Below are 72,089 nucleotides of genomic sequence, written 5' to 3' on the forward strand. Positions count from 1 at the left end.
AGCAAAAACGAGAAAGACCAACTGGATCGCATTATTTGAAAGGCAGTTAAGACGGCGCTGGGAGTCCTTTTATGCTCATACGCTGAGCTCTTACTACAGCTGGGGATCCATAACACCATCGACAAACTAATAGAGGCCCGCAGTGTAAGTCAAATTGTCAGGCTCTCAACATCTAAGCCTGGCAGGAAAATATTACAGAAGCTGAGAATCCATCCACCCCGGGAAGTCGGCGACAAGATCGACATGCCCATGAAGATGAGATCACACGTCACAAATCGCCCTGTTTCAAAGCGCATGGATGAGGAATACAACAGAGGACACTGACTAGCCAGAGCTAGACACCTTCCTAAGCGCTCTGTGAGGGCCTCACATGTTTCAATAAAGTTCTGCTCCTCTTCTCTAAGTGCTGGGATGTAACCACGGACACGATCTATGTCGATATGGCTGGACCCGTTAACGGCGTTGCGGCAATTGCATCAGTTTAACCCCGGAGGGATATAATTGCAAGCAGCCTTTTCCAAGCGGTAGATACCACAACGGCTGAAGAAGCAGGTATCGCACTAGCGATATCAAAGAACAGCGAGGCAACAGATTTGTCAGACTCACAAGCAGCGGTACGGAATTAACTCAGAGGTGTCGTTGGCGCTCCGTGTTGGGAAATTTTGGAAATGTTTCACCCTTCCAACCTCCAGATCTTCCCGACGCCAGGGCACCCCTAAACGACGGGCAATGAGGCGGCCAACACAACTGCTCGAGCTCTCGTCCTCCGAGCATCTGGCACACAGCCTCTCTGACACAGTTGACAACCCCTCACCCTTACTAAGCTAAGTATAATTACCGGAGTACTATAGGATAACAAGAAGGAAATAACCTCTTTCTCAACAAACACTAAGCAAATTTGATGTTGATGATGATGATAAATTTTTATGGCGCAAGGGCATCTATGGCCAAACAGCGCCATGACACAAAGTATTTTTGACATCTCAAGGTGCAGTCACAGACCCATTTTCTAAGCATTTCACCCTAATCACCCTAAATAAGCGGAGCACCACACCAGGGGAAAGCTTGTACCCATCGTATCACCGGTGGGTACCTGGCAGCAATGCGGATCGAACAGAACTTAGCAAATTTGAACAGCACATATTCAGATGACTACAAACTAATACTCTGCCTAATCCCTACTTGATGAGTGAAAGGTACTAAGGCGCAGACGATTCGTCCTGCCCCTTCTGTGGAGCAGTTGGCACATTCTTTCACATAGTTTGAGAATCTCGAGAGAATCGTGACTTGGGACAGCAATCCCGAACCGATATATGAGCGCTGGGAGCCAACCCTTCATCGCCGCAGTCCCCTCGACCAGCAGACATCGCTGGTTGAGAGGTTCCGGATTAAGATGGTGACCAATGGGTTCTCCTACTGAACCCACCCAGTATTTATGCTGTTAATAAATCTTTTTTCTCATCCTCCTCCCTCCAGGTGGTCGAAATTTTTCCGGAGCCCTCCAATATGGCACCTCTTTCTTCCTTTTTTCACTCTCTCCATTATCTCTTGTGTTGCGGCGCGGTTTAAGTGTCCGCCGAGATCTGAGACAGATACTGCGCGATTTCCTTTCCCCAAAACCAATTTTCATTTTCACGCGGCGCGCGCCTGTATATAAATTACATAAAAGGCGCTAAACGCCGCCAGTCGGGAGGGGGATTGGAGGGGCCACTGGGGTGTATGTTACAACTAGCGTCGTGGCTTCGACGGACGCGGTTGTTATGACGCACTCCTGTCCTCTCATTATTTACTCTGTAATCTTTCAACTCTCCCTTCTCCATCCGCGTGGCAGCGATTGTGGCTAAGCTCCTGCCAGTGTGGCCAGGCCCGTGCACTTTCCCTCTTACGCATCCTTTAGTCGCAACAACAACGCTGCCAGCCAGCCCGTGCGTCCGTTTAAGCTTCTAAAAAGCGCTCCCAGTGCGACTCGCGGGTCGCCACCACTCGCGCAGCCATGGAACAGCGAGGCAGTGTGCGCCAGTGTTCGGGACGCCTTCGTAGTGATCCTCCGGTCGTCGTACTTTAACAGAGCCCAGTGCACAAATTCTGTTTAGTTTGTTTATCTCTCGCGTGCATTGTAGTCTCCCTCACTTGTTACTTTGCATGTATTGCATTGCATCGCTAATCACTTTATATTTTTTCGTAGAACTGAAAAGAAAGTCCCTTCTATCATCTTGCGCTATGAAGTTTGTTTTTTCTGCGAATCTTTGGCTGCGACCAATTTCTTGGCTTGCGACCGGCGAAAGCTCGGCACCAAGCGGCCACCCCCTTGTCACTTGGCAACTGGTTTACGAGGGGAGACCGCTACCACCACAAGCTTTAATTGTGTCTTGGAGTGAACATCTCAAGTTCAGGAAAGCGGACGCGCAATCCAAAGATTTTATGGCATTTTATCAAGAACAATAGTGCGTTCAAGGGGGCATTGCTAAATTGCCAAAGTAAAGGCTTAACTAGTGCAACGCATCCTTGCCAGGCAGTAGCACGAGGGAATAATTTCATGTCTAGTAGCATTGGGCAACAGCTGAAGCCAGTAACACAAGTACGATTTGACATATCTGATTAATTCAGTTGATATCGAACTACCTAAAATGCACATTATTGGGCGTGAACGAGGTCAAAGACCGCGTGCAAATTCGCTCGCAAACTGCGCGCCATACCTAGAGACAAAAGGCGTTGAAAATACGCACGTAACGATATAAACTGAACAAAGAGACATTAAACAATTGACCTGCACACGCATGTAATCGAGAAACAGATGGAAAATTTATTATGACGAATTTATATCTGTCAGTTAGTGAACAGAAACTATTTAGCCGTTTGGGAAACGTATATCAAAGTATCTGATATCCATAATTGGTTCGGCAATGTGGATGTTCGAAAGTTTGCATGAAGGGAACGTCTGGCAAAAAAAAAATTCCTTTTTGGCGAAAGGAAATGACGCACAAACTGTCTCGCATATCTCGGTGGACACCCGAACCGCGCCGAAAGGGAAGGGTTAAATAAACGAGCGAAAGAAGAAATGAAGAAAGAGGTGCAGTAGTGAGGTGAGTGGGTGAGTAAAATTTTTATTGAGTGTTCGGCAGGGCTTAGCGTGACCGGGCCTGTCTCCTACGTCGGGACATCGAAAATTTGTCTGTTCGCCGCCTCCAGGGCCTGCTGGACGGCCCCTCGTTGGTCGTTGAGGCTGGAGTGGCGCAGAGCGGCGCACCACCTCGACGAGAGGGTTTCGAGATTAACACCGATCAGGTGTGCCTTAGACTCCAAAATTATGTTTTTATAGTAGCTACCTCTGTCTTGCAGACCTTGCACTTGTTCGTGTTATATATTTCGGCGTAGATCTTGCTGTTTTCCAGCGGTTCGTGTACGCGTTTGTAACTGCCTCCAGGCGACTGCCTGAGCTCTGCATACTTGTTACTAGGCGGAGGGAAGGTCCGGCGGGCCAGGTAGAAGGCTTTGATTAATTCACTGAAGCTCCTGAGCCTACCTCTACCCCGTCTTCACCATGGCTCTCTCAGGCATGGTTTGTGAGAACTCGTGTGACGGAGTGAGCGACATCGTTGAAGTTGGTGAGGTGCGGAGAGACGTCCCCCATGTGTGCGGGGAACTAAACTAGCTCGACCTTGTTATCCGGCGCGCTTTTCATGTTCTGAATTTTTCGGCAAGCTTCCACGAATATTTTCCCTCTGGCATAATTCTTTATTGCCGTGCGCGAGTCGCTAACAACGACCCTGCAATCGTGATCAGTAATGACGAGTGCGATGGTTAATTCCTTGGCCACTTCGGCGTTTCGAGACTTTACGCTGGCGGAATGGAAAAGCGTTCCGGCAGCGTCGACGGCCGCAACAGCGCAACGTCGATCGTCTTGATATATATGGCAGCGTCTACGAAGCGTGCTTCCTTCACTTTTCCGTAGACTCGCAGCAGGACCGCGCCTCTGGCCTGTCTTCTGCCTTGACTATACGACGGGTGTACGTTTCGTTGGACTGGAGCGACTTCGATGCCGTCCCTGACGGCTCGGAAACTTACCTCTGAAGCCCATACTGGTGCCCGTAACCTTGGTGCCGTAACCATTAAATGGCAAAATGTCAATGAAAAAGTTACCGCGTACGCTAGCAGCTCTCACGAAAGCAGAGGCAAACTACTCGACCCCACGAAGAAACGCCTTGCGGTAGTTTCGACGATCAGCAAGTTCTGACCTCAGCTCTATGACTGCCCGTTTTGAGCTATCGGGTGACTACCATTCGTTAAGATGGGCATCCAACCTGAAACACCTTTCGGTACGGCTTTCGCGGTGGAGTCTCAGGATGCACAAATACTATGTCACATCACACAACACGCAAGGGCAATGATGCCGCTTGTTTGTCGAATGCACCTGCTGATGTGGCGCCGCCTGACAGCGAGAATGACTTCCCCTTTTTGCTCACGCCCGGACGTCCGACATGGCCATCATCAACGGTCGGACCCTGACTTACGCCGGCTCATCGGGCATATCGCGGGCCTTCACGTTGCTGTTCCAGGGGCTTCCTTCCAGGGTTTGTGCTCGCACAGCTTCCGAGATCACGTCCTTTAGAACTTCGCACGTAACCAGGAAAGTATTCTTCTTGTGCCATTCCAACTCCTTCCAGAAATATTGCACGTCTGCCACGACGGGCTTTTTTCTGGCAATTTGGTTGTCACTTGGCATTCGCAGATATTCCTGCGAAGTACTGTTATCCCAAGTTACGTGAAGGATTGTCGCGGCTGCCAGCGCCGAAAGACGCCACCCGTGAAACCTGCAGGTTTTGTCGCGGCCAGAAAACCACATACTGCACCTTTCCAACCATTAGATGAGCACCTGGTGGGTCCATTCCCAGTGTCGTCCCCAGGGGAACAGAATGGATAGTCGTAGATACCGACTATCCTTAACGCGGTACGGCGAGACGCAGTGGTTTCCCGGTGTCTCTCTTGCCGAAGTGGCTCAATGTTTGTAAGAGCCATAGTCTTGCGTCACGGTTCACCATCGGTCGTCGTCACGGACCGCGCACCACCTTTACACCTGATGGGGGGCGCTGCGAGCAGCCGAGGAGAGCGGACGCATTTCACATGCGCTCCGCAGTTTTTGGGCTCCTTGACCCATCCAAGTCGACGGGACCACCAAAATTTCGGTTGGAATCGACGCCGACAGCGAAGCTGACCACGCGGAAGCCACTTTCAAGCCGGTGGGTCCAGTATTTTTTGTATTTTTTTGGACTTGAAGTTTTCCCACATGGCCGACCAGAGCTAGGCCTTTTAGGCCTAACACGACAGCGGGGCTCTGCGGCCCTCCCGTCCTTGGCCAACGGCAGAGGAGCCTGGAGCGACGGCCTGAGTACTCAACCCCAGCTTAGAACACACACCGCTACGAGATCCGACGAATCTCATGGCAGAAAACCACGAAATTATGGATGAAGACTACCAAGACGTGGCCGGGGAGACCTGTGACCACGGACCAGCGGCAGCCACTCAAGGCCTGAAAAGCAGCACCCCAGCGACCACAATGTCACAAGTAAGTCAAAATCTCGACGCGGACGCGGAATGGAAGATAGCCATTTTCAAGCGGCAGAAGAAACGCCAGCGCGGCAGCCAAGCAGAATTTTTGGCGGGGACAGGGCTAGGGAACGGAAATTCCCTAGGCTCGCCGAAGAGCACAGGTGGCACGCCAGCTGCACCGAAACAAGGAGGGCGGGAAGGAGCGCCGAGGAGGTGACTGCCTCCGCTACCCAAGGACGACTTAAAAATAGTCCTGAGGCAAAGGGACTAGCAGTGAAGAACCTGCAGACGCACCAAGTGGCGCGGGCGGTGGTTGCAGCCACCGGACATGGATGCAAGGTAGAAGACCTTATTATCCGACTGCGCACAGGTTCCAACATCATTATTATAAGCACCGACAACGAAAGCGCTGCTCAACAAATTAGACGCATTACGCAGCTGAAGTTTGGAGAGCACAGTTACGGCATCAACGCACACGTGGCGGCGCCGGAGGGAACGCTGCGCGGGGTAATCCACGGGGTGGACCCGGGAACCCCTGCCAAAGAACTTGAGGCAAACCTACGAACCCGAACGCAGGGTGTGAAGATTTTGGCGGCAAGAATGCTAGGCTGGTCGAGCACTGCCGTAATCACCTTCGATGGCCCCATCCTCCCCAAGCAAGTTCTGTACTATGGGGGAGAAATGTGGTGCTATCCCTACAGACCAACGAGACAGATCTGCTACATCTGCTGGCATCAGGGACACCGGTCCGACGTCTGCCCGACTCCCGGGATCAAGACCTGCAGGCAGCGTGGCCAAAAGGATCCAGAGGAACACCATCAATGCACATCCAAGTGCCTTCTGTGTGGGGAGCCCCACACAGCCGGCACAAAGGACTGCAAGCAACGTTTAAAGACAACGAGCGAACTACGATGGGGACCTCAAGGTAAGCAACGACGCAGCCGCAGCCGAAGCAGAGGCGGAGCGCGGCGCCCACCCTGGTTCCGGAACGAAGACCAGGAGAAGCGATGCGACTACGGGAGCGAGTCGAGGAGCCGCAGCCGGGGCCGCAGTAGCAGCCGAGGCCAGGGCCGGAGCCGGGAGCGGGACGAGTCCTACCCACTCTTGGGCGGTCAGCAGGCCTGGGCGAAGCCGAAACAACAACAGAAGAAGAGCGGCGGAGTTAAGGTGAGCTGGGGAGCCGGCCTTTATCTTGCGGCTTATTCTTGCAAACCACCGAGGCGTTCAGAACTGCATGAGGTGGCCCTTTCTCTGTCCGTGGTATTGATATCATTGTCGTTGGCACTGTATACGTCGCAAAAATCGGAGGCAACGCTGTTGCTTACAATGCTCTGCTGTAGGCATAGAAGGTAGCAGGAGCGGTACAGTAGGCGCTGGCGTTGCCTCCAAGCCGCATGACATCAGCCACCACTGCACCACGGGCTGGAGCGCATTCTTGCACCTGCCTTCTCGAACTCAAACCCACCTCGACCACCTCCATGCAAGGTCTTTAATATGCCCTGCCGTCTTGTCTTGATTTTCGTCCACATTGTTTCCTTTTTGTGTACCTTCATATGCCTTCATTTATTTTCTGCTCCTTCATCTTTCCCTCATTCTCTCCCTAAATTATGGCAGCTATGGCCTGCCGAAAAAGACGCTCAGACTGCGTCACACCACTGTAGAGGGCTAGAGTGGCACACTGCCCTGCAAAGGGACAGTTTTGTGCCGCTTATAGATTCTCGACGCCGAGTTTGCACGGGATTAGTGTTACATTGTTCTGGGATAAAGTGGGCAGGAGCACTATACCTGACAAAGGTAATCTGCTGGATAGTTTCAGTTTTTATTATCAGCGGTGCACTGTACCAGAGCTACACAGAAGTATAACGCAGACTGTATGCTACGCTGGCTGATCTTTGCAACCCCAATAAACTGATATCTTCACTAAAAACACATTAGTGCATATCTTAAAGCCACTTCGGTTTACGGGCACGTCAGGAAGAACATCCACGAGTAAAAAACTGCTTAGCCCTCATAAATAATAGACACAAAGAAATGATGACTTTCGTGAACCGTGTTTAGTAGGCGAATGGAGAGCTGAGAACTTCCGCGGAAAAACTGGAGGAGGAGCGAGGCTCTTTGATCGCGTAAGTGAAAGAAAATGAAGCAAAATTTCTACAAAATGAAACAGATATGTAGTGTTAAGATATGAAAGTGAAGTGTCTTCCGAAGGCGCAGCATTAGGATGTAATGCAGATAACAGGTATGAGAACGAATGCCAAGGAGATGCCACCAAACTCTTTCAACATCGAGGCTTGCCGTGATCGAGCTAAAGAAAATACATGAGCTTTATATAAAGATGTACAGTTTGTCCGCAGATCAGTGCATGAGTGTTTTCAGATGTCTCCAAAGAAGAGGATAAGCTCAGATGACCTTCAACCTGAACCGATGTCCCTAGTCTTTAATAATGACAACTTCAATCCTTCAATCCTTTCATGGCATGGACATTTCCTTTCATGGCATGGGCCATAAGCCACAGCAGATGAGCTTTTTAGTGCAGTGTATACACATTTTTTTTAACATTTCATTCTTAACACACAAAGATGATGACTTAGCAATTCTGCTTAATACTTTTGGAGCGTCAAGTAAAGTAGTTGTGTTGCGAAAAAACGTTGCACACACACGGCATGAAAAATGTCCTTTCCAGCTACCAGCGTTATTTTTTGAGCGCCGAGATCAGAGAGAAGGAGAAGCCAGGCTTCGGCTTATAGGAACATTATTTTTTGAAATGCACGAAAAATGCACCGAAACAACGTCTGATTAGGAAGTGCACTGCCTGCGGCGTTTTTCTCTTCTCTACAGACCACTATCTGCTTATATTAATCGCATTAGTTGTAATTGCGCATTCACTGCCAATATTTTAGATAAGTATCCAAACAATCCACGGCCGCAAATCTAGGCGGCGGTAGCAAATAAATGCGCTGTCAACTACACAATCGCAAAACAAACTCCACTCATTTATTTCCGTGAGTGGTATGTTGATCATAATAAAAAAGCAGACGCAAGTGACTGTAGAAAGCACTCGTTTGTTAGCTGTATTCATTACAAAAGTCGGCGAAAATATACTAATCAACGGCGCCTACAAGAAAATTATTGATGATGTTAGTATTGTCATTTTAGTTGATGACGCTGAACATACTAAAACGAATTAGCGAGGAATTCATACACACGCCGCTGCTTAAAAATATCTTAAATCCTTCTGCAGTGGTAATAGGCAAGAAACTTGGACCCGGGTTTTCAATTCAGATAGTACAAATACCTCTCTAAGTTATATTTAACTATTTAATACCGTCTATGACGCGCATTGTCTGCTAACAAAGGTGGTCACGCCATGTAGGGCTCAGACCATTAAAGACGTCTCAGTTGGTTCTTGTGAATAAGCATGAAAACAGCTTCTACGCACTGTTCATAAAATCAAGACATCAAAACATGTCTAGGTAATTCAAGATGTGCCGGAATTATTTAACATTAGCGTTAAGGATGACTCGAGAGGCCTACTTTCCAAACGTGTTTTCGTGTCCAATTAAGCAGGCATCGGATGTTATCTAACGCAAATTCATATGCTGGCTGCAACTAAAGATCTATGATACCGTCGGTAACTTTACGCAAGACGAAGAACGTGTTTATTGCATTCGCTTAGCTGACGATTTGACCGAATTTATAATCGACAGACTTCCCAGCCAAATATAAAGCAGCCTGAACTGCACTGTATTCTTTCGGGGAAGAAACAGGTTAACATGCCCCTTCGCTCCCACCAACTGTGCAGCAGTTTTCTCGTACATGAACATTACTACATATATCAGCTCAGTTCATGCTACTGGTCTTCCTGCAAAGTGTTTCAGATATGTTCCTCACTTAATATGCCAGGTAATGCCCAATATTTTTAATCAAAACATATGTACTGGAATGAAGAAGATGAACCAGCCCCGAAGCCAACGACGACGAAGCGCTCGCGCCGCCGGTTGGATGCTCGTGCTGGATGGAACACTGCCGCTTGTGTCTGGTCTCTCGGCTCTCTGCCTCGTAGATTGCCTGTGCCAAGGTCTTCGTTGCCGGCGCTTCCATCGTGCCAATAAAACACTCTACATTTGGTGGAGGTTGCTGTGTTTCCCTTTTCACCATCACCGTGGACCTTCTCAGCCGCACCATCCCGATGTCCACTACCAAGGCCAGTCAACAGCTCGCAGCCACGTCGCAGCCAGTCATCTGCTCCAGTGCCGTCCGGCAGCGCGACCTCGCTGTCTTCAGCGGCCATAGCGACCAGGACGTGGAAGATTGGCAGGAATCATACGAACGGGTGAGCCGCCACAACCACTGGGACGACCGCGTCAAGCTTACCAACGTCATCTTCTACCTCAGTGATGTCGCGAACCTCTGGTTCCGCAACCACGAGGCCGACATTCCCACTTGGGCCGTTCTAAAGAGCACCCTTGCGGAGGTTTTCGGCCGTCCTGCAGTGCGGAAATAGCGCGCTGAGCAAAGCCTGCGCGTCCGAGCTCAGCACACGGATGAGACTTTCACCAGCTACATTGAAGACGTAGTAGACCTCTGCAAGCGTGTTGATCCGGCTATGTCCGAAGCTGACAAGATCAAACACATCATGAAGGGTATCGGATGACGATGCTTTTCACCTGCTGTTAGCGAAGAGTCCCACCACCGTTACCTCGGAGTATAATACCCTTTTCCAGTGTTTCGACGAGTTGCGTAAGCAACGTCTTTGCGCTCGTCGGCCTCCTCCGCCTGCCGACTCCATCTCCGGCCTGGCCATCAATCCAGATCTACTTGCTACCATCAAAGACTGTGCGGGACGAGGTCGGCCGGCAGCTCTCGCTGCTATCTCACCAACATCAGACACCGACCCCCCTCAGCGCTGAGATCCGGCACGCCATCACGCGGGCGGTCGCCGACGCCCTCCCTCCTCTTCCACAACCAGCCCCCTTGGATCCCCAGGTCGGCCTTCCCCCGACCCCGCCACCGCCTGTTGCTGCTCCGTTGAGCTACGGTCCTCGAGTTGAAGTGCTGCCTGCCCCCACTCCCGTGCCTCTCACGTATGCCGAGGCTGTCGCGCGACCACCGCGACCGCAGGCTTATACGTACGTTCCTCAAGTGGTGCCTGCGCCTGCTGCTCCACGGACCCGCTTCACGCCCCCTACCTACAACCCTTGGCGCACGGCTGACAATCGACCGATATGCTACGCCTGCGGTCTTCCGGGCCACGTCGCGCGACTCTGTCGACGTACTCTACATGCGCCTGTCCACCCTCTGCCAGACTACCATGATGCAGACCGTACCTTTCGCCCACGTTTCGGACCACCACCTTAGTAGCCCTCTCCTGACCGCGAGCACGGTCGCCAGCCCTACGTTTCCCACAGCTCGCCTTCGCCTTGCCGCCGCTCATTGTCGCCCATGAGGCGTCGCAACGTCAGCGCCGATTCGGAAAACTAGCAGCCGCAGTTCCGGGGGCACGAACTGCGCACTCATCGCCCTGCTTAAGTCCTCGCCTTTCCCCGCCGAACCTTCTGGACGTTTTTGTCCACGGAGTCAAGACACTTGTTATTCACGAAAACTTCTGCCGCTCGCTTCGCAAAGTTACAACCCCATCTTCTGGACTCTCACTCCGTACCGCCAGCGCCGATACCATTCATCCCTCTGCCGCTTGCACGGCACGCGTCGTCATCGCCGATGTTTTGTATGTTGTCGAATTTTTAGTCCTCCGTGCCAGCCCCCATGACGTCATCCTTGGATGGGATTTTCTCTCTCTGCACAGTGCCATCATTGACTGTGCCCGTGCGCACGTCGTCTTCTCTCTACTCTGCGATGCGCTCCTCGATGAGCCTCCGATTCGTTGTGCTGCTAAGCTTGTTGTCGCCGAGGACACTGACATTCCCCTGACAGTGCAGTGCTTGTCACTGTTTGCGCCGCCTCAATTTTTGACGCCACCGTTCTCTTCATGTCTTCCCCTGTACTTGCCTCTCGCCGACACCTATGTCTTCCCTTCGCCGTCATCGACATTCACCACGGTGCTGCCGCCATGCTCGTCTCTAACACCTCATTCTGCGCGCTCTCCCTGCTCCGTGGCGAGTGCCTCGGCCATTTTGAAACCGCTGCTTTGATCTCTTCCTTCGACACTGATGTAACCTCCTCCAGTGCCGAAGTCGCTGCTCTCACCCCACGTGGTGCTACTGCATCTTTGTCATCGGACATTTTTGACCGCTGCATTGACCGCGCTCTCGACACTGCTCACCGCGCGCAGCTCCTTGCCCTGCTCAACCAGTTTCGCTCATCGTTTGACCACCAGTCGACTTCTTTGGGCCGTGCGAGCACTGTCGAGCACCACATTGACACCGGAACCCATGCTCCTCTCCGTCAGCGCCCCTACCGTGTGTCGCCTCCCTAGCGCCGCGTCATAACTGAGCAAGTTGACGACATGCTACAACGCGGCATTATTCACCTTCCGCCAGTCCTTGGTCGTCCCCAGTCGTCCTGGTTAAAAAGAAGGATGGCTCGATACGATTTTGCGTGGACTATCGCCGGCTCAACAAAATTACGCGCAAAGACGTCTACCCGCTACCACGTATTGACGACGCCCTTGACTGCTTGCAAGGCGCCGAGTTCTTCTCCTCCCTGGATCTCCGTTCCGGCTATTGGCAAGTCCCGATGGCTGAGTCCGACTGTCCTAAAACGGCTTTACGATTGGGTCAACCCTGTTATACTTAGTGGCACAGGCAGGGGCATATTGGTTTACATTCTTTTTCTGGCTGCCCCACCATACTTTTTATCCTAAAACAGCATTCGTCACCCCTGACGGACTCTATGAGTTACACGTGATGCCATTCGGCCTCTGTAACGCTCCCGCAACGTTTGAACGAATGATGGACAACATCTTGCGCGGCCTGAAGTGGACTGTTTGTCTCTGCTATTTAGATGATGTTGTCGTGTTTTCGCCCGATTTTCCGACGCATCTCAAGCGCTTGCGCCAGATACTGAGCTGCCTCACCATTGCTGGCCTTCAACTTAATCTCAAAAAATGTCACTTTGGTGCCCGGCAGCTGACAATACTCGGCCCCTCGTCTCCAAAGACGGCGTCCTGCCCGATCCTGACAAACTCCGTGCTGTGGCTGACTTCCCTGAACCGACTTCTACAAAACAAGTGCGCCGATTTGTGGGTCTGTGCTCCTATTTTCGGCGATTTGTTCCCAATTTCGCCTCCATCGTCGCGCCCCTGACGAAACTTCTTAATGGTCCCGCCGACCTGTCTACGTGGGACTCGGCCTGCGACGACGCTTTTGCTGCGCTCCGTCGTTTTCTCACCTCACCACCTATCCTTCGACACTACGACCCCAGTGCCCCTACTGAAGTGCACACCGACGCAAGCGGAATCGGCCTCGGGGCTGTCCTTGCCCAGCGCAAGCCCGAATTTCCTGAATACGTCGTTGCGTACGCCAGCCGTGCCCTCACCAAGGCTGAGTCGAACTACACCGAGACGGAAAAGGAGTGTCTCGCCGTAGTGTGGGCTCTAACAAAATTCCGCCCATACTTATATGGCCGCCCGTTCACCGTCGTCACCGATCATCACGCTTTGTGCTGGTTGGCTTCACTCAAAGATCCCTCAGGGCGCCTAGGCCGCTGGGCCCTCCGTCTTCAGGAATTCGATATCAGCGTAGTTTACCGATCGGGCCGCAAGCACTCCGACGCCGACGCCTTGTCCCGCTCCCCACTGCTCTCTCCTGCGCCCTCTTCGCCAATATCTGCATCCCTACTCGCAGCGCTCACTATCATGGACACGCCCCATCAACAACGCCAAGATCTATGGATTTCATCGTTGCTCGACGTACTTCGTTCACCCTCTACGGCCTCCTTCCCTCGAGCACTTCGACGCCAGGCTTCCCATTTTGGCCTTCGCGACGGTCTTCTGTACCGGCGCAACTATCGTCCAGATGGCAGCAAGTGGCTTCTCGTGATTCCCCGACATCTCCGCACTGAGATTTGTGAACACCACCATGACGATCCTCAGAGCGCTCACGCTGGCTCGCTGAAAACGTACGAGCGACTACCCCAGAGGTACTATTGGCGGGGCATGTACAACTTCGTTCGTCGCTACGTTCGCTCCTGCACGGCCTGTCAGCAGCGGAAGTCGACACCTCGCCCTTCGACTGCCCCGTTACAGCCAATACCATGTCCGGCTCGCCCTTTTGATCGTGTGGGCATCGACCTATATGGACCACTTCCCTTCACGACCGTTGTGAATCGCTGGATTATAGTCGCCTTGGACCACCTCACTCGGTATGCTGAGACTGCTGCCCTACCTGCGGCTACTGCTCGCGATGTAGCCTTCTTCCTTCTTCATCACTTTGTCCTGCGTCACGGCGCTCCTCGCGAACTTCTCAGTGACCGCGGTCGTGTTTTCTTGTCTGAAGTTCTTCACGAGCTTCTCGCTGCGTGCCACACAGTCCACCGCACCACTACTGCTTACCACTCTCAAACCAACGGCCTCACCGAACGCTTCAACCGTACTCTTGGGGACATGATCGCCATGTGCATTCACTCCGACAGCTCCAATTGGGATCAGGTTCTTCCGTTCGTCACCTATGCATATAACACCGCCTCTCAAGCAACCACCGGCTTTTCCCCATTCTTTCTTTTATTCGGACGCGAACCTTCTTGTATGTTGGATACAATCCTTCCCTACAACCCCGACAGTTCGGAATATGCTTCCCTCTCTGACATCACCCGCCATGCTGAGCAGTGCCGCCAGTTGGCTCGCTCCTTCACCGCCGAACGTCAAGGTCTCCGTACCCATTCTTCCGATCAAGACACGCCCGCGGTTCATTTCTCCGCTGGCTCACTGGTCTGGCTCTATGTTCCGAATACGTCCAAATTTTCGGCCAAGCACATCGGCCCTTACCGCATCTTGGAGCGTACGTGACCGGTCAACTACATTATAGAACGGGTGACACCTTCTTCGCACCATCGCCGCCGTGGCCGCGACGTCGTTCACGTCAGCCGCTTGAAGGAGTATTATAGTGCCTCGTAGTTTCCTCTCCTTGAGTCGCCAGGATGGCTCCCTCTTTCCGCCGGGGCACTTGGAATGAAGATGATGAACCAGCCCCGAAGCCAACGACGACGAAGCGCTCGCGCCGCCGGTTGGATGCTCGTGCTGGATGGAACACTGCCGCTTGTGTCTGGTCTCTCGGCTCTCTGCCTCAATGATTGCCTGTGCTAAGGTCTTCGTAGCCGGCGCTTCCATCGTGCCAATAAACCGCTCTACAGTACCGCTATATCTACTGCTATTGCTATATATATATACGTACAATTGCATAACAAGGCGTCGGTGCGGCCTCATCTCGGTGACAAGAGCCGGCTACGCCATAGAGGATTACGCCACTCTGATGTAGTACTTGGCCACACCCTTATATAAATAAACCCATTAAACCTCGGCCCTCAGTCTACAACGCCTGCAAAGAAACTGACCAAGGCGGTGGTCACACCTGTGACGCAGCTGTCTCCGGACAGGCCACCATTGGAAACTGAATCTGGCAACATTTAACGCTGCAACATTGTCTACTGAAGCTAGCATAGCAGTGGTGCTCGACAAACTAGCGGGAATTTATTAGGACGTCAGAGGGCTCCATGAGGCAGGAGGACAGATCAAGCGTTCACAGTACTAAGGGGCGACACGTACTGTGTTATCGTGGATTGAAGGAAATACGAGAAGTAGGTGCGGTATTTCTCGTCAATCATTGTATAGCTGGCAACATAGAGCAATTCTATGGCATTAACAAGATAGTGGCAGCTATCGTAATTAGGCTTAATAAAAGCTACAAGCTGAAGGTCGTGCAGGGTTACGCGCCGACACACATCCATGATGACCAGATCATTCGAAGCTTCTATAAAGACATGGAATCGGCCATGATCAAAGTAAAGTAACAGTACTCTGTACTGATGGGCGAGTTCAACGAGAAGGTAGGCAAGAAGTAGGCCGGAGAACAGACCTTAAGCGTCTATGCCTTATGCTCCAGGAAAAGCAGGGGAGGTATTTGTATATTTCGGAGATAGAATTTAATTGCCGTTCATGAGTACCTTCTTCCAGAAGCAAGAGAACAGGAAATGAACGTAGAAGAGCCCCAATGGTGACCCTAAAACGAAATAGACCTCATAATATGCGCTCACTCTACTATCGTGCATGATGTCGAGGTCTTAGGAAAGATGCGCGCCGGCGACTACAAGTTGCAAGGTCTCGAATTAGCTTAGGCTTGAATAGGGATTGGAAGAGATTAGTGAAGCAGAAGCCCATTAACGAGTTGGTGATAAGAGGGAAAGTAGAAGGGCTCCGTATATTGATGCAGAAAGCACATTTCCCTTTAACCCAGGAAGCCGATCTCAATCTTCAAACAACGATATTCTCACAAATATCATTATGGAGTGACGAGTAGAAGCAAGAGGTAGGATAGTTGTGCAGGATGCCGGCAAGCTTTGTCAGGAGGCGAACATCTGATTAAGAAATGCCAAAGCATCTAAACTTTGATGCTAAGCTGGTCGTTTATATGCTCTTTCTCAGATTTTCTAGAATGTACTTGGAAGAAGTCTTCGCCTAACATTTATCGCAAACGATTATGGACCTTATGATAATATAGACAAAATTTATGACAATGCTTTCATTGCAGCTTTTCACAAGGCAACGACCACTATAAGAACTAAAAGAGAGCCATAGAACTAAAGCAACTTCGAAACCAAGACAGTGGTACAGCCTTTAAGAGTTTTGCCTGCCTTAACCATGCTGTTTTACATAGCAAGGGCAGAAAAAAAGAGGGGCGACCTAGAAGGCTTTCTGCTGTCCTTGATGATCACTGATATCCGCAAAAGTCTCTGTAAGAACTTTAAATGGCCTGATGCTAATATGCGGCAGCTAGCTAAATAGCGGCGCAAAAAAAAAGGAAATTTTACCGCTAAGACAAACATTGAGAAATTCGGCGCCAGCTGGCACACAAATGGCATTAAGTGTGGCTGCCAGATGGAAATATCTCTTGCAGCCTAGAGGGGAGGCCGGTGGTGATATTGTGAGGTCGTAGCAAAACTGCAGTCTATGATAAAGCGAGAGAGTGTACCCTTGCGGGTTGTCACTGAATTGCTGTGAAACTTCCTCTTGGTAGATTCCGCTCCTGATTGTGCCGAACTTTTTTCTTCTTTCGTTTTATGCGGCACTCACTGCTGGATCATGACTCTGAATACTTCTTGTTCATCTTTTTCTCCACGCAACGCAAGGTCTTCTCGCCGTGTTGCATTGGTGGCCTTTGCTTGACGGTCTGACGAGTTTTAATGTCAATGCATACTGACCTCGTGTTTTAGTCTATATGAAGTGTGATATCTAGCGATTATTTTCCCTGTGCCTTCAGCTCGATCTTTCTCCTTGAGAAGAGATGTTTTTGTCTCTGGCGGGCATCCAGCAAAGTACGCTTACGAGAGCAGTGGCGAAGGAAACGACGTAGACATGCGGTCAGATGCGCATAGCATCTACCAGCGGCTGCCGCCTTTGCCCCATTGCTGCCTCTCCAATCATCTGCCTTTCCTCCCACTTCTTTCCAGCGGACAGCGATGACGATATCCCGACCTCCAGAGTTGAACAACTAATTGCAGTCGCTACAAAAAGCCCAAATTCACCGGTCATGAGTTCAAGCGATATCTGGATTACACCCGTTAATGGCGTAAATTACTCCCATTGATATTTATCGTGTATCGAAAAAACCCGGAATAGATAGCCCATTACTGCCAATAACTATGAACGAAGAATTGTATTACATGTTACAAGAACCATTAGGGGCAGTTGTAGCGGTTCTTAATGAAAATTATGTGCATAAGTGGCCACTTCTGCCTTTCAAATGGAGTACGAGGCGTTCGTTTAGTAAGCTGCCGATAACGTGACGTTCCAGGTTGGCTCGGCTTGCATAATGAAACAGACCGTGGTCATTGATAACAAAATCTTAAGGCCTGTGCATTACTGCGCTTAGCGAAGGCTAATATGTTTGCAATATACGCCGAGATATTTAAATTGTATTTTAACATATTTTCTAATCATGAATGCGCTAACAATATGCTGGAAATAGGTTTCTGAAATATTATGCTTGGAATCATACCTCACATAAATCATGCTCGCACCTTCGAAAGGCTCAAAGAGGAGTGACCGAAATGCACCGTGCCGCTGCGCCCTTGGTGCAAAGACTTTCTTCCGCGCATCCTATGCGGCCCCACCGACGAGTGGATACAGCTTCAAAGGAGCGGCTGGAAACACGACGGTTTCTTGGCGGCAGTGGCAGCGCATCGTTCACAGACTGACGCCTTATCTATCACATTTTGCAGCTGCTCGCACCGTCGAAAGGCTCAAAGAGGAGCGACCAAAATGCAGCGTGCCGCTGCGCCATTGGTGTAAAGACGGCTTCCGCGCATCCTATGCGGCGCCACCGACGACTAGATACAGCTTCAAAGGAGCGGCCGGACACACGAGGACAAGAAAGTACGCCACCTAATGCGCGGCGTCAAAGAGCAATTGTTTGCCGGACTGGTACGTGACCCGCCAAGAACGGGGGCCGACTTTGCAAAGGAGGCAACAAGCATGGAGCGTTCTCTGCAAGAACGGGGCGCGCACTACGGCCGTCAGGCTAGTGTAGCAGCCGCTCACCGCTGCACGCCCAAGTCGTTACCCACTGAGGAGCTTCGAGAGCTTGTGAGATGCTTGGTGCGCGAAGAACTCGAGAAACTTCGCTTCGAAGCTCCACAGGCCAGCGTCGCTGCCATACCGGACGTGGTCCGAGATGAAGTCCGGCGAGCTGTTCAGTCACCACCAGCTCCGCAGCCAGCACCCTATGTGATGACATACAGTCAATCACTACAAAGTCGTCCTGGGCCAGAGAGTCAAGCCTTTTCTCCTGTCACTCTTGTGCCTTCACTGCAGTACCCAACTGCAGCTGTACCCGTCGTACCGCAGGAGCCCCTGTCCACCATGACCAAAGCGCGCGTTTGGTGTACGCCAAACAATAGGCCGCTCTGCTACCACTGTGGGGAGCCCGGCCACATCCTCCGCCACTGCCCCTACCGTAGAATGGGCTTAAGGGGGTTTCCACCTGACGCGCCTCGACCACGCTACGGAGAATGGCCGCGGGACATCGAGCAGTATCTGTCCGATAACGTGCAGCCAACGACCTTGCGGCGACGCCAGTCCCGGTCGCCATCCCGAAGGCGGTTTTCTTCGCCAAGCCGTCCGTTTTTTTCTAGCTAGTTCAGAGGCGCGTCCCCACATCGGGAAAACTGAATACGGCGCCCCCGCGGGGATAGGGCCGCCGCTATTGGATCAAGTCAAGAGCCTCCACCCGACGATTCGTGGCTACGATCCGACTGACGACGACCTCACCTGACGACTTCAACGACAACGACGGGCTGTGACCGACTGGTGTCTGCCGAAATCCCAGTAATCGCTGATAATCGCGATGTGACCGCGCTTGCGAAAACCGGCGCTGACTTTTCTGTAATGAGCAGTCGGCTAGCTATGGGCCTCAGAAAGGTGCTGACCCCTTGGTCTGGACCCCAGATCCGCATCGCCGGTGGCCATGTGGTTACACTAATTGGCGTCTACACGTCACGAATCCAGATCCGCGGTGCTACGTTCCCTGGTTGCTTTGCTGTGCTACGCAAGTGCTCCATAGACCTGATACTTGGTTTGGATTTCCTTCGGGAGTATGGTGCTGTCATCAACCTTCAAGAGCTGGTCGTGTCATTTTCCACTCAACCCCCTGTTGACGGCGATCCCGAGCCACGCGGGACTAAGTCACGCGCTTTTGACGACCACGTATTAATCCCGTCAAGAGCTAGCATGTTTGTTACCGTATGTTGCGACATCACTGGTACTCGTGGCATCGCTGAAACCAACATGTCGCTGCTCCTTGGTCGGCAAGTCTGTGTTGCTCGCGGAATTGTTGAGCTGAACAATAGCCGAACCGAGCTCTTGGTAACCAATTTTGGCTGTGAACCTTAGTGTTTGCCTGGCAGAACAGTTATTGCATATTTCGAAGAACTCGCCGAATTTGCGGGACAGCACGCTTTGTCCGAAGCCTCGGCGTCAGTGGAGGCACCGACCACTCCCATAAAAACTGACGTGAACCCGAACCTCCAATTTAATAAGAAACGCTGCCTCAAAAGCGTTACCCAGTCTTTCTGTGACTGCTTCACCTCGACCTCTAAGGTTAGGCAGACACTGCTCACAAAGCACCGAATTATAGTCGACGCCAACCAGTGGCGAATATGTCAGCCGCCTTACTAGATCTCTTCAAAGGAGCGTGATGCCATTCACCGCCAAGTTCAAGAAATGCCTCAGGATGACGTGATACAGCCGTCAACGAGCCCTTCGGCGTCGCCTGTTGTTACAGTAGCAAAGAAAGATGGAACCCTACGGTTCTGCGTTGATTACCGACGTTTAAACACAGTCACAAAAGAAGATGTTTATCCTCTGCCGCGCATTGATGACTCCCTGGATCGGCTGCGCCACGCCAAGTACTTCTCATCGCTAGATTTACGCAGCGGCTATTGGCAAATCGAGGTGGATGAACGCGACCGGGAAAAGACAGCCTTTATTACACCGGACGGTCTGTACGAATTCCGGGTGCTCCCTTTCGGCCGGTGCTCGGCTCCTCCAACCTACCAGCAGATGATGGATACCGTTCTTCCCGATCTAAAATGGCAGTCTTGTCTCGTGTACTTGGATGACGTTGTCATCTTCTCTGATACGTTTGAAGAGCACCTGAGACGCCTGCGCGCTGTGTTCGAAGCAATTCGGTCGGCCGGTCTTTCCCTGAAGCCCGAAAAGTGTGACTTCGCTTTCGATGAGTTGAAGTTTTTGGGCCACATCGTGAGAGCTAAAGTGGGTAGCCCCGACGCCGATAAGACAGCCGCCGTGGCTGCTTTTCCTGTGCCCACCGATAAGCGAAGCGTGCGCCGCTTTCTGGGTTTCTGCGCCAATTATCGGCGTTTTGTGCAGAACTTCTCCTAAATCGCTGAGCCCCTCACCCGCCTCACGAAAGATTCCGAACCGTTCCTCTGGGGCCTGGAACAACAGAAGGCCTTTGAAGACCTCCGAACTCGTCTCCAAATTACGCCCATCCTTGGACACTTCGACGAGTCAGCCGCCCCTGAATTGCGCGCAGACGCCAGCAACATCGGCCTCGGTGCTGTCCTTGTGCAGTGGCAGGATGGTCTCGAACGCGTAATCGCATACGCGAGCAGCACGTTGTCACGATCTGAGGCAAACTATTCCACCACCGAAAAAGAATGCCTGGCCATTGTGTGGGCAGTGACCGAATTTCGCCCGTACTTATATGGCCCCCCTTTCAGGGTAGTCAGTGACCACCATTCGCTGTGTTGGCTGGCGAACCTCAAAGGTCCCTCGGGATGGCTTGCACGCTTGAGCTTTCGCCTTCAAGAGTTCGATGTCACTATCGTTTATAAGTCCAGTAGGAAGCACAGTGAAGCCGATTGTCTGTCTCGAGCTCCTATCGAGGAAAGCCGAGCTAATCCCGACGACGATTCTATTTTTCTCGGCGCCATCTCCACATTGTCTTGCACGCCTAGCACATCTAATTAAACCTGGCTTTGAGTGCTTCGACCGTTTATCAGTGACAATATTGTTAACGCCAACAGGCACTGAAGACAACCTCTCCAGTTCCGTGTAATCAACCCAGAAAAGCTATCATCCTATCGCGACCGCTTAACCGGCTTTAATTGGGTCGATGTACTTGAGTTGAGAAACGCTCAAGAAGCTTACGATGAATTAATGGATAAAATTACTGGTTCCTATAATGACTGCTTTCCACTTGTTACGCTAAAATGACATAATGAGGCTCGCAAGCCATGAGCTACCACCGACATGCTAAAGCTTATTAGAAAATGAGATCGACTGTATGCTAAGTTTCTCCAAGCAAGAAACCTTGACACAATAAAACTTTATAAAGAGTGCCAAAATTTTTTCAAAGAATTACGTGCTGCGAAAATGAGTTATCACGATAATCTTTTCAAATCCTCGACTGGCTGATCAGAGGAGATATGGAGGATATTGATTCTTCTGACCAGATAGCGACCAGAAATAGCCTCGAAAGTAACATTAAATAATGTAGAATTAACCGGGGTTGATCTAGCCAATGCCTTTAACGATTACTTCCTTTCGGTGCACAGGCACGAAACACTGCTGCTAATTTCTGTTACATGAAACCAAGTAGCGGCCACAGTATGTTTTGAAGCACGTCACTATTGATGAAGTTATTGCAGCATTTCTACCGCTCAGAAGTTCCCACTCAGAAGATGCTCTTTGTCTTCAAATCACCCCAGTTAACAGTTGACAGGCGTCAACAGATGAGAACAGGTCCCAGTTTTCCCGGCGAGCGAATCCGCTTCGCACGCCGGATTTTTGGACAAGTGTGAATGCGCCCTTAGAGCTGCTCAAGTCTTTAGCCCTGCTGTTGACATCATTAAATCAACCTCATCCGCCACAGCTGGCTAGTAGACCTTCCTAAGATGAAGTGAATATGTTTACTGCCATAAGTGTATATTGTTAATTTACTTTTACTGTAATGTATGTGATTATTGTCTATTGTAAGCAAATTTTTAATCTATAATAGATGTGCTAAGAGCTTAAAATTTGTATTGTGACGTATCTGTACGAATAATCAAAATATTATTCCTACATAACTTAAAAAGTATTCCTTTTACAATGTGGGGATAGAGACAAAAATACAAAATTAACGAGAAATTATTACATGCCCAAAATGCAGTTTTAGCACAGCCTCTTTTCACGGAGAGTGATGAAATTTAGAAACATTTGCCAACTTACCACTGGCAATCTCCAGCGAAAACAGATCTTTAACTTCTTCTCCAAGCACGGAACTCATCGTGAGCGTCGCGGCTAGCAGAAGTATTATGAAAGTTCTCGACATGTTCTTGTTTGCTGTCGCGTAAAAAAAGTAATTCTGAAAGTTCATTAAAAAAGTTTTTGTCCAATTTTTTTCAGATACGTATGCAAAATACCCCGTGATTTAATCTCATTATGTGCACGGCCGGCAAATAGAGCTTCAGACCCTGTATATTACCCTCCCGAAAAAAAAAACTGCTGAGAAATGACAGATGCAAGTAACCCAAAAGAGCAGTTTTGCGTCTTTCTCATCAAAAAAGCCCGGCGTCATGTGGAGGTGTAAACAAAGGTATGAATAAAAAGTGCCTTATTTGAATAGTCCTATTGGTACATTCTGAACAAACGCGCATCATAACTTTCCCGTTGAGACGTCATGTAGTAAGACATTGGTGGCAGCAGAAATTTCTTCGGTGTAAATAATTGCTGCATATGCGCACCAATTTGCTCCTGCCCTACTTTTATCTATCCCTCCTGGCTAGCTCAACAGGCAGAGCGACTGCCCCGGTGAGGTCATTGTTCGTGCTTAGAATCCCGGATGAGGACCAATTTTATTTCAATTTCGAAATTTTGATCGAAGTTCTATAGCGTTACTTTCTAACCTTTCTAACCTTATGGATGTTTTAGAGAAAGTACTTCCTTACCAGACATCAACTTCTCCTTGACGTTTTTTGTAAACGTCGCACCAATACGCGCTACGATGTAACCGCTAGCCAAGAGTGCAGAGTGCGTCGCATACACTACCTGATGGCTGCATCATTCTATGGCCTTGAGATTTTATTTTGTCGGAAACTCCACACCGCGGCTCTGTTAAGCATAGGAGAACGCAATACGAGAATACTGCTGTAGGTATGCTTTTCTGCTTCTCCCCCTAGAGAAATTATTACCTTCTTATTCCTTCTAATGCACACCGCGAGTTTATTGGGTGCCTCTCAATTTGTTCCGCGCACCGGACTCAGTATTTCACGTCGATGACCTGAGTACACGTATTCTCCTTGCGCAAAGCGGTTGCTGCGGTACACAGTTTGGAGGCGTTTATGTTTTTAGGATTACTGATTTCAACTTGAGGAGATTTCTGTCAGGCGAGCATGGTAAAAAATTACTATGGCTGCCGCGTAGATGAGAGAAACGGAGTATATGCGGCGCAGCTAGTGGCCCCAAACTCCGTAACCTTTGGGGCATTCTTGTAGTGCAGGTAAGATACGCACGCGCTGTGGTACCGACAAATACGATTTGAATGCTCAAGAGTGTTCGCTAAGGTAATCACTGTAGGTAAATTTAATTAGGTCAGAGTCTTCAAGGCATATATTTGCGACACTACTGCGACCAATAACAGCATGGCAAAAATACAGTCCACTTGTGACATTTTTAGTTCCTTGTTTCCCCACTTTTTATCTACCCACGATGACCTCTCTATATCTTAAATACGCATTTCAAAGTTAATTGAAGCTCCAAAGATAATTAAAGAAGCACTGGCATTGTTATTTCTTATGACTTCAATCAGATGGCCCAATGGTTTTTTAAGCAGCAGTAAACAACGCCATCATAAGGTTTAGTCCTAAAGCTTGATATCTTCGAGGAAAGACACATTTTTTGCATGGCAAAGAAACTTCTCTTTAGTTTGTGATGCCAAGAAGGCCTGAAACGGATACAAAATACTACAAAACCATACTCGTGGAAAGAAATAGTGTACGTTCTTTCGTATTCATCAGTAAGGACGGAATCAGTTTATGCTCCTGAATGAAAATTGATTTCCTGAGATAAATGCACAGAACTAGTTCCGCATAGGGCACAAGCAGAGGTATTCTTGCCGAGAGGAGCTGTACGCAATGTCTCCTTTGGTTAGAAAAGCATGCTAGGAGGAGTGCGCAAGTTTGCCCTTGAGAAACAGACGATATTCACCTAGTGAAAATAGACGCACGTTAGAGGGTTAAATACTTCAAATGCATTACTTCTAACACTAAAGGTTTAGTAAACCGCTGTGCTGTGTTATCATCGCCTCGCCGCAACATCTAACCTGCTTCGTCAGCGCCTTGTGCGCTAAAATTTCTAATACCTTTAACAAAAGGGATGCGACATTAGACATGCAAAAAGCCTTCGAATATCTAGACGCTGGAAAGTACACACCCGTGAAGCAGCGAGAAAAAGATTTTCAAAAACGAGGTTTTTTCACCGCAGCGATGAACGTGCTGCCTTGTAGCACCCTTTATATTCATTCCTTAAGGGCTGTAGAACAATTTTTGAAATTCTTTTGACGGCACGCTAATAGATCAAATCTGCCACCGAGATATTTATAACATTTTAAATGCTAAGCAAATCAAGACTTTTTTACGAATGTAAAAACAATGCGAATTAAGGTCACCTGAAATGCCTGATAGCGAATTAAATACAGATTTCGAGAGTATAATAGTAGCATATACAGTGCTAACGGCGAAGTTCTATAATTTGCTACGCGGAGTTTGACGTGGCAAGTGAACTTTTTGTTTCCAGCGTTGAAATTGCTAAATGAATAAGCAAACAAAGGTCGTGCATAGAAATGTGACGAGCTAACTGTCAGAAGAGTACTTTAAACTTTAAGAGGACTTCAAAACAGCATCTTCCGCTTCTCTTGCGCAGCTTTTTATTATTACTACATCCTGTTTTTCAGCCGCATGCTTTGGAACTGACCCGTTCTTCGGTTTCCCAGATTTTATTTTGCGACAACACTATTGCCAGCAATCGTTTGTAGTGTTCACAGTGTACTTCTCATCTGTTCGCTACCGTTAATCTTTACAGTAAACTGACCACAATAAAACAAGTGAACGGTAATTCGATAGAACTGACTTTAACAGATAGAGGGTAGTTTGCATAAGGAAACAAATCTTAAAAATGACCCTATAGCGAAAATTAGTTGGCGTAAGGAGATATAGCCGAGAGAGGCGTTTACATCACGTTCAAAATCAAACTCGAAAGTGGAAAACGAGAGCCAGATATGACACTGTCTTTGCGCTATTCTTTCATTCTAGCCAGACAACAAATGGTTCATATCATCGTCATAAGGGCGATAACAAGCGCTTTTATGTCAACTACACTGTCCTGCAAAATAAAGAAAATGCGACGGGGGACAAAAACAGGGCAGCAAGAAAAAAAAAAGCTTTCGGACTGGAATTGAATCGCTGCCGCTGGCCCAAGAAAAGACATGTTGGAGACCAATGAGTGCTTCATTTTTCCTAGAGCACAAGTAAACAGCCTAATATTGGTGTTGCGGCAGTTGTAGTTATTACCGCAGTAGACATATACATAAAAGGGAAATAAAACTAACAATTGTTAGATAAAACACGATGGGAGCATTTCGAAAAGTAAAAAGTCTTTTGCATATGATTTTATCTTGAAAAAATTTGGTGAAAAAACTTATGGCTCAGAAATACCTCAATTGACGGCTTCTATTCTACAATTGATTCTGTCAATCTTATATATCTGAAGGGCTTTACTAACTGAAGTGCATACATTGACGATGGTTAAAATATTATATTTTGCAGAATTTGTATCCATATCGTTCATTCCTCTGAATATGTGCATTATTTGGTACAAAGTTTATGCGGCTCTTTGTACACCTGCAAGGATTTCAAAAACCACGTAGTTCCGAGCTCTCAGCTGGAAGGTTGTCCCACGAAAAGCTGTGGTAGCAGTGAAGCATGCGCTAGTTTTTTACTTTGCAGATGAGAGCAGATACTTTGCAAACTCTCTTTAAGACAACTCCAAACTTCCAGTACTCCCTCAAAAAAGACGATTAGCCAAGCAGCGCTGGAGAGCGCTGCAATTAGTGCGACAGTATCCTTGGGTTAAACACACACCGTTTCCGTCGTCACCCTAACGCTTCATATATCAAGAACCTTGGTACAACGAAAAAATGGCTAAGGAGGAAATGTTTGGAAGTAATGAACAAAGCAGCTAGCTAGCTGCAGACGAAAAAAATTGCCTCAACATATATAGACTGTTGGCTAGTCGGAAAGCAAACAATTCACCACCGCAAACTATTCTGAACGATGTTTTGTGAACAAAAACTTTTAGCTGAAGAATTACACGCAATAAAAGCGTAATGAAGCCGGTAAACACGCTTCGACTACTTTATATGCTGATACTGTGACAAGGAAGGTGCTTATGGTGTGAATATTCGTGTTTGCATCTCCAGAGCAACTGTACCTTTATATTCGCAACGAACATAATAATAGAAATGTGCACAATACGCTCACTGCAGTACAAAGGGTTCTCCTATATGTGTCACATCAACCCGGTCCTGTGCCAGATACGGCCACAGAAAAACTTGGTAATCGCACCCGCTCAACTAAAATTCTAATTTCCGGGCGTCCACTGCTACGCTTGCGTTCCCTTGGAATCCAAGCCGTTACCCTCCACGACCATCGGTAACCTTGCCTTATGCAGGCCTCAACCCTTGCTGCATTTCAAATGTCTTTAATTGGAACTTGATCCATGATTAACTCTGCCCTCTTACTGTCGCTTAATGTTACGCGTACAACTTTTCTTTCCATAGGTCGCTGCGTTGCCTTTAACTTTTCTAAACTCTTTTGTTCGCCTCCACGTTTATGCCTCATAAGTGAGCACAAGAAAGATACCGCTCATATATATTTCTCTCTTGAGGGATATTGGTAAGCTACCTTTCATGACCTGAGAGTACGTGCCAAAGGTGCTCCACCCTATTCTAACTCTTATACCGTTCTAAAGTACCGTTTCCTTCCCAGAGTGCTGAACATTACTTTGGTTTACTGCATATTAGGTTTTAACTCTACCGTCTTGGTTTCCCTAAGTCACCTACAATGCTTTGCAATTCGTCCACTGGGATACTTAACAAGAGAATCTCATCACCGAATCGCTGAGTACTATAGTATTTTCCAATATATTTTATTCTCAACTGTTCTCCCTGAACGACTATATAATACCTCCTGAAAAGGCTCGATGCACTTCACTGCAGCGATCGTCCTCCTTGCCGGTAAACCATGCTTTTTACTTTCTTAAATATTTTTTTTCGGGCGACTATAGAGACTTTTAATTCCAGCCCGATTACGTAATGTCCGCTCGGCTGCTGAGGTCCTGTCTAAGCCAACCACTTCTCACCATCCATCAAGGCTACATATAAGGGGTGGTTTTTATTTTCAGCAATTCTCTGTCCCCTAAAAATACGTCGAATACTGTATATGAGAGCTTTCCACGTATTTTTCTTATTGAAGTCGAAGAATCTCCAGATCTCATATATTATTACCGATTGATTTAGTGAATACCTTGAAGGAGGTCAAGAGTAAGCTCCTCAGTCGGCAATATTTCGGTCCGTGATGTCCTATTTCTCTTCGGTTGATATAATGCTGCCCTCTTCAACAATTCATAAGAAGTCGAGGTCATGATGCTTCTCGCAGAGACAGTGGCCAGTTGTTGTTCCAGCACAATAGCACAATTTCCCCATCGACCTTCTACAGATCTGCTCTTACTTGATCCTCACCACCTGCGTTACCCTTTTATATTGCTTTAAGAATTTTTTTCTCTCTTTACTGGCGGGATGGCCAATTGCTGTGCATTATTGCCTCTCTCATTACCGTACGGATTACTTCGGCTCATGTATAGGTGTTTGTAGAACGCCTCTGCCAATCTATTGGCTGTTTTAACTATCTTGTTCATATTGTCCATGACACTGCATACTTCTCTCGTGTGGCACACATCGGATTTCTGAGTACACCTAGATTTTTTTCAACCGTTTTTACGTTACCTTCATTTTTAGAGCATGCTGGATTGAACTCATGATATACGTCTTTTGATGCATATTTTAAACTAACTGATTCACTTTGATAACTCGGCCAATCCTGTTTTGTCTTCTCAGTTTGAGACTTTTCATTAATTGATATTTTTAATTATAACTACCGTGTCTTAGCACAGTTTACCGGCATCCTGAATAGGTATTCTACTACCCAATGCTATTCATCACTCAGGTTCATTACTTAAACGCTGAGGTCGTCGTCCAAGGTTAAACAGGCATATATGTTCTGCAGCTTGACGCCAACTTCGCGTACTTTACTTCTTACTGCTAGCACGTTGATAATATTCTTCTACGCTACTTGCTACTCTCCTCCGCACTCTTCAAGTCTTGTTAATTCGACACCTTTTTTCATTTTTGGGTGCGGCATCAGACCTTCCCAACAGCCACATTCTGCATGCTGCAAAGTCATCGTCTTCTTTTAATCTTATTTATTTTCAATCTCGGGAGAGGGCAGTACCGCAGTTGTACTAAATAAAGGCATCACGTACACATTGATCTCATACCATCAATGTTGAAATCGTTTGGATATTTTTCTCTGATGCACTCGTAGTATCCTGAATGCAGTCTATAGACCATAAAATGCTGATCTCTCGCTGCTAGAATCGCTGCACAATTTCATGTTGGTGCACTGCATGTATTACACTCATATTATCCTGGGTAACGATTTCTATCTTCCCAACATCAACCGGACGACACTGAAATTGTCGTCGTCCTGGCACCATTCGGAATTGATGCTAGACAATGTGTTCTCTCGGAAGTTAAAGAAAGTTGTACATACACCCACACACACGACCGCCAACACTAGTTCTCTACTTGATGTCGTTTTAATTTCCGAGAAAAATGGTGAACTAGACAGCTCAATGCACAACAGCCGAAATATCAAATCACTTTTTTTTTCTCGTGCCACTTGATGCACTCACCGATACGAAACACCATAAAGAGTCTTCAACTTTCAAAACCCCGATTATGCAAGCAATCTAGACTTTGAAACAGAAGTTTGAAAGGTCTATGCGCATACAAGCAGCTGGCTGAACGATTGTTGATGAATTGTGGCTATTTTTCAAGAGCATCATACACGAGTGCATTAACAGATACGTACCGAAAAAACGCATAAAGCAGACAAGGCATAACCCACAGATCACTCGCGACATCCTACATTTGAAACTCCCCGTTAAACATCTGTCACGCTCAGACAGACAATAGCAAATGTAAGCTTCAACTGCTGCGCATTCAGCTGCACTCAAAGTTAAATGGCCAAAAAATTCAGTTTTTAACGTCCGCATGCACAATTTTCTTAAAACTGATCCAAGCAAATTTTGGAGCTGTTTAACTTCCGAAAAAGCATCCTGGAAAGAAAAAAAAAAGATTACTGGTTTGGTTGAAACTGATAATTACTGGATATGTACTACTTTAAATGATTACTTTTCTTTTCTGCCGAATACCGTTGTTGTAGTCAACAAGTCACGGTACTTGAACAGACTGGATTTGTGATACCAAATCTCACTATCAGTGAGGAAGATATATTTCGGCCTTAACGTAGGCGCAAGACAGCTACCGGTCCTGATGACTTACCAAAGATGTTCCTTTGTAGAAATGCAGAATGGTACGCGGAGTATATTTATGTAATGCTTAATGAAAGTTTGCAGATATCAAATTCCCACAAATTTCAAAGCAACTAAAGTTGTACGCATTCATGAATCAGGCGACAAACTTCGTGCACTAAACTAAAGATCGGTCTCCTTATTATGATCGTTGAGTGAAATCATGGAATATATTGTTTTGAAGCACATATATTCGTGTCTTGAAGGTAAAGAGCTTTTCACAAGTGGTGAACATTGGTTTCCTCTGAACATTGGTGTGAACATTGGTTTCATTGACATGACAAATGAACTGATGGAATTTCTAGGTACAGGTGAGCAAATTGTGAAGGCTTTTCTTGACTTCAAAAAGCTTTCGATAGTGTATCTCACAATAACTTATTATGAGTTTTTTTGTGGTATTCCAAGGAATTAACAGATTTACAAGTTTATTGAAGCATATCTTTTACAACGCTGCTAATATGAACAAATAGATAACTTCCATTCGTATCTAGCATCAGTCACATCTGGGGTTCCTCAAGGTTCGGTACTCCCTCTGCTTTTTTTCATTTTCATTAATGACTTGGAGTTTAATTCACCAGTATTCTGTCTTTTTTTTCGACGACTGCATTGCATACCTGAAGTATAAAGCAATCGCAGACGAACTCGTCCTTATTGATTTCTTGGCATCAGTTAATAAATAGTGTGCTTTCTCGCACACGAAAGTCAATAGCTCTTTATGTACGAACATAACCGCAAAGCGTGAAAAGATTCTGGCAGTCTGAAGTTACAAATATACAGTGTATAACCTAAAACAGTAAATCAAGTGAAATACCCGAGAATGCGTATCACGTCTACAATAAACTGGAATAGACACAAAAGCACATTGTCTCGGCTTCTTCGAACGAGCTATGCTCTTGAAACGTCGATTAAAGTACTCTACGTGTGAGACGAAGTTCATGACATACGCGTGACTAATAAGACCCTTGCTGGAATATCCGCCTCGCATGCGGGAGGTGCGGGGTTCGATCCCGAGTGCCGCCGGGTACCCACCGGTTATACAATGAGTACAAGCTTTTCCCTGGTCCGGTGCTCGTCTTGTATAGGGTGAAATGCTTGGAAATTGGGTCTTTGACGTCACATCGAGAAGTCAAAAATAGATGGTGTCATGCGCTATTTGGCCATAGATGCCCTTGCGCCATAAACATTCATCATCATCATCACCTTGCTGGAATATGTCAATGTTTTGTGGGGCCCTCATACTAAATCTGACATCAATCTACTTGAAAGTGTTCGCCGAAGAGCGGCAATGTTTAATAACAACGCCTACGGCAGGCACATATTGGTTACTAATCTCCTGTAGATAAACGGGATTGAAACGCTTGAAACGCGATGAAAGTACATCGGCTGCAAATGCTCTCCACATAAGAACAAAAATGAATTTTACCACTTACATGTTCAACAGAACCAGGGAGACCAGGCGGAAACATAATAAAACAAGGACGTTTCATATCCACTCTGGTACGGACAGGTATTCACCGCAGTAAACTTCGCTCGGCTTCAAGATCAACACTCTTCCGCAAGCAGAAAAGTCAGCTATAGTAAGCATTACTAATAGTGAACGCATGATCGGCTATTTGTGTAAAAAAGGCTTGTGAAAAAACTCATATACGGCGCGATCAATTTTTCCGAGCTCTCGATTGCAATGATTGTAATGTCCTTCTAGCAGTGTCTGGCTTAGTTCTACTGATCTTTAAAGAAGGAGGCAGAATAACGAACTAATATGAAGAGACACTAAAATGCTCTGCAAACTGTTTTGTAGTCTTTAAGGAAACCAGCCTAAGTAGCGCTGTCAAAGAAAGAAGTACGAATACACGATTTGCTCCATCGATTTGCAGAGAACCGAAGATATGTTCGGCCATTCATTTTACTTTTATTTCAACACATCTCAAAGAGTGTAAGCCTCTTTTTGCCACAATGATTCGGGATTCGTTCTCAGCCAAATATTAAAGTACCGGCAGTACTCAATATAAAAGTAAGCATTTCTTCACATTAAAACTACAGACCGCAGTAATTCACGGCTAACTACCTATTAAAAATTATTTCGCACTCTCGATTTAAGCTAAATTATATCCCAGGATACAGGCGTTTGAAAAGCTGGATTCAAGCGTGACCGATATTACAGTTCGCTGATGGCTACCGCATGAGCAGAAGCAAGATCAGATGCGTCAGCAGCACTTCAAATTAAGTCCTCAGGCTTCAGTGGAGGTTGTGAAGTTCTTTTCGCGTTGTTGGTGCCGTATAATATTATTATTAGAATAAATTTTTCAGTTTGTATTCGGTGCTTGAGCTCTGTGCGTTCCTCCTGCCCGCTTTAGCTCGCGGTGTTCCATCTTTGGAAACTTTCTGCACGAACTTGATCAACCCTGACACAGTTTTTTTCTTAGATATTAACCCCTGCCAACATCCCTCACCCTGACGGTAACTGACGTGCATAGTTAGTAAAGTTACTCCTCAGACATATAGATCACAGCATAAGAATAATTTGAAAACATTCTTATATATCTTTATTTCCAGAAGACAACTGGATGGTCTCTTGGGCTAAAAGCTACACAAAAGCTTGACGAGGCCCAAGAGACCATTACAAGGCAGCAGCGTAAAGAATAGAAACATAATAGATGAATAGTACATAGGTAGACAGTAATAGGGAAATAATAAAACAGTTACTGTGACAGGTAACAATGATGTTAATCACATAAAGCTACCAGTAATGAACTGAAACCAAAATAAAACAACTGAAAAGCACATACGCGGAAACAACAAACAAAAATTAATGGATCACAACTGCACAAAACAGGAATGTAATTGTTTTTTGTTCAAGCCCACTGTGTGTCTATATTTGTTTAGTATTGTAGGGAGGTTATGGGTAAGTGACTGATATTTATAAAATGTACGAAAATGAGGAACTGCCCACGCATCAACATTTCTTGTTTGCACGCTAATATTTCGTCGCTCTAAGGATGCCAAGGACTTTAGAAGGTTAGTAACTTCAGGGGAGGAAAAGTAGATTGACTGTAATAGGCGAAATTCATACAACTTGTCTACACTTATGATATTGAATGATTCAAATGCACCATTTGTAGTTTCCATGGGCTCAATATTTGCTATGTAACGGATGATTTTTTTCTGTAAAACCAGGAGTTTATTTAAATTGGTTTTTGTGGTTGTGCACCAAACTAGACTGCAGTATCTTAAATGAGAGTTAAACAAAGCATGATATACTTGAAGTTTTATCTTGGGTGGAAGTACAGTACGACAGCGCGATATAACTCCTGTAATCGAGGAAAGTTTTTTACGAAGGTGATCAATGTGGGCATCCCAGGTTAGATGTGAGGAAAAATGTACACCTAATATTTTATGGTTGTCAACGATTTCAATTTTTTGGTGCTCATAGGTTATAGTGTGATTTATTTCAACTAATTTGTTTTTAGCGCGGAATATAATAGCTTTAGTTTTAGTGCAATTGATTTGAAGTCTGTTTAACTTGGACCATGTGGATAGCTTAGCTAAAAATTCATTACATTGCATGATTAAACCATCAGCATTTGGGCCAGAAATAAGAATAGTACTATCATCAGCATATATCACTAGTTTTACTGTATTATCAATATTCACCAAGTCATTAACGTATGTATTGAACAACAGCGGACCTAACACACTTCCCTGGGGTACGCCACTCTTTATCGGAAAAAGGGATGAGCTGCAGTTTTTGACAAACACTCTCTGAAACCTGTTGCTGAGGTAGCATTTCAGCAAAGCTAGACACGTGCCGCGGATCCCGTAAGCTTGTATTTTGGATAGAAGAATGTTATGGTCCAGACAGTCAAAAGCCTTGCTGAAATCTATAAAAACAGCCAACGAGAACAAATTACTTTCTATGTTTCGTAAAATATTTTCTTTTAATGTTAGTAAAGCAGTTTCCGTCGATCTGTCCTTCCTAAAACCGAACTGTGCATTTGTTATTATGTTTTCTTTGTTAAAGAAGTTAGTTATACGAGCAAAAATGATTTTTTCTAGTGCCTTAGAAAATACAGGGAGGACTGAAATTGGGCGATAGTTTGTTGCCAAGTTTGGGTCGCCGCCCTTGAAGATTACAGAAACCCTGGCACATTTCATTTTTTCAGGAAAGACGCCCGAATCCAGTATTAAATTAAATATTTAAGCAAGTACGGATGTAAGTAAGGTCAATACATACTTTATCGGCATGATTTGGATGTTTTCAATATCAAGCGCCTTACTGTTTCGGAGCAACATGAAAGTGTTATAAATCTCCTGCTCATCAGTAGGCTGAAGGTATATTGTTTTCATTGTACTAGTGGAGATTCCAGCTGTATCTGGAGGATAGTCACAAGGATTTGCAATACTCACAAAATGATTGTTAAGGTAATCCGCAAGCGCTTTACCGCTCAATTCACCACCTTCATGTGTTAAAACATCCGGAAGGGAACTTTTACTTTTACGACCCAAAACAGTGTTTATTGCTTTCCATGCAGCATCCGGGCGTTGTCGAGCGCAGTCTGCAAATAACTGCTCATAGTATAAAGATTTGGCTCTCCGAAGCTCAGCGTTTAGCTTATTCCGCAATATTTTAAACTCCTTTAGAGTTTCTTTTGAACGTGCACGCAAGAAAGAATGAGAGTGACGATTTTTATTTTTGATCATTTGTAAGTGTTCTCGAGTGACCCATGGTTTCTTAATCTTTTTTGTTGGCACGATAGTTTGCAAAGGGAAATGTTTAGCATAGATGCACACAAAACGATTTATGGATTCGTTATACGCGTCATTCGCATCCACATTTTTTAGCACGGCAGACCAATCTTGGTTCATGATTTCATTCTTGAACGAGATTAGCTTTCCTTCGGTAATGCGCTGAACAAAAAATGTTTCCCTTTTCACATTCCTGTCCAGTGAATCAATGCGATATGTTAAGAAAGTAGGACAGTGATCACTAACGTCGCAGGCAACTGTGCCTGCATTGTAAATCTCAGTGTCAAGATTCGTAACAATGAGATCTAGCATGGATGATGTAGAACATGTAATTCGAGTTGGTGTTTTAATCACATTTATGAAACCAGATGAAACCAGTTTTGTGCTAAAGTCACGAACACAGTTATTTTCCTCTAACATGTTTATGTTAAAATCACCACCACTGATGAGCCTAAGGTTGTTTTTACAAATAAATTCCAAGAAGTCTTCATAAATTCTAAGAAGCGTGCAACATTCCCAGTTGGTGGACGATACAAGACAGAAATTATTTCTTGTTTATTTTTCAGCGTTAAGATTTCATAATCCACAGTGGTCTCACTGAATTCCGGCAAAATTTCACACTTCTTGTGCTTTGCAACTAGAATTGCGACGCCACCACCCCTGCTGTTTTTACGATTTAGAAAGAAGTTATTGTAACCATCTAGTTCCAACATTTTGCTGCTGTTTGTATACCAAGTTTCCGACAGCATTAGGACAGAAAATTGAGAGCAAAATTGCTGTAATAAAAGGACAATGTCATCTTCTTTACGGTTCACTGAACGTGCATTTATATGCATAACTGATTCGCATGATAAATAATCAAACTTCACATCAGATGGCAGAGTAAGCTCCTGATAATCCATCTTTCAATGCTTGACAACACAAGCAGATAGCCAGATGAGCACGATGTCGGCAATCACACGTTATCGGCATCACGAGCTGTGTTGCCCGCTTGAGTAGAAAAAATCTTGTCGACAACGTCCTCACCTGTCACATGCACAGTGGGCGTGTTATCTGCCTGCTTGGCAAAGATTTTCCCGTTGTAGGACCACACCGATTTCCAGTTACACTCATATTTTTTTTTTCACAGCCATTGCAAATGGTTTCTTCAATGCGGGACAGAGGTGCTCATTAACATATATTGCATCTGATTTGTCTAGGCCGATGTCTTTGCTTGTAAGCCGTGTTTTTTTCGCCTTCGTCAGGACAATGTCTCGCTTCCTGCGGGATTTGAATTGGACGAGGATGTGCGATTTCCCAGCAGTTCGCGTCGGCACGCGATGGCAGACTTCAATGTCAGCTTCTTCTATCGGTTCTGAGATGGTGTTGCCAATTTTAGAGAGAATGTCACTCAGGGATTCGCCTTCAGTCTCTGCTATTCCTTGTATTTCAATGTTACACTTCCTTGAATATTGTTCATCATGAGTAAGCCTGCTTTCTGCATTTTGCAATTTACTTTCGAGAGATGCGCATCTGGCACACAGCGCCTCATTATCAGTTGATAGTTGCACGTTTTTGGAAACCTCATCATCCAGTTGTTTTTTGATGTCCTCTATTGTCCCATGCGCGAACTCAAGGCTCTTGGTCAAGCTTTTTTGCTCGGTTTTTAGCTCACGAATTTCGTTTCGCAAATCTCTTTCCATAGCCTCTCCAAAGGCCTTCAGTTCAAGTTTTACTTCGTCTTTAAGTTTAACTAATTCAGCCCTCATTTCTTCCTTCAGCTTATTTAAATCTTTAGACATTTGAAACCAAGCAGCCTTTCGGGTGCAACAAGATAATAAAGCACTGCAGCTTGAGACAACACACAAGCACAAGTTCAAAATCAGGCAGCAGCGACGACACACAATACAGAAGATAAGTCAAGGAATCGATACGGCGATAACACTAACCTGTGACAAGAGCGTACAACTGTTAACACAGTGCGCACGGGGCACGTCGCTGCTGCCAAGTTAGGCTAGCTGCGCTGATGTGGCTCCTTTTGTAGCTCCTGGCACTGGCGCAGGGCAGCGCAGTAGTTCTGCGCAGCTGACGGTCACGCCTCCTGGTACAACTTGCGGAAAATCCGGCGTAACAATCTGAAGTCCGGCGTGGAGAGCTGGCTTGGTCCGGTGCGGGCGCTGAGTGCAGCCAAGCGGTTTGTGCCTGTGACAAGAGCGTACAACTGTTAACACAGTGCGCACGGGGCACGTCGCTGCTATTTTTGTATTTTTGTAGCGAGAGGCACACTGGGCTACCAGTCGAGCATTTCGCGGTACATGGCAGAGGCATGGGAACCGAAGAGGAGCAAAGTGCGGCGTGCGCTTCGCTGTCACCGCGGCAACACGCCCGTTCCACTGTGAAAGCCGTGCGTGACGTCACGCGTATGAGCAGTTGTGCGCATGCGCGGATACCATGGTAACCAGAGAGACCCCACCGCGGCGCCGCGTTCTTCGTTACGCCCTCGCCGCACGCCGTTCTATCCCCCGAACCCCACGTCGCATGCAGATCATTGCGTATAAAAGGCATAGAGGTAATGTGCGTCTGTGTCACAACGTTTGACATGCACGCCGAGAACGAAAGTTCAGCCGCTGCTAAACGGCGGTATAGACAAGAGAACTCTTTCGATCCTGAGGTGGTCGCCTGGCAGTTGGCTTGAACAGAATAAGAACGCTAGAGTCTGTGTGTACGTGAAACAAGGTATCATCGCTGTCAACATATCCCTTCGATCGCGGTGAATAATGGTGAAGCCTGCTGCGTTCGGCTTCTAGAAAGCGGCATTAAAATCCAATGAGTCTACGTGGCGATAGGAACATCTTTCAAGCAGACGATTGAAGTTGTTACCACCTGTATACCACCCTACGGCACGGTGTGTGACTTTTGTGACTTTGTGTGTGTCTTTGGGTGATTTCAACAGGAAACAGGACTCTCTCAGTCAATGTATGAAAGAAAAGTTTGACTTTAATTTAGCTTCGGACCCTCACGTCCAGACCACACCATGGGGAACTACTAAAGAGCTTGTATACTAAAGTCTCTACCAAATCGAAATACTGTATCGACAAAATTGAGACCGCTGCATGCTACTTCACAGATCATCGGGCAGTCTTCTTCTCTGTCAAGCAAAATGAATAAAAGATGTGTATACCAAATCTCTCTCACTGCTAAACATAGCGACCACTACAAGCTCAGCCAGGGAAGCGTACCCGTCGCTACGTATATCCTGGCATAGCCGAGCTAAGGCACTGCCAATTATTTTTAATTCCAGGAGCGAGTGGGGACGTCAGATTATACAGGCTTCTCTCGAAGTTCAGCGGCCCAAACTGACATTCGTCTACGTATTACAATCTCTGAGATTCGGAAAACATCTGCCATTTCATTATCACCAAAACGTCTGAATGCCAAGCAATTTAGCGTTTTTTGTCCTGACGGCATCAAAAACAGACGCAAGAACCAGACGTCATTGCAACGAAGAACACATATTCAGAAATTTTTCTTGACCTTTGGCTCTGCCAATTATTGAAAAGGGCAGAAATTTCAGATCTTAAGCAGCCAATTACCGGCTTCGACCGCGCAAATTATGGCTATAAATTCGCTCTCATTGGCACTCTCATCAGTGCTGTGAAACTGAAAATTGTCAAGACACGTATCTGCAGTTGTGTAAGTAAACTCGTTTTTAGTGGCTTAAGTAAAGTTTATTCTTAAGTTTTAAGAGCATTTTGAAAATGCGCCAGCGATGTTCAAAACTGAGATTTTACGTTATGATATTCTGCATCACATTGTAGCATTTTCGATAAATCGTTCATGTCGATTTAGTAAAGGTCACTACTAGCTACCTGCTGTTCACGTTATTGCTGCGGTGCCGTGTGAAGAAGCCCAAATAAAGTAGATTTTTTTAACTGCGGTTTTTATCGGCGTAAAATTGATTCGAAGGTAGGGTTCTAATATTTTGAAGCGTCATGCATCACCAGGTAAGAGGCTATCAGTGAAATAAAAGCACTCTGGTTATTACAGCTACAATTAACACCTATTAGACTTCCTAGCTTTATAGTCCAGAGGGAAAAAATATAAAGGACAGCGAGTAATACAGTATTGACTGCTGGAATGCGCGCCATATTCATATATGCTCTCTGTGTTATCTCTGTTATCAATTCTAATTATCTAGTGCAACATTATAACAACTCTGTCAGACAGAAGCTACACGCCACTTTTTCCACATACGCTGCTAAATATTCCAACACGAGACATTGATGAGCGTACCAAGAAAGCCTTATGACGTTTAGCGCCGTCAAAGATAACGTGGAATAATATCTTGCCGCATGAAGAGGATGTAACGAAAAGCGGTGAAAAAGTGTTCATTTTCCTTATCAGAACAAACCTCATGTACGAGGTAATAAAACGGGTGTGCCCTCAGCGCAGCATTTCAATGAATGCAACAGTTTTCGCATGATTTGGAACAATATCCAAAAATCGCAAGGAAACCAAACTTATTCAAAGGAAATCAGCTCCAAATGAGCATATTTCGGGCCAAAAGGTGCACATATACATTAGCAATACTTGCTTGTGCAGTTTCAGCATATTATACAAACGTCTTCCCAATGTTCTCAAAGGCAATAATTTTCTTTCACATATATGGAACCTGTTTAAAAGCATCGCGTGCCGCGTGATCACGTAACAGTGGGCCCTGCATGACACATTGTCACTTAGTGAACAATGTTTATTTTAAAAACTGTCAGTGCCCCGTGAATGCTTAGGTGAGTTCCTGAGAGGATTAAAGGGAGCATGACATCAAGCGTAGAAAGTCGGGCTAGTTGGTTATTACTCACACTACAAACGTGTTAGTGCTTAGCACGGAATGCAAGAAACAGAAGCTCTAAGGCGCGCTATTATCGCGCGGACAATCTTCTCTTTTCATGCTCTCTGTCTTGAGCGCTAGTCGCTTTATAATGTGAAGAAAGAGTCATGACAATCACGAAGGATTGGTCATGTCTAATATTCTAAATTTTTTAGAACTATTGAGACATTGCAAGATACTATTATAGAAATATAGGAGGTTATGGTACATTCTGAAGACGCGTAGCAAAAACTGTCTTTTAAAGCTTTTTTATCGCTTCCATCGAGCTGTTAAGACCACAGGAAATCAATTTGGAACGTTTTTGAAGACAGAAAAATGTCAATAGCAAACAATGCGAGCCTGTCGATGGGGGGCATGAAAAAACTGTGGTCATACACTAATCTTCGCCAAAAAATCCTTTTCTCCAAAGTTTTTGGGTATACATAATGCATTTGCTGCTCTATTTTGTATTAGGGAAGAAATATTGAGAATACAGGGACTCTAACGGAACTTTGCATAGCATGTTTTATTAATTTTGTAAATTTATTACGTGAAAAGGCAGAGCATTTAGTTTAAAATGCTTTATTATGACCATTAGCAAATATAAAAACATTGGTCACTAAAGTGAATAAAGGTGTGCATAATTTTATGTTTGCGTATACCGGGCACCACACAGCATTATCGTGTTCGCAAAATATTTCTTCCCAAGAGCAAACTGCGGCATTTGGAAAATAAGTTTGTGGCATGAACTTATCCATTTGGATTCCTTTGTTACGCTATGCAGAGAGGACAGAAAGGTAAACATGCTCCGACTGGTTTTACTCTTTTCCCTATTCGGAACTTTAGGAGCACATGCAGCTAGACACTATTCTGTGTCGCGCGATCAATCACTGCACTCTCAAAACAATAAGTTCACATTACTTTTGCTATTTCATGGCCAGTACGCTGTACCAAGCAGCTTAAGCGTATTCACGAGATCACCGTCTAGCAATAAATACCTCGCTCCACACCAAGTCAAGAATATGTTTTGATAACGCATCGTTAATTTGGAAGGAAGTATTAATCGCATGACGCGAAAAGTAGTGGTCTTATTCTTCCACATTATTGTCAGTGCTTTGGTTTACTAAGAGCGTCTAATTACAACAGAATCTATAGAAAAAGTGAAGAGTGATTAACGTTTGTTTAAAATACTAAAGTAGTTGTTTTGAGGAATAGAAAGAGCGCACTAAGTATCTCAAGTCGCAGTGATACCGCTGCGGCGCCATAAGGGCAGGGAGGGAGGCGTTAGTTAACGAAAAAAAATTGGTTCCGCAATAAAGTGCCTGGAATAATTTAGACCACCTGGGGATCTTTAACGTGCACTGACATCGCACAGCACACGGGTGCCTTTTGTATTTCGGCTTCATCCACTTTTTAAAGGCGGATACTTTTTAGCGCAACCCACAAAGGGGCAAGACAGGCGCATAAAATGTGCTGCGTTAAAAAGTATTTAACCAACAAAACATGAATCAACACTCCCCCCAAAAACACTGCTCATGCTACCTTGAATTTCTAATCGCAGCAATATTCCAACACTTTGCTGGTAACGCTATAGAATAGAGGATTGATTTGGTTTATGGACGTTCAACGTCCCAAAGCGACTCAGGATATGAGGGAAGCCGTAGAGGAGGACTGCGGAAATTTTGACCACCTTGTGTCCTTCAACGTGCACTGACATCGCACAGTACAGAGGTCTCTAGAATTTCGCCACCATAGAAATTCCACCACCGTGGCCAGGATCCAACCCGCGCCTTTCGGCCCAGCAGCCGAGCGCCATAACCAATGAGCCCCCGCGGTGGCTGCTAGAATAAAGCAGTAATTCTGATCGTCGTAAAAAAAATACTTTTACCATTGTACTGGTTGAGTTGCGTTGACCGTCTGCCTTCAAACTTCCATCCAGGACTGGCAGTATATATGCCCAAATTAGCTAAAGCAAAGCAAGCATATATCGGCGCGTGTGCTGTGAACGTACCGACAACAGGCTCTTTCCGCTTAAAAGTAGCACATGAATGGTCATTCAGTCACGGAATCCCGGTTTTAAAATCTGAAGATAACAATTCATTCAAAAATTATAGAAAGCCCGTCTCACTGACATCTGTTTCAAATGAGCTCCTAGAAAACACTATAAGATCCTATTCCACATCTAAGTATTTCAAAAATTTTAACATCTTATTTTCTCATGCATAAAGATAACCTTAACCTAAACTTATAGAAGACCCAGTTGCTCCTCTCTAAAATAAGCGAAAGATTTTCACCGCCCTTTAAAGCAATAATCATCTTAAAAATCTTTAACATCTCCTCTGGTATAACCAGTTGTTAAGATTTAAAGGTTTTCTTTTCATAAAATATTTACAAAATCGTCATCATTATGAACAGCATGTGCACTACGGTTTCATTAAAATGGCATTCGGGGTTCCTTTTTCAAATTATCACTACAAAAACTCACCTGAAGAGTAATATCACCTGAAAAACTCCAGAGCGCAGCAGTGCCTTTCAAGAATACGCCCATAACGATAACGCCAAGTCGTTCCGACTCTTCAGCCTCAATGTTTGTAGATCAAAGGTTCAGCGGCGGCCACGGATTCTTTTTGCAGTGTAAACTAGCTTATAAGTAGCCGTTTTCGACTGTAGCTACATCGAATGTAGTCCGCAACGCGCAGTTGACGAAGCCAAAGAGATCCAACTGTCTCGTAGCGGCATACGGGCCATTACTGCTCTGTCCCGCGGCCTCTGATTTGAACCGAAAAAAAATGCAAAGCTTTGCAGTGGTCACAAGGTCAGAGCAGATAACAACTCACTGAAAAAGTTGTCAGAGATGTCCGACACACCAGATTCCACCACTGAGCAGCTTGAGTGAATGCATGGCGGCCCGGACTGCCGTTTAAGCACCTCCGTTGAATTGTTGTGGCAGTCAATATGCTATTCGCACAAAGGTTTTCAGCCTTGACGTTCACATGATGGGCTCGGTTAGGTAGCTGCACCGAACTGACGAGCTCAACCATGGGCTTAGCGCCCACGTTTGCCATCGATCATTACGAAGACCGCCTACATGACGGCCGTGGTCAGTAAGCGCCATTTGAAGCCTTGACGGAGCGTTTTCTTTGAAAGCACGTGAGGTGTTAAGAGCATGAGCCCGGTGCGCTGCGCAGCGCGCTAGAAGGATACCTGTACGTGGAGCTGCGCAACACTTTCCAAGAAGCAATTGAAGGAATAGCATATTTTAGTGATTTTTCGGGAGTTTTCCTTAACTAAGGCGTGTCATGCCGTTAGTCTAAGTGCTTGTATTTTTTTTAATATTTTCTTCAGTGCTTTGGTCGTCGGCCACTTGTCGTACTAATTTTTTGTTCCCAACTTTATGTGAGGGCTCCATTCTTGGTTAGGACCACCGTTTTTCTTTTTTGTTTTATCTGGCACATATCTCTGTATCCTCCTGTATGGTATGGTATGGTATGGTATGGTATGGTACGGTATGTTTATTGTGGTTTATTTGGGTGTGGGAAGCGCCGGCGACGAAGTTACTCGACGAAGATCGATAAAGCAGCGAGGAGAAAAACCCGGCTACGAGGCGCAGCTCACCAGAACGAGCGTTAGCAGGCCGTCCCAAAAGCTCAATAGTCGTTGGCGTCGGTACCTGATCATCACCTCCATTACAACTACCCGGGGGATAGAGAGAGCCATTCTGGCAATTGAAGGCGTGGAGACGACGAGGGGATTGCAATTTGGTTTCAGGAGGCTTATGTAACGACGTTACGGCCACGGCGGCTTTGGTCAGAAGGAAGTGTTAGTGGTTCAATTATACAATTGACAGGTTACGTACGCTCCAAGATGCGGTAAGGACCGATGTACTTGGCCGAAAATTTAGACTAAGCCGGAACAGAGGCTCAGACCAACGAGCTAGCGGAGAAATGAACAGTGGGCTTGGCTTGTTTGGGCGCGTATCAGCGGAGGCCTTGATGTTCAGAGGTGAAGGAGCGAGCCATCTGGCGGCACTGTACTGCATGAGGGGTAACTTCAGAAAGGGGGGGGGCGGGTGAACTCAGAGCTGTCGGGGATGTAGAGGAAGATGGTGTTCAGACGACAGGAAGGCTCGAGCTCGAATAAAAAGAAAGAACGGGAAAAAGCCTGTAGTTGCTTTAGACGCAGTTTTGTATTCATAAATGACGAACGGAAGGACCTGATCCAAATTAGAGCTGTCGGAGCGAATGAACATGTCGGTCAGGTCGCTAAGAGTCCAGTTGAATCGTCGGTGAGGCCGTTGGTTCAGTGATGGTAATCAGTAGTGGCGTGGTTAATTGTGCGGTACGCATCCATGAGCTCGTGAACAACTTCAGGTAAGAAAGCGTTTCCACAATCACTGAAAAATTCGCGAGGAGCGCCATGACGCAGGACGAAGTGATGAAGAATGTAGAATGCGACGTCGCGAGAAGTAGCCGCAAGGGGGGAGGGCGGTTGTGGCGGTCTGAGCATACCGATGGCCGAGAGCGACAATAATTCATTGATTCCCGGCGGACGTGAATGGAAGCGGCCCATATGGATCAATTCCCACATAATCGAAAGTCACAGTAATGGACGTAACGGGTCGGTCAGAAGTCGAGAGGTTAACTTCCATTGCTGACAGGCAGTCCAGGAGTGAACATTGCGACGAGCGAAGTTTTACATGCTGCGCCAATAGCACCGCTGGCAGAGTCGCTATAGAGGTTTCGGTGAGTCAGCGTCAGCGCTTTAAGGGTCGCCATGATGATGTGCACAAATCTCCGACCGGAGATGCTGTGAAATCACCATAAGTCACTTTAGGCCGTACGTGCGATAGTTGCCGTGCTATAAGAGAGAATCTCAGATCGTATAATTGGAAGCTGAGCGACGAAGGGCCTAAGGTAACAAAACCGTAAAGACGCGTGGAGGACGCCGACCATGAACGAAATCCATTAATCTTGGCGTTGTTCAAAGGGCATGTCCGTCGTGGTGAGCGCCGTCAGAGGGCGCAGGAGGGGGCAGTCGCGAGCAGGACAAAGCACCAGCGTCGGAGTCCTTACGGCCCAACCGGTAAACGAAGCTAACGACGGAATTTTGCAGACAAAGGGCCCATCGGCCAGGGCGTCCTGAGGGATCTTTGAGTGAAGGTAAGCTTCACTACACCCAAAGAGCGGCTGTAGTAGTATGACCGGATTTTCGTTACAGTCCACATTACGGCGATACACTCCATTTCCGTCACGGTCTAGTTGGACTCAGCTTTAGTGAGTGAACAAACACCGTCAGTAAACGCCAACAAATACATCGAGGAGATTCGACGAAGTAGGCGAGCACTTATGCGCTACAAACAGTGCGCAGTTCGTGCTCAAGGAACTGCGGCTATTAATTTTCGAATATGTGGAGACACCGCTACGAACCATTTCATACAAGATGTGACGGCGGGGGGAAGGTGAGCGGTCAGAAGCGAAGCGCTGGCGACCGAGTGCGAGGTCAGGAGAGGCCTCTGAAGGTCTTCCGGAAGGTGGGTGAAAGATGCGGTACTTATGGGATTAGGCCTGCGGAGTAGGGCGACAGAGGTGTGCTACGTGGCCTTGAAGAAAGCAGGCGTCATATATTGGCCGGTTTTCAGCTTTGCGCCAAGCGTGATATGAAGCCGGCACGGCGCGGTGTTGGGGAGCAACAGGCTCAGGCAGCGTTGTCTGAATATGTGCAAAGGTCCGCGGCAACGATGTTCGAGTGACGGTTTCGGCATACGTGAGAGGGCACAGGCGTGGGGGGAGCGGTACGGCAAAGGGAACTCCATAGCTCAAGCATGCAGCAAAATTGGTATTTTGTAATGGGAGAGGACTGGAATCGGTAGCCAATGGTAATCTTGTTAATTGTGTTGTAATAATAGGGTGCGTTCTATTAGCGATTTTTGAATAGCTATTTCTTTTGAAATAGCGCGCCACAAATGGCTGTACACGTCAGGAATATTGTATCATTTTGCAATATTTGCAACTTTTTCTGAGTATAAATGTTTCTGCAGTCGTTTAAAAAGACCTTAAGGTGTGCGTGTGCGCGTGTGTGCGTGTGTGTGCGTGTTCGTGCGTGCGTGCGTGTGCGTGCCTGTGCGTGCGTGTGCGTGCCTGTGCGTGTGTGTGTGTTCGCGTGCGTGTGTGCGTGCGTCTGTGTGGGGGTGGGATGCGTGCGTGCGTGTCCGCCAACAAGTCGTTTGAAATCGCAGAGAAAAGAATTTGTGGTGGTTCCAACGAAAAATTGCCCGTTAGAAGTAGGAATTACATGAATCTCAAATGCACGGCGTATTACGAGTTGTAGATGTACGACAATGTATTCCTAAACATGGTATGCTCTACTTTGCTAGTCTGTTGGTTGTTAGTTCGGTTGGTTTTGTTTCGGTGCTTGAAAATATGAATATTTTTACAGTCATCTCTTTCAAGTTAAGGTTTCGTGCAATGTAGCGATCTGATGCGACTTGGAAAAAGGATGAAACACTGAGAGAAAAAGCGCCGGTGGTTTGAATTGAAAGTTTATTTCCAGACATGCAGGAAACGGGCCTCGGGCGAAAATCTACAGACGTAGCTTGAAAGATGCTCGACGCCTGGTGAAGGCAGAGCGGCCGAACATGTGCATTTTCAAGAAAACATACCTTTGGAGAATGAAAATATGTAATATGAACAACAGCAAAAACGGAAGAAATACTTCCGCTCATGAAACAAACTAGAATGAAGAGAGTAATTAACTGTGGCAACTTGACTGAACCTAAAAAAATATTGAATACTCATGACAATGCTCATCAAGGCAAAGAACAGAAAAAGTATGCGGCATTAATTAAACATAACTTATGGGGCGGTAAAGATGTTTGGGCTGTTTATGCTGTGATGATTTAGTGTGTACGGTAAAGTGTGTATGGATATTGTGCATGATGATGCGACAAATGTGTGGTAGAAGCATTATTTGGACAGTTTGCATTCAATCACCTACCTATTGCGTGTTTGAGCTTTATATAGCCTTTGACTTTTTATTCACCGGCTCCGTGGTGCGCAGTCTTCTGGTCAGTTGAGGGTCGGTAGATGTGGGGTGTACAAAGGCTGGCAGGTGGAAGATGTATTTTTATCGTTGGGTGACCATTAGTGCACCCACCGATCTTTGCTCAAGAGGAGGTACGTTCAGTGACCTGAGAGCGCCCCGATCTGCTCCAATCAGCTAGGACCGTGCCGATTCAAGTTTCAAAAAAATCTAGAGAAAAAAAAGGTGAGCATGGCGCCAAGTGTGAAAACCTCGGTTCAAAGCGGACGCTCCTATCTTCCAGCCATTCATCGAACGCTCACAAATAGCCTACAGAGGAATATCCTGAAAGATGACTATACTGGCGAACACACTAAGCGGTTAAGCACCAGTGGCGCTCATGAAGCGCAAAGAGCCCAATACAGTAGCTACTAGTGGAATAACTTGAAAAATCTCATGCAACCGTAGATGTTTCTGCTAGATTTTGAGAAATGCGTGAGATGCGTAATTCTAGTGAAGCCGATGTTATCACGAACAAAATTAAAATGTTAGCTGCGGTTGAACTACTGCTAAACCTAATTACAGAGCGAACTCTGTAGTGTAGCGGTCAACTAGACGCAGCTTGGCGTCTGTAATGCTGAGTGCGTTCTGCACACTTGATAGGCAGTGCTCCCACTCTGCCACCCTGACAGGTTGGTCACCCAATAAACGCTGCAGCTTATTCCTGCAGTGCCACGTGTCTCCCACAACGTTGTAAGCACTAATGCATGCAGCCCACATATCTGCAATCACCACTTCCACGTACCTCAAAGCGCGATTGAGGCGTCCACTATCCCAGGGTGCAAGTTATGCGCCTTCCTTTCCTCAAAATCATTGAAGTCTAGAGCGCTGTCAACGGCAATGAACAAAATGAACGCCGATGGTCTACAGCTTCAGTGCCGCGTTTTTGCTAAAACGTTGGGAATGCCAACGCCTGCGGAGCACACCTGTCACTACCACCACGTAGTTTAAAGCACGAATGAGAGAGAGAGAAAGACGGAAAGGCAGGGAGGTTAACTAGGCAGCGCCCGGTATGCTACTCTACACGTGGAAAGGGGAACGGAGGGAGAGATAGAAAAGGGAGAGAACAAAGGGATATGATCACTTTTCCACGTGTCCGTTGGCCGTTACTTGCAGGGTACAAAGGGCACACACTGACTGTTCACATTTTTGCACTCAATCTTGAGTCCTTCAAGAACTTTAAAAGGGCCTTCAAAGCTGTTTTCTGCGATGAAGGCTTACTTCAAGGACCCGGAATCTTGGTATCAGTAAGGGGCAGAGGATCTAAACGGCGGAGTGTTGCAGCCAGGAGTGCACGCTCACGCTGCAACACAGGGCAGTTACAAAGAAGGTGTTCTATAGTTTCGTGGCACCGACACATCTCACACGCAGGACAGTCTGTCATTGCGATTAAGTAGGAGTAGGCATTTGTGAACGCCGCTCCCAGGCACAGGCGACGCAACAGCGTAGCATAGCAGCGGGAGAGGCCGGACGGAGGACTAAGTCGGAGTAAGGGGTCTAGGCGGTGCAGATGGCATGTGGAGTTGCTAGTAGGGGACCATGGCGCTAAAAGCTCTCTTGAGGTGTTCACTGTCCCAGACGGCCAGTTATGTGCCTTTCATTTGCTTTCGTAGATAATTGGTTTGGTTTTGAACATTGGTTTTAGGAAAGCAAATGGGGCAGTGGCTCTCTCACATATATCTCTGGACACCTTAACCACGCAGTAAGGAAGGGATAAACGTGGTTGGGATGAAGGTCGTTTAAGGTCACTCTCCGGCCGGCGCGACGACTCGTTTACCTAGCGTAGTGAAGCTTTTCGCTTCAAGACACGCCCCAAAGGTTGCAAGTTTAAGCTGTGAGAACTCCTCTCGCGGTCCCAGCTTTTGATATGCTTTTTCATGCATTGCTGTACGGGTCATGGGCGCTGCCAGACGTACTCAATGAATCAGCCAAGTTCGGACTCTACTGGCAGTGGCAAGTTGTGAGATTACGCTGTCTGTGGCAATCAGTCTAGAGCTCCTCTCATCGGACGTGCAGCCGGAGTCGCTGTTTGCAACCTAAATACGACAAAATGCGCTTGAAAAGCCACCTCACGCAGCACTCCTGCCGACAAAGATGTGCGTTCTGTATGGCCCTCCATGAGGTTCGACCGGTCACAGTACCGATGGTTCAAACTATTCCTCTTCGTGTAGCCGCGTAAAAATTTGCTGCCTAACTTTCCATGCAGTGACCACATGCAGCCTTAAATCTGCACCGTGCAAACTCGGTGTGACAAACTACTTATTTTCAGATCGCGCTGTTAATGCAGCGCAAGTCATCTTAGAGGTGGCATTTTAATCATGTAATGCTTTTAGCTACCATTCTAGTCAAAGTCAAGGGAATTTTTTTTGGAAACCAGGGCCAATCAGGGGCTGAACATGAAGGTGAACTCGTCCGAAATTTCAATCGGTGACGGAGGATGCAGTTGATGAGTGCACAACTGTACCAGGTCTCACTCACGACAAATATACTGCCTATATTTCAACTCCTACGGACACCGCTGGCTAACAGAGAAGTAAACTTGCACTGCTCTCTTAGCTGGAGGTAAACTTGAAACCTAGATTCCGCTTCACTGTACTCTTTTGGGTGAAACGTTAAGGTCGTCTGAGCAAACAACAAGCACTACCGTTACCGCCGACCGTCAAACCAGCCGGCGAATGGCCGATGTTGTTGATCTACTAGGCAGGGCGTTGTTGCAGAATTTGCTTAGCCTCTCACGACCGCCACATGACACTCAAGAGAAGAGAGACGAGCAATATTTATGGCGCCCACTGCACCTAATAGCGCTAACACTAAATGCCCACCATGCACAACGTGCATGGAGCACATGCTTTTCTATGACATTCTAAACCCTTGGGTGCCGGGAAATAAGCTACAGCGCCTACATTTTTTTCCAGCCGTAATTTTGAGAAAATTCTCAGATCAAGAACATAAAGCCAATAAGAGAAAAACAAAGCACTAAAGCTGGTTTCCTTAGCCTAGATCGTCATCGTGACTCATGCTACAAACTTTATTTTTGTTCCAATTGTTTCTGCTCGACTCTGTTCTATTTTTCAGTCATTTACTGCAATGAAACTGATGGGCTCATCATATGCGTTGATTTCTTTCAGTGTTGATATTCTGTATATATTCAGTAACAGTCGCAATAGGTCCATTGGTTTGAAAGCGTGGCATGTTTTTTTGACTATTCCGTAATTCTGCGCTACTGAGAGGCTTTAATTGCGTATACGGCCTGTGCGACTAAGCCAGCCGTAAAGACAAAAGGAAGAGCACTGATCATGGTTGTTGCTTTACGCATAATCAGGTTGATTTTTATGCTTTCCTTGGTACTGGTAAAATATCCACAGTAGCTCTTTTCTGGCAGCTCGTAATGTGAAAGGGTGCCACTTGCGTTCTCTTTAAATTGCTGATTTACTGTTCCACTGAGTGATGTTACTGTTTTTAGCGAAACCTCAAATGAAGCTTCCGAAGTTTAACTTAACAACTCTCTGTGGCGTGAAAATTGAGCCGTTTCTGACCTCACAACGGCAGTATTGGCAACGAAGAGCAGCACCTTATTTGACACTGAGAGGTATTAATATGAACGAAAAAAAGTTCAGAAATATTATTTTAAGTTACTATTGTAAGAATATTTAAAACTAAAAAAATTATTGTGGGACAATAAAATGACAAAAAATAAAGTGTCCCTGCCTCTGCCACTAAGTTTAACGGCCTATACACCAGTTCTCTCGCGGAAGATTAACTGTTTTTTGAAAAATATGGTGGTGGTGGAAAAATTGGCTTTACGGCATAGTATTAGTTGTGCTGGTGGACACCAGAAAACCGGTCGACCATCCTCAGTAACAAGATGTTTAACTAGCTTCTTATAATTAAGGTTTCTCACTAGTCTGGGTAGCCAACAGGTTGAAATTAGAAATATTTTGCCGGTCGTTAGTAATTGCCTTATCAGTTTTGAGAGTTTCGATAACGGGATTGTCCTCGGTGCTCTGGCCCAACAAATTTTTTGCAGCATCGTGCCAAAATACATGCTCTTTCGGAGGTACTCTTAACCAAAAAAAACCAAATGAGACTAAATGACACGCCCTCTAGCGCGCACCAAAACGGAGCTGTTAGTTTTATTTCTCCATATAAAAGGAGTATATTTATGTCCCTACACAAGACAATATTTAGAAGCGCAGGGGAGTAAACTCTTAACCACAGAAATGGAGCACAAAAATGGCGTCATGTTTACTCATCCTCAACCAGGCTAATACTTATAGCAGTGCTAACAGAAAAACGGACAAGGAGCTGCGGGAGGAGCCTGAAATTAGCATGTGCAAGTGTGCTGCTCTAATGTGACAGCACGGCATGTTCTCTTTTAGACTTCTGCAAGCCCAGCAGGTGTGTAGGCGGCGGCGGCGGCAACTGTCACCTGCTAATGCTTTCTGAGCTCGTTTGGCTGCCTGTTATCGATGATAAACGATGAAACAATGAAATTAATTGTCCAGACCTAAAAAAGGAGTCTCAGACTAGTCTTCATAGTTGTGCAGCCTGCTATAGTTGACTAAATACGAGAGCAGTGTAGGATAAAAATGACATCAGCACCGTAGCTAATCAGTACGGTAGTTCTTGCTTTTCATCTTTACTTTTTCAAAGCTTGGGCTCTCGGTATTTTTACGTGGCGGCCAGACGAAGAATAGGACGTTATCACGGATGACAGTGAGATGATATTAATGGCCGCCGGCCTAGCGGGAGGACCCTGTACTGTGCCGCTGCTAGCTTCGTCTTAGTGGCACTGCCTGGGCCCAGCTATCCCGATCGTGAATGGAAGACTGACGAAGAGGCGTGCAAAGTGATGGGCTTGAAAGGCCAGTAGAACATAAATGACAGTGTTCAGGTGCTGGCCGCCGTAACGAAAGAGATGTTCGAATGAATCCTGGTCCACTAATACTACTACCTATGCTGAGGGTGCTTAGGCATTCAAGGCGTGCAGTAACGTTTTATTACAATTTCTAGTGCAAAGCACATCTAGCCGCACTCCATGGGTTTAAGCGGTGTTTGTGTATGTGTGTGAAGCCTCTGAACGCAAGTTCAGCTGGCTTACTGCTGCAGTGGACACATCAGTAGCGCTGTGAGTAGGCGTTCGCATCTATCGGGAAATTGAGGTAGTTATGCTCCTTTGTTATGGACCGAAGGAACATAAACGCCTGAGTGTAATACGGCTGTGTAGGGGCCGGGAGCCTGCATACTAAAGTCACCTCAGTTGTGTTAATTAATTTTATGATGATGATGACGATCATGCGTTTGTTTTTTAAAAAGCCTGCTGAAGGTTTAGACTTCAATGATTTTTTGAAGAAAATAAAGGCGCATAACTGCCTTCCGGGTCAGTGGACACCTGAATCACGCTTTGAAATATGTGCCGGCTGTGTCCACTGGAAAAAACCGTGCATTCGCGGATTATTGCATGTCTAGCAATGATAACCCGCAAGTAATTTTTTTAGCTTCATACAAGAAAGGAGCAGTATGTGTTAGAATAAATATTGCAACCAGCTTCAGGCAAAGCCCGAGAAACTCTAGAGTTGCTAATTTAAGGAACGGCGACAAAAAGATGATTATGTGGCATGCTGGGTAGGAATACGTGCAAGCTACATTCGTGGGCAATATGAAGGGGAACGAAGTTTGAGTGTCTAGTGATTACTTCATAATTATATGTGACGAGAGAGGCTTTTTTGTGTCTTCAAAGTAGTTTTTTTCTCAGCGTATAATGAGCAAAAGTCATTCTCGATATTTAGTGCTGAGATGAATTTTTAATTCCCAATTTTACCCGAAAAGCTAGCTCCCTGTCATATTTCTCAAGATTGTACGTTGTTACCGCATTACGGGCATTCCTAATTTTTTAAAGGCCAAGTTGGTTCTTCCTCTCAACGGTGCAAAGTATAACGCCAAGAAAAGTTTTAGCAAATTCAAGACAGTGACACTGCGTTAAGGGTGAAAGACGACATGAAATACACACAGCACCACAGTGTTATTAAAGTTATGCGGTCTGTTGTTTTTGGTAGCAGTTTAAAATTGTTTACTCCTACTAACTGGCTCAACAGCACACTTTGATTATTACACAATACCTAGCCGATATAGTGACCCCTAACGTTTGACTACTGCTCGTGGTCGAATCATAAAAAATAAAGGTTCTACTCTATGCGGCGGCCAAGCACCCTGTCGCTAACTGCATGATTACCTGGTTTCACTCCTCACAAAGGACGCCCCTCTTATAGCACGGTAATAGAAATTACTGAATACTAAACCTAGCACCGCATAAATTTAGCCTCCGAACTTCTCTCAATGAGAATGTGAGTTGTGCTTTTGGAAAACATTTAATTGACTCTAACAGAAAAATGTTGCGTATGTAGGCTCGTCACAGCTGGGGCAGATTCGCAAAAACAGGTGAATAAATTGCCATGATGAGTGCGGCCGCTGTTTTTCTCGTTATGTTCTGTGCCAAGCGGCGCCTATTCCAAAAGCCGAGAAATCGAAACGAGCATGCGCACAGTAAACCTTTCTCGTAGGCCGCTCTGTAATCACAAGCCTGGAGGATTCTGCTACATTTAGCTATCAGTTTCAAAGAGAACAAATGTAAGACACAAACTATGTATTTGATGGCTTTAGTTTCTTGTATCCGTCAGATTGTGGCGCATTTAGCGCTATCTTGTTCGAACACACCATTTTCATAGAATATTTATACATGGGAATTTATGTCTAACAGAGTGCTTTAGGTGTGTTCGAGCCAAAGTTTTGGTAAATGTACTTTGCTTAGCTATACGTGAAAATGGTGAAGACTCGCTAGTTAATGAGCCCTGACTTACCGTGTGTGAGGACTGCGCCCTTTAAAAAGGCCTATGATACCGGTACTCACCTGTGGGGCAAAAACGTGACGGCTCACGAAAAGAGTTCAACTTCATTTCAGGACAACTCAGCTATCGATGCTAAGTAAAACGATTGGCGTAACGTTAAGGGACAGGGAGATGACAGAGTGCGTCAGAAACATTGCAGTCGAAATCAAGAAGAAGAAATGGGCTTGAGCAGGGCATGTATGTGAAGGTTAGACAAACGATGATTGTTAAGGGTAAAGCGCTGGATACCATGAGAAGGCAAGCGTTGTAGGGGACGGTGGAAAAATAGGTGGGCGGATGAATTTAAGAAGTTTATAGGGAAAAGATCGCTGCATCTGGCAACGGACCGGGTTAATTGGGAAGATATGAAAGAGGCGCTTTCCATGCAGCGGGATAAGTAGGATGATGATGATGGTGATGAAATTACCTATAGCGGAGTTAAATTTTCTCTGCTGTTCTATAAAATACATAAGGGCATCTAGGGTAGGTACTGTAATCAAGTGCTTGCTGCTTTTATAATGAATTACGTTAATGCATAAATTGCGCATACCTTGCCAAAAAATATAAGGGATGTCACGAGATGCTGTGCGGAAAGCTAAACATGCGCTTCCATAAACAGAACAGCACCGAATCAGGCTGCCTTTTACGACCTTTTCACTGTTCGCTGCTATTGCCTCCTATCTCATAGTTATGGAGACCATTTCTGGGACTCATCGAGAACTGCAATATTTCCTGAGACAAATATCTAATATATTTAATTGCAAACATATCCGCAAAACCCCTTATGCTTCATTTGGCTTCTCGTTTTCTCGTTTCACGTAAGGCCGTTTGTGGTTTCGTGGATACGCACTTCCCACAGATGGACAGACAATGGAAAAGCCATGCGAGGAATGGAAATGGAAGACAGTTGACGGGCGCCCCCAAGTTACAGTGAAAGGGTAACATGAAATTCATGTTAAATATTTATCTTGAAATGGAACTTCAGCGTAACAGTTTAAAAGGCGGGGTTGATTATTCTTACTCCTTGTCCTTGAAGCGACGTTAGTGATAATTATCTCTGGAATTGTAAAACCATTCTACGAAGCCGCGAATAAATTGTCTGCTGGTAAACTGATGAGGGTGCTGAAGCTCGGAATCAAAGGTTATGGCTTTACTGGACATCAAAATCAATATAACTTAACAATTTCTATGTATTCTAAAGAACAGTAAGCAGAGAAAAATCACCCACAAAACCGCTAGAGCACAGCGTCCCAGCCTGCCAGTAGGGTCATTGAGCGAAGGAAGCCAGCATGAGGCGTGATGGTCCGTTATAATAGAGAAGTGGTGCCCAAGAAAGTGAAGGGCGGATTTTAGTAATGGCCCAAGCGAGGCCGAGGCATTCCCGCTCGGTGATAGAATACTTGCGCTTTGACACAGAAAGAAGACGGCTGGCGTACGAAATGACGCAAATCTGTTTGCGCTTGCGCTGAGCAAAAAGGGAACTAATTCCATGGCCGCTCGCGTCGGTCTGAACTTCTGTAGAGGCTGAACGATCAAAGTGAGCCACGACAGGTGGAGCGGTGAGGGCGCTGATAAGAGTTCTGAAGGCGGCAGCTTGGTAGGGCTCCCTGAGAAAGGGATGTCCTCCTTGAGAAGCGTGATAAGAGGGCGGGCTATTTCCTCAAAGTTCTCGGTTAACCGGCAGAAATGCAGATATGAGCAGCGCCCGAGGAAGCTGCGCACATCTCCGGAGAAATTGGGGGCCGGAATAGAGCTGTGGGCGCGGACTTTGTCAGAGTGGCGTTGGATCCCAGCAGAATCGGCCAAGTTACCAAGGACCTTTATCTGACGGCGGCCGAAGGTACATTTACTCGAGTTCAGCTGAAGACCGGCGCGGCGGAAGAAGGCAAGGATAGACGAAAGGCGGTGCAGCTGGCTTTGGAATGTCGAGGAAAGAACTATCGCGACGTTCATTTAAAGCCACGCAAAAGGGAGTTCATCATGTGCTCGAAGGTCGCAGTTGCATTGCAGAGGCTGAAAGGCATGACTAAATTGATACAGGACATCTGGGGTGAAAAGGCGCTTTTCTCACGGTCCCGTTCGTTGAGAGCGATCTGCCAGTATCCTGAACGAAGATCCAAAATGAAAAGTAACTAACGCCATGTAAGCAGAAGAGAGCGTCGTCAATTGGGGGCAGAGGGTAGACCGGTATTAAGGGGGCGGTAATCGACGCAGAACCGAGAGGTTTGATGTTTCTTTTTAACAAGCATGGCAGGTAACATCCAAGGTCTACTCGAAGACTCGATAATATTGCGGGCTAACATCTTCTCTACCTGCACCTGGATGACACAGCGCTCAAAGAAAAAGACCCTATAGGGCTGCCTGTGAATAGGGCGGGCATCGCCGGTGTCATCGTTGTGGGTGACAACAGAGGTCGGACCAAAGGGACGGTCATCAATCAATAATGTCGCTGTAGGAGAGCAAGAGGCTGTGAAGAGCTGCAGAGTAAGCAGGGACGGGAGGAAAAACGCCATAGGGTAGTAGACAGCAGCTTGCGGCGGGAGAGAAGCACACTCAGTTGAGTGAAGGCGAAGTGAGCTGGTGAAGTCGTCATAGCAGATGGGCAGATGCAATCGGAGAAGGCCAGAGGAACAGTCAAGAGCTGGATGGGCGGTTAAAAATTCAAGGCCAGGGATCATGTCCTGAGGGCACCTGGTCAGGACGGCGAACAGAACGGGAATATGACGTCTCGCACTGCTGACTCGTCAGTGCACATTCCAGTCACAGCAGTGGTGCTGCCATCGGGGATGCGAATGTTGGATCTGGCGGCGTGCGCTAACGTTTTCTTCAGGTGGCGGCGCAAAAAAGAGCTCAGGTAAGACACTTGGGTGCCAGCATCAATGAGGGCAAGGACCGAGACACTATCCCCAAGAACATTGAACAGATTACGTTGGGCAGAGGGGGTAGAGAGCGTTTTCAGGCCAGGTCAAAAATGCTGCGTCAACTCCGGATACTGTATCACCTAGTTTTATGAAAAGTGCCGGGAGGCAGATGAAGAAGAGTTGCGCCGAATGAGAGCGGAACGAAAGCGGCGGCCTTGTGGAGATGGTGAGCGGCTGGATCTACCAGCTGGCGCAGTGGGCTTCACACGGAGTGGATCGGGATGAGGCGTGTAACGACGCTGGGCGTGGTCGCTGCGGTGTTCGACAAAGAAGGGACGAGGTGGCGGCGAACAATGGCTGCGGCAGTGACGGGAGATGTGTCGGATGCATGAGCACGTAAAACCCATGGACCCAACATAGCACTTCCCGCAGGAGAGTGGAATACCGTATTTGATACCAGTTCTGAAAGTTATATACTTGAACTCATGATTTGTATTTTGAGGCGTTGCGGGTGCGTGCCAGCATTTGAAGCCACATGTGTGCTCGGTAGGGCAGGTACTAGGCTGCACCGAGAGATAAGCGAAGCCTATTTAAAAGCTGCAAAGGAGATGACTGCGTTAGCACGGTATCTGGAAAACTGTTTACTACGTATGCATAAGAGATTTGTTTCCAGTCACACTCTTGTGATAATAACCTGTATTTATGTGTCTCTCTGTAGAGTAAAAAGCATATTTGATGTTTAGTGCTTGTCCTGCGCACTTCTGCTTGTATCCTCGTCTACACAGCTGGTCTTTTCTAATTATTAATCTACAACCAACTAGCCCAGCTTTCAGCTTTGCCGAAGCTACATCCATGGTCAGAGGTAGCGAACCGTGAGGCACATCAAGGTCAATAATATCTGCTAAGAAGTTGCTGGTGCCTTTTAGTTATAACGAAACTGTGAGCTGAAAGAAGTTTATTAGGCTTTTACTTAGCGGGACAAAGGCTATGTTACCGCCGTTCCGAAATCTGATACTATTGAACAGCCGAGGTTGTCAGGTTCGTGTATTTTGAGTATAGTGTCAAATGTGCCTGCGATCGGGCTGAGAGGTAATAGCGAGTTTTTGCGCTTTCAAAGATTTTTCCGTCTTTTAGTTTTTCTGCGCTGTCTGTTACAATTTCCTCAAATCTACCTGCATGGTCAGCGTCCAATCGTTTATAAATCGCGGTATCTTTAATCTCCCTTTCTGTCTCTCAGCAAAATAATCCCTCGGGTTCAAGATTACTGCTGCACTATCTTTATCTGCAAGCTTGATAACAATATCATGAAGGCTGTGTAGTGAATCAATTGCTTTATTTTAATCTTTGGACTTATCGGGACTGAAATAAGTGCGTTTGTAGTACATTTTTAGAATATCTTGTTGTACACAGGATATGGTTAGATCGAGGTATTTGTCGCGTTTAGAAGGTGGGGTCCGCTGCTGATGTGTTGCCGTACGAGTAGACGTGGGCCATTCATGAAAGAACTAGCGCTATCATTGTGCGCGCAGTTTTCTAAATTTTTTAACGACCTAAAATCCACGTACCCGCCTCTCGCTGTAAGAAATTTAAGTCACACGATATTACAGCAATTTCTGCTTCAGATAAGGTACAATTTGATATGTTGACGATGCTTGTTTGAGACGATGCATTAGCACTTACATCACCTGGGAGAGACAATGTGGATCAACGTTATCAGGTAAAAGATGCCTTTTCTAGAACATTATTTCATCAGTTTGCATTTCGGCTGGACAGTTTAGAAGTCGCTGGCTTCAAAACGAGTTTAAGGCCTTTGGTAACAATGGAAGCAGCGAAGTGAGATCCTAGCGTGGACGCGTGAAGTCATCATCGAGCGCTTGTCGTCGGCCAGTGTTTTAACGCGACAGCCTTAAGAACCTCGTTTCGCAGAAAAACTAGAGTGGACGTTGTTGTGGTTAGCGCTGTAACACGAAAATCTCCTAATAAAAAATGTTGTGGAGATACGGGGCAATAGAAGCCAGATCTTTCAGATTTGGAGGCGAGCATGCGCTGAACACACTACCAAACCTTGTTGGTTCGAACTCAATACAAAGCGGACCTTGTGATTGCGTTTTGGTCTTTCACTTCGTGAACTGTCTTTGTGTGCTGATGCGTACATGAATGATTATGAGTATGCAAATTTTTAAACGGGACCCGATAAAAATCGTGTTTTAATCTATAACGCCAGCTCCCTCTGCGGAAAGCTGAAACAAACTCCTCACCCAGCCAGACAAGACCACTCAACTTGCACTCATTTCGTGGGTCCACGACGTCGCCCACACATGAGGACCACACAGGACCCACCTGCCCTAATTCCCAACGGCTGTGGCAAATAGTTGCCTCGCTCTCTCTCTCTACTCTATGAATTATTTCAATTGACTGCCATAAGCTGTGGAAAAGGATTGCCATCTATGTGTAGAGATGAAAGTAAATGCGAATAGCTTGCGCAAAGGTACGATAGGTGGTGACACGATCGTGTTTGGTTTGAGTTAGGGTCTATAGAGTTGTACCTTCCGAAGCGACACAGGCTATCAGGGACGCCGTAGTGGAGGGCTTCTGTAATTTCGGCAACCTGGGGACAATTTGTACGCACATCGCACAGAGATTGGGGATTTTATATTGGAGGAACAGCAGATGAAACCTTTCAAGACGTCAATTGGTCTGAACGCGGAGCCCGGTGATATCACGCCGGTTTCGTCCCTGCGGGCCGCAGCGTGGGGCAGGCAGCGGTAATCAGACAGGTGTACGTCATATTTTGTGCGAGAGTCAATAATAGCGATGTCATGGAGCCCGTGCCGCCGGAGCGCTTGTGTGCTGTTGTTGTCAACAAATGCGACGCCAACGGAGACGCAAAGCTCCATTAGGGCCTCTGTCTTTTCTATATCGCCACGGCTACTGCTGCTGCTGCTGTTGTTGTCAGGAAGAATGAAAAGGAAAGTACACAGGCCTGCCCACTCACTCAAGTTGAGACACAATCGCTGCCACGTGCTGAAACTGGTAGAGCTGAAAGATAGTGGAGAAAAGATTGAAACAAAAGACGGGCACTATTATGTCCTGGGTTGATCCCGGAGGCAGTAAAATACCGGGCCAAGCAGAGGCGGAGGTGACGCAAGCTTGAAGCACTCCGTCACATTTCAAAATACAAGTTTAACTCCTTGGGTCCAAATGGGTCCCGTAGTAAACATTAAATCAGATATTAAGGTATATTCAGATATTACTACAAACTTCCTCCCTTCCCTAATGGTGTGGTTGCGAGGGCCACCGATATGTAAGGCAGTTATTAAGATTTTTTTTTTCCTCTAGAATCACAATCACAACGGAGATTCAGCCCGCCGTAGTGGCATAGTGGTTAAAGTGCTCGTCTACTGAGCCGGGGCATCTGGGTGCGAACTGGACCGCGGCGGTCGCGTTTCGATTGAGGCGAAACGCAAAAGGTGACCATGTGCTGTGCGATGTCAGTGTACCTTAAAGACCCTGTGGAGGCCGCGCAGGAAGGCGACCGCGGCCACATTTATTGACGGCTGCCGAAGAGGAGACAGCAGCGGGGCGCCGGCTGCAGCGTCCAGCCCTCGCCATGGTTCTGATCGTTCGCTGCGGCTCTCGATTCAGGTTCTTCTTTCCCTTCTCGCGTGCTGCTCTGCTACGGCCGCTACCAGGTGGTGCTACAGAGGTCCCCGTTCAGTTCGAACAATGAGTTTGCGCGAGATGAGACGGACTGCAGAAAAAAAAAATGCAAAAAGATGCACATAGACTGAATGAAAAGGAACAGAAGTGAAAGGCTGATCAAGTTCAGCTAATAAATTCTATGCGGGGCCCTCGGGTAGGCGATGAGAGTTCAGGAGGGCGAGCCTGGCTGCTTCGCAGCGGGCGTGCGTTGCTACGACATCGGTGTGTCAGCGTAGTGACTGATCGGAAACGTCGCACAGAGAAGAGCGGGTCACACGTCCACTGCGTGGAAGCGTGGATCAGGACTCACTTGGCGATGGGCTCGATGCGGTGTTATAGTAAGAGCAGGTTAAAAACTGACGGCAGGAAGGACGGCATACTTGCGCTGAAGGGCTTCGTATACGGCGGAGACTTCGAATGTGACGCGGCTGGCCGCGAGGTCGGAACAGGTCTATGGGCTGGTGGCGGTACCGGCGACGCAGCAACGACTTATGTGGCGGGGTGTGTGGCTTGCCGCTACTCTCACGGACTGTCACGCATTCAAGTGTCGCAGTCAACGGAGACAGATCCGGGGTAAGCGAGTGATCAGGGCCGGCCGCACCGATGGGAGCTGACATTGTGCTGACTGCAGCGGAGTGAGTGAAGGCAAAGCAGGAGTGGGGATGGCATCACCACAGTCGGCTGGAAGGGACGGCGCAGACACCAACCAACAGCAGCTGTGACTGCGACGCACGTGTGTCTCGAAGCCTCGTGAAGTACGGTGGCTGCCGTGGTTGTCTCGGCCGTCGCGGTAGCACAGGCATGGTTAGAAGCGTACGATGTACAGCCAGTGGTGTGGCACGATTGAAGCAGTATGCCCGGCGCAACTAGGCGGCGTGGAGTGTGCGTGTGGCTTAGTGCAGGAGACTGAGTTGGCCGCGCCGGAGGCAGGGATGGAGGTTTCGACAAAATGTGCGTGGAAGGCGATGGAGATCCCCAGGCCGAAATACCAGCCGGATAGATGGAGCGCTCGGCGAGTGGTACCTCAACCGGTAATAGCGCGGCAGGACTCACGGCTGGGTGCAATGAGGGCTGGGCTGGCGCCGCTATGGGAGAGGTGCTTGCAGCCGTACTTGCGTCCTGTGGCAAACTATGTGGCGCAGTGCTGCCAGAAAGATGGTGGATTGGAGCACCGTAAAAGTGGAAAAATGCGTCCTTCAATCCATCCAACACGTGGTCGCCCAGAGGCGGAATGTCGAGCTGCTCGAAGACGTTGGCGGGCAGCTTCCGCTTGACAGGAGGTACCGCCAAAGCTGGGACGACACTCCGTTGACGGAGAGCTGGGCATCCACTTGTGTAAACCAAGCAGTGGGGCTGTGCGGGCGGAATGGCCACAGTTGTACGAGGGACGGGTCCTGGGGCGGGATCGGGCGCCACTCATATCGCGGGAGGGCAATGGCGAGGCAGGAACGGAACGGTACAGCGGCGGTGGTCCGGTTGTTAGGGCGTTCGGGCTGTCCTAGGTCAGCACAAAGTGGAGGTCGCGCAGAAAGACGACCGCGGCCACATTTATTGAGGGCTGCCGAAGAGGAGACAGCAGCGGAGCGGCAACGGCAGCGTCCGGCCCTCGCCAAGGTCGTTAATGTTGTTGTTGTTGTTGTTGTTGTTAACCTATCAAAAGATGGCACATACCCACACTGGAGGATCTGCCAAGATTTGGGTCACTATTCACCTTTATTCAAGTAATTAAAATGAAAAGCACGAAGGAAAGCAACACCAGAGGATTCTTCCTCATGAACACAAAAGGGATGAAAGTTTTGACTTCAAAATTTGTACTAGTAAAAATAATAATGATAATAAAGAGAGGAACTGCATTACATAATTATTAAGCCAAATGTAATAATTGTGAGGAAAGAAAATTTTGTAACCCATAGCGTGGCAGTCGGTGAGATTCTAGCAGGAAATTTAGAACAGCGGCACAAAGAGATCTTTGGCTGAACCCGAATGTAGTGGCACGAAATGATGGCAAGAGCGGGCTGCTTAAACTAAGGCCCAGGGGCCGCAAGGGCTCCTCCAGCAACCATCTTCTCGAAGAGGTGTATCGGCGACAATAGAGCAAAAAAATGCTCAATAGATTCAGGCTCACGGCGATATGCAAAAAGGAGAGAGAGCGCCAAACCCAACCTGTGTAAATAGAAATTTAGAGGAGGTATACGGCATCGCAGCCTCGTCAGAGATACTTCAAGCTGCCGAGATCGACAAACTTGCCTGTTCCAAGAATATCTGAGGTGCTGATAATCCGCCGATGTTACAAGTGTTGTGTCTTGCATGCTTAAAAACGCACGTCGCCGAAACCTAGATGCTGTAATATGGGCTGTAGCCGGGTTGATAGGCAACGTGGGGCCACTTAGGGAAGCCTTTGCAAGCGTATCAGAAATCTCATTAACTGTCACACTGCTGGGACCGGCAACCCATATTTTAAGAACAAGACTCAAATGACGAGGAAGCGGGGACAAGAATGCATTGAAAATTGAACCGTAAACATGCGTGGCGAGGGACGAACACAGAGATAAAGAATCGGTAATTACTGCCACAGCGGTAATAGAGGGGTGTAGCTTGCGCAGGGCAAGTACTACTGCCAGAAACTCTGCTTGAAAAATAGGGGTGAAATCTGGAAGCCGCAGTGAAAAGGACCAGTCTGAATGTGAACAGAATATTTCAACACCTGCCTTTTCATTGCACTGCGATGTGTTGGTTGCTATTACAATATTTGTAGGTAAGGTCCTTAGATGATCGTCTAGTAGACCAGTCAGAATAGAGGGTTTTAAATCTTTAGCATTTTCGGGGTAAATGTCGTCGAAAACAATGTGGACAGCGGGCCCTCGGCATAGCGCAGGAAGGCTGTCATAACTTTTCACATCTAAAGGCTCAAGTAATCTTTGCACCAGCGCTACCTGTGGTGTATGAAAACGAGACCAGAGGGCACTAAAAAAGGAGGTCGGGTAGCAACAGAAAATGCTTTGTGAATGGTAGAAATAAGATTCGTGGATTCGGAGGTATGTCTGAACAGTTACAAAATCAAGTCAAGATAAGAGAGAGGGAATGTGGGCTTCAAGGTAGAGCACATTGGTAGCCATAAATTTTGGGAGGCCGAGGCACATCCAAAATGCTTCTCTGTCCAGAAGAACGAGAGGACGAGGTTTGTATGTAGGCGAGCCTGAAAACAACAAAGATCCAAATTCCAAAATTGGCCTCATATACACTTTTAAATAATTATAGCGTATCTATTCACATGCTGTACCGGTGATCACAGAGTCTACGCAACATGCCCACGGCACGAGCCCCCTTCACCGCTACATGGTCAATGTGGGGTCGCCAGGTGAGTTCCTAGTCATGAATGCCCCCCCCCCCCCCCCCCGTATTTTAGAGATTGAACCTGCGGTATTGGTTGTAAGTGGCAAGTGAGAGAGACCACTACAGGATTTTCTACAGGTAAAAGAAGGATGGCGCACATGCTAACATTTAACTTCAGCTGTAAGCTGCTCAGCCAGTGCTCAAGTGTACTCTGATATGACTGCAACAGACCATGCAGAGAATGTACATCCGGTGCAGCCGCAAAAAACGCAATGTCGTCCGCATAGACGTATGTGCGTACATGTCGATGGAGAGGGATTGAGCTCAACAGAATATTAAAGAGCACAGGAGAAACAACAGCTCCTTGCGGTACCCCTCTCGTATGTTTGTACCTCTCTGAATGAACACTATTATGAACGCAAAAAATTACCTATTATAAAGAAATGCAGATATCCAAGCAACTATATAATCTGGAAACTGAAGAGACTGTAACCTATGTATTAGGATGGGGTGTTCTACACTGTCGTAAGCTTTGGCGACGTCAAGCGTAACCAAAGCCGCTACCTGGCGTTGACGACGAGCAAGGAGAATTCTTCCCTCAAGATCAACATGTGCATTCCATATCGAACATCGTGGCCGTATTCCGAGTTGACACGGGCTGAGTATATTTTTGCTGTCCACGAAGGTTGAAACCCGAATTATTAACATCCGTTCTATTAATTTTACGACGTTTGATGTTGGCCTAATATTATCCAATTCATAGCCTCCACCCTGAAGTCTCAGTTAAGGAATCATTTTGGCCAGCTTCCAATCAGGAGATATCCAATCATGTTTGATGGAGTAGTTTATGAGATGCAATAAGGAGTCGGGAGACCCCTCATAGAGAATCTTGAGCATCTTTGCATTGACACCATCAGGGCCAGGAGCAGCCGCTGGTAATCTCTGTGCAGCTTGAGAGAGCTGCGATAGATTAACTTCTGAGGCATTATTATTTGGCACCACTGACGGAAATAACATTACTTCTGAGGCATTATTATTTGGCACCACTGACGCAAACAACATTGGTCGCAAAGGCAGTAGAGACGAAAACCGCTTTTGCATGCCCGTGGCAATTAATTCAACCGGCTGAATAGCTCATTTAGGTGACATAACTAACGACTGTAAATTGCTAGAGGACGTGAGCAGTTTTCAAGACCCTAGAAAGCCGAATAGAGCACGTCGATTTCCCGAATTCGAAAGATAATCGAAGCGTTCTGAGTCATTTTTCTTCGCACGAGAAACTGTGCGTTTAAAGGAGGCTGCAATAAATTTATAATCACTCCAGTTATTTGGGCATTCCTTATGAAGAACATTTATTCATGCTGCCTTCCTCCGCCTGTAATCTCTTGTACAGTTCGCATTCCACCAGGTAGAAGAATTTCCCTTTTGTTTTCCGGACCAAAAAATTCGACTTTTTACGGCATTCTTCTACAGCCAGACGACATATGCTTCTTGACTGGTAGGCCTCGGCGACGTCAGACACTGACGCAAGGGCAGAGTGCAACGCCGTCTGAAATCTGTCATAACTTATATGTGACTGCAAATGAGAAGACGCAGGAGTTACACGACATACGATATCAAAATGAATAGGTATATGGTCATTTTAGGGGCCGCAATCAACAGTTGGCCAATCCGTTACGCCCATGCCAGGACTAGTGAACGTTAGATCTAAAACCGAATGAGTTTGTGCAGGAAGATAAGTTGCCGGTCCTGAATTTAGGAACATAAGTTTGTGATCAGAAACCCAGCCCCAAAGGCGTTTGCCGCATAGATTAGTCCTGAAATCCCACGACACATGGCGAGAATTGAAGTCGCCAGCCACGAGAACTGGGTTTTTATAGTTAGCGAGTAACAAGTCTAGAGGTTTAATATCCTGTACTTCAGAGGGGAAATAACAATTCTCTATGAAAAATAGAGAGCACATAGGAAGTACAAAGTCTAATGCCAAAATCTCACAGGCAGGAGACATTTTTTGAAAAGATACCTTAGCCCTGTGGCAAAATTTTGAAGAAACTAAAGTTAGTAAACTACCTCCTCTTGACTGACAATCAAGGCGAAATGAACAGTAATCTTTAAACTAAAAATGTTTGTCGGTTGAAAGCCAAGTTTCTTTCAGAATTATGACATTCGGAAGAAGCTGGGTAAAAATGCGGAGTAAATCTTTGGAAGCTGAATGAATTGAGCGACAGTTCCACGGTAGAACTAGCAACGACGCTATGGTTGCGAAAGCTTAGCAGCAGCCACTGCCTGCTCCAAAATGGCGTCCTTGAGCTTAGTGCCAAGTTGTTGCTTCTTTGATTTGGGCTGCGTGGTTAGAGAACACGACGAATGAGACATGGGGGACCCGCTGCTCTTGAGAACCCGCACATCATGCTCCGTCGTCTCGGAATCATAGATGATACCATCATCACTCGAAGTACCCGAAGCAAGTACCCCGGAAGGGGCTGTAGTACGTTCCTGGGGCTGAGATGCTTCAGGAATTATAGACCGGGTAAGAGTAGAAGGAATTGCTGTCGAGAGAGGGGCCAAACCGGCCTGCAAGGCATGTGTAAGCTGAGTCGCTAGAACGTTTGTAAGGCACTCCGATACACTTGCGACAATCCTTTCTACCATTTTAGACATTGAAGCCTCCACAGCAGCCGCAATTGCCTGGGAGAGCATAGAGTCTAACATGGCTCCTTGACGAGCGGTCACACCTGCCTAACCGTGGGCATGTTTTTTCAACTCTGTAATAGCGTCACGGCGCGAACAGCGTTTTCTGGCAATTATCTCTAGAATTAGAATTCCCTGCGCTTGGGAGGTACAATTTGAGTAGTTTGCCCAGCGAGCCCCACCGCAAAGGCAACACTTCTCGTTCTGCTCTGTGCAGCTGCTTGTTGCATGGACATCCGCACAGTTGCAACACCGAAAGTTGGATTTGCAACCGCCGGCGCTATGGCCATAGCGCCAGCAGTTGTTGCACTGCCGAGGCCTAGATAACAAAGGGTCTACCCGAAAAATTAGAGGACATGCCTTGATTTCAGACGGCGAAAAAAATTCCGACAAAGGTGACAATCGCTGATTCGGTAGGCACCCGCATGTTGTTTACATCCCGGCTACAGCGGTGCACAGCAACAACACCTGCAGCAGACAGAAGCTCAACAGTCTCTGCTGGAGACAGGGAAGAGTCCACGCCTCCAACGATATATTTCGTGCAAGCCAGATGTGAAGGGATAAATGAACTTAACCGAAGCGAGGAAAAGAATGAGGCCGTTAGTAAAGCTCTGACCCAGTAGAGATCTGGCGACCTACAAAGAATGCCGCCGCGTCCAAACTTGCGTACCTCTGAGATTGACTCATAATGAGAAGTGTTGATTGGAGAGCAGCCCGAACAGCTCCAGGGTTGGTCATCTTGATTGCACCACCATCGTGAGGCACCAGCGCAACAGAGATACTGCCGACGCCGCTGCACAAAAAAGCTTCCAAAGGCAGGAGATCAGGGGATAGAGATGCCGACCAGGGGGAGCTCCCCGGTCGCGAGACTGGGTAGACATAGCCCGGGATTACTGCCTTACCGCGCGCTTAAGGATCACAAAACGAGAAGCCGCCCGAAACGGCCGATCGCTCCCAGCAGAGCAGAGCAGCCGCTCAACCGAAGGCAGCTAAATTCTCGCCAAGTTCCCGAGTGTTCTCTGTGGCTCGCGCTCGAGGTTCTCCCTTCCCTTTGCGCCGCTACGGCCGCTACCAGGTGGCGCTACAACCCTTAGGTGGCCGAAATTGTTCCGGAGACCTTCGCTACGGTAACTTTCTTCCTTTCTTTCTTGACCTCATACTTTATCCCTTCTCTATAGGCGCGGTTCTGTGGTTCATGGAGATATGTGAGGCCGTTACTATGCCGTTCCTTTCTCAAAATCGAAAAACAAAACAACGGAGACGCGCAACGGATAATTCAGAGAGCAGCGCAACTGCAGCCTGTTAGGAATCTTTTAGGGGAGTACCCGGGTTCGAATCCGACCTCGGGGGCCGCGTTTCACTGGAGGGGAGACGCTAAGGCTCCCGTGTGCTGTGCGATGTGAGTGCACGTTAAAGATCCCTAGGTGGTCGAAATTTTCATGGAACCCTCCACTAAGGCACCTTTTTCTTCCATGCTTCTTTTCGCCCCTCCCTTATGGCTTGCCTTACGACGCTGCTTAGGCGTCTGACGATATATGAGACAGATACTGCACCATTTCCTTTCCACAAAAACCAATTTTTAATTTTCAATCTCTTCGGGAGGCGGAGGGGCTGCTTTTAGAGGCCTCCAAGAGAATCCGAGGGATTTATCCAACGGGCAAGGCATCGCGAAGAACGGGCTTGAAAAAACTTTCACGTTCCACTCTTCAAGGCGATGCTTATACGTTCTCCAGTTTTTTTATCTACATGATCTATTTTACTACGTTTATTGTATTTCATAGTTATTTTTATTGAGTGACGACGTGACTGGTCACACATGCCTGTGTCATTCCTTTGAAAGTAATTCATCTGGATGCTGTATCACCTTCGATGTCGCGCGCATTTTATTAAGTACCCATTACGTTATAGTGGCTGGTCACGTGATCTTGCACATTATCAGAACTTAGAAATGAGTATAGGTTGATTCTCTCATTCTAAGACGAAGGCAGGGCGTCAGCTGAAACGTCGGAAGTGCCGTTTTTGTTCCCACGACTCCCTGCTTGAAAAAGCTATGTATATATATATATATATATATATATATATATATATATATATATATATATATATATATATATATATATATATATTAAGGAAGCCAACAGTCACCGAAACCAAGGGGCATAGGGGAATATTTTTAACCTTTTTTTATTTGTAGTGCCAATCAATCCGTTTAAAGAAAATTACTTATAAAGCAGCAGAAAAAACAACCATGCCGCCGGTGGGGTCCGAACCCACGACCTCCGAATATCGCGTCCGGTGCTCTTACCAACTGAGCTACGGCGATGCCTGTCCAATCTGCTGCTTTCGTGGGTATTTATGTTTACTGCGTGTAAGCGAACATTGAGAGTGTTCACCAGCGCCACCCTCAACCATAGCGGTGGGCGTAGCACGTCCTGTAATACCGCGACTGTGACGTAGAACGTCATCTAACGGCGAGGGCGGAAACTGTGCGAGAGCCCTCTTATGCTACCTATGGCAACAAGACTGCCAGAACCGAGACCCCCGTTAAGCTATTAGCACACAAGGTAAAGGAAATGGGGGGCTCGTTTGAAAAACATATTAAGGAAGCCAACAGTCGCCGAAACCAAGGTGCATAGGGGAATGTTTTTATTATTTTTTTTATTTGTAGTGCCAATCAATCGGTTTAAAGAAAATTATTTATAAGGCAGCAGAAAAAACAACCATGCCGCCGGTGGGGTCCGAACCCACGACCTCCGAATATCGCGTCCGGTGCTCTTACCAACTGAGTTACGGCGATGGCTGTCCAATCTGCTGCTCTCGTGGGTATTTATGTTTACTGCGTGTAAGCGAACCTTGAGAGTGTTCACCAGCGCCACCCTCGACCATAGCAGTGGGCGCAGCACGTCCTGTAATACCGCGAGTGTGGCGTATAACGTCATCTAACGACGAGGGCGGAAACTGTGCGAGAGCCCTCTTATGCTACCTAGGGCAACAAGACTGCCAGAACCGAGACCCCCGTTAAGCTATTAGCAGACAAGGTAAAGGAAATGAGGGGCTCGTTTGACAAACATATTAAGGAAGCCAACAGTCACCGAAAACAATGGGCATAGGGGAATGTTTTTAATCTTTTTTTATTTGTAGTGGCAATCAATCGGTTTAAAGAAAATTACTTATAAAGAAGCAGAAAAAACAAACATGCCGCCGGTGGGATTCGAATCCACGACCTCCGAATATCGCGTCCGGCGCTCTTACCAACTGAGCTACAGCGATGGCTGTCCAATCTGCTGCTATATATATATATATATATATATATATATATATATATATATATATATATATATATATATATATATATATATATATATATATATATATATATATATATATATATATATATATATGGCGACGGAACACCCGTGAAACAAAAGATGTGACAGCCGTCTCCGTAGCACCGTTAGTGGAGCACTGGAGGGGTAATTAGTAAGTCGTAAGTTCGGCTCATACCGGCGGCATGGGTTTTTCTTCTTCTGCTTTTATAAGCAATTATCGTTAAGCTATAAGATATTCTCTAACAACCTCCATTGATCAATACCGAAAAATAAAAAAACCTATATTCCTTGGTTTCTGTGGTATTTGGCTTCTGTCCTATATATACATATATTTGTTTCTGTGTGTGTTTGTGTATGTGTGCTTGCGTGCTTGTGCGAATGAAGCCAACAGCTGGAGGATTAATATATAATATAATAAGGCCTACAGGATTACAGGCAATTTTTTTATTGATGGCGATGATCAATATAAATTATTAGCCAATAGTTTATAGAATAAAGGTAATTGATAAAGAAAAATAAGAAACAACTACCAAACGCCGCCGTTGGAATCAAAAACTTAAAATAAAAAATTAGTTTTTGGGGAAAGGAGATATGCAGCATGTCTCACATATCGGCGGACACCCGAACCGCGCCGTAAGAGAATGGTAAAAGAGGAAATGAAAGAAGAAATAAAGAGGAGCGTAGTGGAGGGCTCCGACAAAGTGAAAATTGAATTTAAACAAAGAGGTGCATTAGTGGAGGCCTCCGGAATAATTTCGATACCCACGGGGTCGAAATTATTCCGGAGCCCTCCACTACGGCACCTCTTTCTTCCTTTCTTTTTTCACTCCCTCCTTTATCCCTTCCCTTATTGCGCAGTTCAGGTGTCCGCCGATATATGAGAGATACTGCGCCATTTCCTTTCCACAAAAAAAAAATATTATTACTATTATTATTATTATTTCGGGCGAAGGAAATGGAGCGGTATCTGTCTCATACGTCGGCGGACGCCTGAGCCGCGTCGTAAGGGAAGGAGTAAAACAGGAGCCATAGCGGAGTGCTCGAGAAAAATTTTGGCCACCTGGTGATCTTCAACGTGCACAGACATCGCACAGCACATAGGAATTTTTCGCTTCTCCCTTCACCGAAACGCGACTGCCGCGGTGGCTGAGTGGTTAGAGCGCTCGGCTACTGAACTGAGATCTGACTCCACGACCTGTGAATTAAGCGTCCCGTATATATCAACTGAGCTCCTAGGTTGGGCTCCCACCGGCGGCATATGGTTGCTTTTTCTTCTGTTTTCTAATCCATCATCTTTAAGCGATGAAATATGCACTAATAATGATATTGATGATAACCACAAATTAAAAAATATCCTCTATGCTCCTTGGTTTTTTTGCCTCTTGGCTTGTTTCATGTGCATAGTGAGCCCGTTATTTCGTTTCCCTTGTCTCCTTATTATATATAGAAAGATAAACGTATTTGGTTGCTAGAGACAAAAATGCAAAGTTGAAAACGCTTCATTTAGCCGTAGATTTATTTTGAGTCGACGTTTCGGACAGAGCCTATCCTTTCTCAAGACTGCGGTTACAGGGATCTTCTTCCGCTTCTTAAGGAGTTGGCACTGGCACACATGTACGGCACATGAACAGAAGAAACAAACGGAGGCAAAGAATACTAGAAAAGATACAAATAGAAAGGAAAAAAAGGGGAACAAATAAAAAAGAAAAACGCGCTGTCTCCCGCCCCCCACCCCGCAGCCGCGGGGAGCCGATCCGGGACGAGGGAAAAAAAAGAAAAACACGGAGCGGGAGGGGATAATGGCTGCCCATCAAAGCAACTGAGCGGCGGCGTGTAAGGTGCACAGGAACAGACGATGGCGGGATCGCCTACACAAAAAAGTTAGACACGCGTGCACTCGCGTGCCCCCGACCATAAAGAGTAAACAAATATACAGAATAAAATGCAGACAGGGCCGGAGCTTCCGTCATCTAGAACCACTTCGACAGCCAGAGCCAAGCCTTAATCAGCGGCGCCGTGAGCTTAAGTAGACACACGTGCACTGTGCATGAAAACACCCAGACACACAATAGTAAAACATCCGATCTCGTGCCAGTGTCGTGTGGCGGCTAAATGACAATGGCGGGAGCATTTAAGCGAGTAAGGTGCACAGAAAGAGACGGTGGCGGAATTCTCCAACATACAAAAATTAGAGATGCGTGCACTCGCGTGCCCTGGCCAGAAAGAGTAAACAAATAAACAGAATAAAATGCAGACAGGACAGGAGACTTCCGTCATCTGGAACCATTTCGGCAGCCCGAGTCAAGGTAGAATCATCGGCGCCGTGAGCTTAACTACACACACGTGCACTGTGCCTGAAAACATCCACAAAAGGGAAAAAAGTGGAAAAACATCCGAGTTCGGGCAAGTGTCGTGTAGGAGTTAAATGTGGATGGCGTGAGCACTTTGGCAAGGGTTCTTCAATTGCACCCCGTCGGCAAGGTAGTCGAACTGGGAAGATAGGGGCGGGATGGGGTGGGGAATGAAGAAATTTTTGTTAGCTTGAAAAAGATGTCGTTGGCAAGAAGCGTCCAAGGTGTGTAAATGTGTAAAGCTGGCTCTCGTAATATCAGCAACGGCCCTGCAAGGGGCGGATGGAGGACAATACACACACACACACACACACACACACACACACACACACACACACACACA

The sequence above is a fragment of the Amblyomma americanum genome, chromosome 8 (genome assembly GCF_052857255.1).
Source record: "Amblyomma americanum isolate KBUSLIRL-KWMA chromosome 8, ASM5285725v1, whole genome shotgun sequence".
NCBI classification, from domain to species: Eukaryota; Metazoa; Arthropoda; class Arachnida; order Ixodida; family Ixodidae; genus Amblyomma; species Amblyomma americanum.